Below are 72,089 nucleotides of genomic sequence, written 5' to 3' on the forward strand. Positions count from 1 at the left end.
AGATTTAAATGTGCAGTTGTTTCATCGCTGCGAGGTTTGGTGTTCGACGACCGCGCGGTGTGTTTGACGAGCTCTGCCCCTTCGTTCGTGGGTGAGCACAAATGACATCTCCTTCTCCCCCATTAATTATTTGCACAAATGACATGAAATTTGGTAGCTAGCTATATATGTGTCTTGAATCATCAGTATGCGTAACCAATATGTGTCTCCCGTTCGAAAGCGTCATAGTTATAAATATGCATGCATTTGCATATTTATAACCTTGATTCTTTCGAATTGTCCAACGCTATCCACGGGCAGCCCGAGTATGTGTAGATTGGGTTCGTTTTCCCATATGCTTTGCTCCGGATCCGACGCATAAATTTCGTCAGTGCCTCCCCTGTTGTTCTCCGGGTACACATCCTCTCTGTTTATTGCAGAGACGTGTATCAGGAGAACAGCGGGGAGGTGCTGCCAAAATTTTGCGTCGGATCCGGAGCATAGCAAATGGGAAAATGAACCCAATCTACACATACTCGGGTGGGATTAGGACCTATCATTACCTATTAGAGTGTAGGTTGCATGGACGTAATAAAATTGACAAAGTAGATCAACTGATGAATATATACATGGTGAATTATATATATAATTGTTGTGTGTCCAGTAGCTCTGAAAGTCAAGATGAGTGATCGTGCGTGGATGTATACCGGTCACACTGGTCAGAACAAATGGAGCGCTGAATGGTTCACAAAAACCAAGGGGTTTGTGCAAGCCGCATTTGCAAATGGCCAGAGGAAAACTTGGTGCCCCTGTTTCCGATGCGGCAATTGGGAAAAGAGGACAGAGGCGGAAATGGGTAAACACCTGCAGAAGAATGGTTTTACGCCCGATTATACGGTGTGGACATTTCATGGTGAGTCTGCCCAACGTGACCGAGCTGAGGTGGATCATCGTCGCACAGACGAGCATGGTACCGGGATGGAAAACATGGTGCAAGACTATGATGATGCTCGGGGTTCGGACGAGGAGATGGAGGAATCTGCAAAGGCCTTCAATGAAATGTTGGAGTCTTCAAAACGTCTGCTCCACGAGCACACTGAGCTTTGTCAGTTGGATGCCATCTCACAAGTAATGGCTTTGAAGGCTCAGTTCAACTTGGGCAGAGAATGCTATGACGCAATTATGACAGTATTTGGACGCTTTCTACCCAAAGGCCATGTAATGCCTGCAAACCTGTACCAGTCGAACAAAATCCTCCGTGCACTGAAGATGCCCTATGAGAAGATACATGCCTGTGAGAAAGGATGTGCCTTATTTAGGCTTGACTATGCGGACTTGAACTATTGTCCCATTTGCAAGTGTTCCAGGTATATTGTGGTAGACAACGGTATGGGTGAGAAGACACAGACCAAAATCCATGTTAGTGTTCTTCGGTATATGCCAATCGTACCAAGACTTCAACGTCTTTTCATGGTCGAAGAGACGGCCAGACAGATGACATGGCACAAAACAGGCAAAAGAACCGAACTAGATGCACATGGGAAACTGATGATGGTACACACATCGGATGGTGTTGCGTGGAAAAGGTTTGATGAATTACATGCTGACAAAGCGGCAGATCCGAGGCATCCTCGAGTCGGCATCAGCACCGATGGGTTCAGTGTGTTTGGTATGACGGCAGCCCAATACAGTTGTTGGCCCGTATTTGTCTTTCCACTCAATCTCCCCCCCGGACAGATTATGCAAAGAAAGAACATTTTCCTGACGTTGATAATTCCAGGGCCCAACTATCCAGGGAAAAATATGAATGTGTACATGCAGCCGCTTAAGGACGAATTGCAAGAAGCCTGGGATAATGGGTTCAAGACATACGACGCCTATAGCAAACAAAACTTCATAATGCGTGTCTGGTACATGTACTCGACACATGACTTCCGGCGTATGCGCTATTCGTTGGCTGGTGTGTGCATGGAAGGTTCCCGTGCCCCACATGCAAGGGAGCTCTTGAGTTCCGTTGGCTTCAGGCCGGTCGCAAGTTTTCTTGCTTCGACATGCATAGACAGTTCCTGGATCCTCGCCATAAGTTCAGGAAAGACAAGAAGAACTTCATCAGGGGTAGAGTTGTCAAAAACTCTGCACCACCTGCATTGACAGGCCAACAGACCCTGGATCAGTTAAACGCTCTCGAGCCAGATCCACAACGTCCAGGGTACTTCAAGGGGTATAATACTAAGCACGCGTGGACTCACAAAACATGCTTATGGGATCTGCCTTACTTCAAAGACCTCCTTTGCCCACACAACATCGACGTGATGCACACTGAGAAGAATATCACCGAGGCACTTTTTGGTACATTGTTCGGCATAGATGGGAAGTCAAAGGATAATACTAAGGCTAGAGTCGATCTGGAGGCGCTATGTGATAGGCCGTTACAAAACATGAAAGAGCCGAAAGGAAAGCAGAACTGGACGAAGCCAAAGGCATGGTTCAATCTTGGAAGGCCAGCTACGAGGGAAATTCTCTTGTGGGTGCAACAGCAGTTGATGTTCCCCGATGGGTATGCAGCGAATCTAAAGAGGGGAGCGAATCTTGATAAACTGAAGATATTTGGTCTCAAGAGTCATGATTGGCACATATGGATTGAGCGGGTAATGCCGGTGATGTTGCGTGGCTTCATCCCTGAGGATGAATGGCTAGTACTGGCAGAACTCAGCTATTTCTTCCGTGTTCTTTGTGCGAAAGAACTATCACCTCGCGTGCTAGAAGAAATGGAAGAGTTGGCACCGGAGTTGATCTGCAAGTTAGAGAAGATCTTTCCACCGGGCTTCTTTAATCCAATGCAGCATTTGATTTTGCATATCCCGACCGAGGCAAGATTGGGGGGGCCCGTGCAAAATCGTTGGTGCTACCCAACTGAGAGGATGCAGAAGACGCTTCGAGAAAAATGTAAAAATAAACGTAGAATTGAAGCATCGATGGCTGAGGCATTCATCACAGAGGAGGCGGCAAACTTCGTAACAGCGCACTACGAAGCCAAAAATCGTCATTTGCATAATCCGAAGCCTCGGTACAATGCTGACGAGCCTAAAAAGGGTGGATCCAACCTCAGCCTATTCAAAGGGAATCTCGCACCAGCTAGTGTTTCACATCCAGTATCTTTGGATAACAAAGAATGGCGGACCATTTCGTTGTATATCTTCAACAACCTGATAGAAGTGCGGCCGTACATCGAGTAAGTTCTCGGTACATTGTTTCGCAACTTCTATTTCCTTTGAACTACTCTTATTCCTGGATATGTCATACAGTCGATACGTCGCCATATTCTCGTATGGAGCGGAGATCCAAAAGGATTCCGTCGAAGAGTATGAGCTTCTCGCAAAGCAAGGAGGTGGCTATCCCGGTTTCATCTCTTGGTTCAAACAAACGGTAATTTCTATTAGACAATTTCATTTCATTCGCTAATTTGTGCATAATGCAACAATCCTTTCATATTAAACTTGTAGGCTAATTCAGAGTCTATGGATGCCGAATTGAGACAAGTCGCTAATGGTTTTGACTATAAGGTCCGTTCATTTGACAAGTACGACATCAACGGGTATCGCTTTCGTACCTATGGCAAAGAGCTATCTATGGCCGACCGAAAGTCTACAAATTGTTGTGTATCTGCTATCGGCGAAGGAGGTACCGAGTATTATGGGAGAGTTGAAGCAATTTATGAACTTCTGTTCTATGGTGAAAACCCACCGAATGTCGTAGTCTTCAAATGTTATTGGTTTCAGCCGAAGGAGACTAGAAGGACTCATGAACATATAGGGCTAGTTGAAATCAACCAAAGCACTCATTTAGATGTTCCTGATGTCTATATTATGGCTCAATAGGCGACCCAAGTATTCTATCTACCGTGGGCCTGCCAAACTAATCCAAATCTGAAAGGTTGGGATGTCGTTTATGAAGTGCCGCCACGTGCTAGACTTTCTCCCCCAAAGGAAGAGGATTATGAACCTCACATTAACCCAGACACATATGAAGGAGAATTCTTCCAAGAGACACGTCTTTCCAAAAAGCGTTTCAAGAACCGCTATACTTCACCCCAAAACATTGAAGTAGACAGCGACAATGAATCCGACATCACCCCAGAGGAGGAACAAGAAGAGCCGGAACAAGAAGAGGTTACTGCTGCGGATGACCTGTCAATGCTTGATCGATTACGTCAAGGTGGCCTTGCACATGTTGATGCCAATGAACCCTATGAGCCCATCATTGATTATAGTGATGATGATGATTATGCATTTATTGATGATACTGATTGAGATTATTAGTAGTGTCAGGTATTCAATTTTTTATGTTGTACTTGATGATGATACACTTAAGTGATATACATATTATTATTCATGTCGGTACTTTTTTTATGTTGTACTAATTTCGTTTATTCTTTGTCATGGCAGGTGTTGAAAGATGGTGGGCGCTGGTCGGGAGCGCGCTGAGGCCCCTTCTTCGTCGGCGCGTGGTGCGAGGTCTTCCATTCCACACGCACCTCTCCGTTGAGCGTTGCTGGACAGTATGGCGACACCGCCGGGCCCTTCTTCGTCGACCGCGGTGCCCAGCAGGGGACGAGGTAAGAAGAAGAGAGGAGGTGGAGCACGTGGTCGCGGGAGAGGAGGTAGGGTGACTCTTACGGCGCCTTCCTCGCCACCGCCCCCAGCTGTTTCACCCGAGCACGTGACTGCTAGGGTGGACTCGTCTGAGGAGGAGGCTGCACGGACTCCGGTCCACGAGCCTCCGGTCCACGAGTCTTCGGCCCATGAGCCTCGGGTCGACGGGCCTTCGGCCCACGAGACCCTGGAGGAGCACACGTCTGGATGGGGTACCTGGTCGGGTTAGCCTGAGCATGGCGGGGAGCCGAGTGGCCATGCTGATGATGGCGGGGAGCCGACTGATGAGGAGGGGGAGGAGGGGGGCAATGTCTACCAGCGTGGTGCTACACGGCTCCCGTCCGTGCCGGTGACCCGCGAGCAGAGGTGGTTGATTTTCCCTGATGGGGAGAGGTACGTAAGTGCATTTAATATTTTTGTACCTTCTGCATTCACGTTTCTTCAAATAACTAATGCGTTGGCCTTGTCATGCTGCAGGGGTTGGGACCACCATCATAGTGTCCGCCGGCCCAACTCCGTCCTTGGAGTTCTTTGCCGACAAAACTTCCCGGGGTTTGTCACGTTGCCTGGTGAGGGTCGGCTTCCAGAGCTTGGATTGAGCTGGGAGCACTACGTGGCTGCCCCGGCCCCGCCGGATGAGATTATCGACGGTGTCGTGTGCGACACGAGGGCAGACATGGTGATCAGAAAGTTCTGGGTAATTTCTCCTTTACACATTTAAAAATCTTCAACTAGCTAGTTATTAATTGTACTAATCAATATTGTCTCATTTGGTTGCAGACATTCTACAGGTGTGAGGAGGCATACGAGGAGGACGCGGCACATGTTATCGAGAACGTCTGCAAGCGCCTACTCCAGAACTTACGGCACGAGGCTCGGGTGCAGGCTGTTCGAGACTACTACGCCTTGCGTGGTATCAAGAAGACCAAGCCGGCGTGCCGCGATAAGTTCCTGAGTAAGGAGCAGTACATGAAGGTAATTCTTAAGGCCTTCTCTACTTAAGTTCCTTCATTTAGTAATTCTTAGCCGTAGCGCTCAAGTTTCTATTTGCTAACTTAGGCGCCTCCGAGATGGTGTGCGGATCGGATGGATTGTTGGGAGGTGTTGGTCGATGAGTGGTGCTCAAAACAATGGCTAGCCCTCCACAACAAGGCCAAGGACAAACGTGCCCAAATGGAAGGTGTGCCACACCATCAAGGCAGCTCCAACTTATATCAGTTCGGGCGCAACTGGGTATGTGGTTTGCTTCATGATTCATGCAATTCATTCATCATGCTAGCTTGAGCCCTTTAATTACTAATTTTCATTGTTTCTCTCTTTCAGGCACGCTACAATAAGGCGGATAAGGTGCCAGAGGTGTACGACCTGTATGCCATGGCCCACACTGCCTCTTTCAAGAAAGTCAAGGCTTTCTCTCAGTCTGACCTCGATGATGCAAACAACTTCACCAACATCTCCTCCCACAACAAGCTCGTGAGATATAGAGATGAGGGGAAGGCGAGGAAAGGGGAGGACTTTAACCCGAGCCAGGGTCCCATTGATCCAGAGCTGGTGATGATATCTAGTGGCGGGAGGTCCCATGGCTCCATAGCCATTGGAGATGGACTTATCTGTTGTCCTAGCACTCTCCCGGAGATCAAGGCGCGCCAGTCGAGCTCCGCTCCTAAGATAAGGCCTCGTGAACGGCCAGTGCAACTCGCCATCAAGGTTAGTGATACGTACTCAGTTATCTTTCTCCATTACATTGTGTGCGCTTCCATCAATGATTACAAATGGTCATGTGAGTGGTGTTGCAGGCTGCTATACAGAGTGAGAGAGATAGAACGGAGAAACTTCTGGCGGAGGCGGCGGAGAGGCAGCAGGAGTTGGAGGAGAGGACGACAAAGATAATGGAGGAGGAGAGGGCACGGAATGACATGCAGGCAAGGGCCATGTACGAGCTCCTTGTGGTAAGTTTCTTCTGCAGATTAGCCAAAACATTCATGTAGTGTTTGTCTCATTACTAACTAGTATGACTGAGTCATCAAAACCAAATGTGCAGTCTGTGTGCGAGAAGACAGGTCAGACCGCTCCGCCGATGCCAGTGATTGCTCCTGGGACCACGGTGAGTTTTATTTGAATGGACATTACTTGCTAGTCTTAACATTTGAGTGTCATCATGCTAACAAGACATTGGAAATGATCTTTGGTGCAGCGTAACACCAGACAAGCATCGCACGATCCTTCTCCAGCTACCGACACGAGCCACCCCGCTCCTACACCTCCTGGATCTTGGTAAGTTTATCTAGTGTTTTGCTTAACACATGCATAAAGACCTACAATTAGCTTTATTTCCTCCAATGCTTACCATAATGACCTAGACTTAGCTTCTTCTCCTCCAAAATGACTTAATAAGCTTAGTGACCTCCAAAACCATCCATTTTACCTAAGTTAGCTCTAAAACGATCTGTACTTAGCTTACTTATGTCAAAAATTGCATAATTAGCTTAGTTAGCTCATAGACGATCCATTTTACCTAAGTTAGCTCTAAAATGACCCATTTTACCTAGGTTAGCTTATAAATGATCCAGTTCATCCAAGTTAGCTCAAAAATGACCCATTTTACCTAGATTAGCTCCTAAATGATCCATTTTACCTACGTTAGCTTTAAAATGACCCATTTCACCTAGGTTAACTCCAAAATGACCCATCTTACCTAGGTTATCTCATAAATGATCCATTTCAACTAATTTAGCTCATAAACGATCCATTTCACCAAGTTAGCTAAAAACGATCCATTTCACCTAAATTAGCTCTTAAATGATCCATTTCACCTAAGTTTGCTCAAAAAGATCCATTTCAACTAAATTAGCTCATAAATGATCCATTTCACCTAAGTTAGCTCAAAAACAATCCATTTCAACTAAGTTAGCTCATAAATGATCCATTTCACCTAAGTTAGCTAAAAAACTATCCATTTCACCTTAGTTACCTCAAAAACGATCCATTTGGCCTTAGTTAGCTCATAAACGACCCATTTCAACTAAGTTAGCTCATAAATGATCCATTTCACCTTAGCTAGCTCATAAACGACCCATTTCAACTTAGTTAGCTCATATATGATCCATTTCACGTAAGTTAGCTCATAAATGACATACTCTTCTTGTTCTAGTCTTCTTCTTGTTCTACTCTTCTTGTTCTAGTCTTCTTCTTGTTCTACTCTTCTTCTTGTTCTACTCTTCTTGTTCTAACTTTCTTATTTTTCATTTTGCAGATTTCATTCACTTGACGAAAGCTTGCATAGATGGAGTGCTCCTTATCCATTTCTCTGTTTCTTTTGTATCGTTGAACTATGCATGTATCGTTGGATGAAACTATTGTAATATATATGGTTGGATGCCTCTATGTTGAACTTGTTATGTATGATGGAACTATGCATGTAATATATATGGTTGGATATGATGAAGTTATGTGTTGGATATCTTATATGTTTGCTCTGTAATGGCCTTTTGAAATATATCTATATATGTCATATATATTTGTGATGAAAATTGTTGGATTTAATAAAAAACAGATAAAAGAGCCAATATGCAGGCTCTTTGCCGTCTGCCACCGACGGCAACGGGCTCTTTGCCGTCTGCCGCGGACGGCAAAGAAGACACGTGGCATCCAGCTGTGCTTCCTAGGAGCTGACCCATTTGGTCAGTTTGCCTACAGTGGCAGACGGCAAAGACTTTGCCATCAGTGGCAGACGGCAAAGAACCTGCACTTTGCCATCAGTGGCAGACGGCAAAGAACCTGCCATGTAGTGACGTGTAGATGACATCATACGGCGGATGGCAAAGACACTAGAAATTTTGCCGTCAGCGGCGGATGGCAAAGGCCTGCCGTTAGCCACTTAACAGACTGACAGCGCAATTATTGCCGTCCGCTCTCTTTGCCGCCCGCCGCAGACGGCAAAGGGCCTTTGCCGTCAGCCGCCAGGAAGCAGACGGCAAAGTAGCTGTTTACCGTAGCCTACTTTGCCGGAGCCTTTTGCCGTCCGCGGCTGACGGCAAAGGCCTTTGCCGTCCGCCGTTCATGCCTTTGCCGTCCGCCGTGGCAGACGGCAAAATAGCTGATTCCTGTAGTGTCCATGCTATATTATCTACTGTTTTGGACATTATGGGCTTTATTATCCACTTTTATATTATTTTTGGGACTAACCTATTAACTCGAGGGCCAGCCCAGAATTGTTGTTTTTTGCCTGTTTTAGGGTTTCGAAGAAAAGGAATATCAAACGGAGTCCAAACGGAATGAAACCTTCGGGAATGTGATTTTCTCATTGAATACAACTCAGGAGACTTGGACCCTATGTCAAGGCACGTAACAGGAGGCCACGAGGTAGGGGGCGCACCCTACCCTACCAGGCACGCCCCCCACCCTCGTGGGCCCCCTGTTGCTCCACCGACGTACTTCTTCCTCCTATATATATCCACGTACCCCCAAACGATCAGATGCGGAGCCAAAACCCTAATTCCACCGCCGTAACTTTCTGTATCCACGAGATCCCATCTTGGGGCCTGTTCCGGAGCTCCGCCGGAGGTGGCATCGATCATGGAGGGCTTCTACATCAACACCATAGCCTCTCCGATGAAGTGTGAGTAGTTTACTTCAGACCTACGGGTCCATAGTTAGTAGCTAGATGGCTTCTTCTCTCTTTTTGGATCTCAATACAATGTTCTCTCCCTCTCTTGTGGAGATCTATTCGATGTGATCTTCTTTTTGCAGTGTGTTTGTTGAGACCGATGAATTGTGGGTTTATGTTCAAGTCTATCTATGAATAATATTTGAATCTTCTCTGAATTCTTTTATGTATGATTGGTTATCTTTGCAAGTCTCTTCGAATTATCAGTTTGGTTTGGCCTACTAGATTGATCTTTCTTGCAATGGGAGAAGTGCTTAGCTTTGGGTTCAATCTTGCGGTGTCCTTTCCCGGTGACAGTAAGGGCAGCAAGGCATGCATTGTATTGTTGCCATCGAGGATAACAAGATGGGGTTTTCTTCATATTGCATGAGTCTATCTCTCTAAATCATGTCATCTTGCTTAAGGCGTTACTCTATTTTTAACTTAATACTCTAGATGCATGCTGGATAGCGGTCGATGAGTGGAGTAATAGTAGTAGATGCAGGCAGGAGTCGGTCTACTTGATGCCTATATACATGATCATACTTAGATATTCTCATAACTATGCTCAATTCTGTCAATTGCTCAACAGTAATTTGTTCACCCACCGTAGAATACTTATGCTCTCGAGAGAAGCCACTAGTGAAACCAATGGCTCCCGGGTCTATCTTTATCATATCAATCTCCTACTACTTAGTTATTTACTTTGCCTTTATTTTACTTTGCATCTTTATCATAAAAATACCAAAAATATTATCTTATCATATCTATCAGATCTCACTCTCGTAAGTGGCCCTATAGGGATTGACAACCCCAATTTGCGTTGGTTGCGAGGATTTATTTGTTTTGTGCAGGTGCGAGGGACTCGCGCGTAGCCTCCTACTGGATTGATACCTTGGTTCTCAAAACTGAGGGAAATACTTACGCTACTTTGTTGCATCATCCCTTCCTCTTCGGGGAAAACCAACGCAGTGCTAAAAGAGGTAGCACATGCCATTCCCTTTCTCTGTGCACTCATTTACTAGATAGTCAAGAACCTTCTTTTGACTTGACCAGCTTACTTTACTAGTATAGTAGTAGGCCTTTGCTTCTGAACGACCATACAAAATGGATAGGTGATCATCTTTTCAGTGCGATGTCATGTGTGTCACGTTCATATAGCTAACCCAGGGAGCTTGGGTGGGATGCTTCTCCCAAGAACATCATGGACAGGCTGAAACTTGTCAGCCCACTGCTCCAGCGATTTAACCCGGGTTGCATCAGGAAGAGGTTCCAAGTGGCAACTCCCTCCACTCTTCCAGTCGCCACCTTTGAGGAAAACTTGGATTACTCTAGTTAAGGATCAGTCAATTTATCCATGTATTGTTAATTTGATTTGTAAAATAATAATGACAGAAATTAATGCAGTGTTTTATAGCATAGAAGTCAGGAGGCCACCATTTATTTGCTTTTCAAGAACCTATACAAGATAAAAGAAGCAACACTTTCCAACGAAAGCCCAACCCGTATTGTCATACATTCGGTAACATTCACCTCTTGAATTTTTTGGGTGTTAATCACACCTTAGTACTCTTTAATACTCTTTGGGTGTTAATCACATAACGATGTGAACTAGATTATTGACTCTAGTAAACCCTTTGGGTGTTGGTCACATGTCAATGTGAACTACGGGTGTTAATCACATGGTGATGTGAACTATTGGTATTAAATCGCATGGCGATGTGAACTAGATTATTGACTCTAGTGCAAGTGGGAGACTGAAGGAAATATGCCCTAGAGGCAATAATAAAGTTATTATTTATTTCCTTATATCATGATAAATGTTTATTATTCATGCTAGAATTGTATTAACCGGAAACATAATACATGTGTGAATACATAGACAAACAGAGTGTCACTAGTATGCCTCTACTTGACTAGCTCGTTGATCAAAGATAATTATGTTTCCTAACCATAGACATGAGTTGTCATTTGATTAACGGGATCACATCATTAGGAGAATGATGTGATTGACTTGACCCATTCCGTTAGCTTAGCACTTGATCGTTTAGTTTGTTGCTATTGCTTTCTTCATGACTTATACATGTTCCTATGACTATGAGATTATGCAACTCCTGTTTACCAGAGGAACACTTTGTGTACCACCAAACGTCACTATGTAACTGGGTGATTATAAAGGTGCTCTACAGGTGTCTCCAAAGGTACTTGTTGGTTGACGTATTTCGAGATTAGGATTTGTCACTCCGATTGTCGGAGAGGTATCTCTGGGCCCACTCGGTAATGCACATCACTATAAGCCTTGCAAGCATTGCAACTAATGAGTTAGTTGCGGGATGATGTATTACGGAACGAGTAAAGAGACTTTCCGGTAACGAGATTGAACTAGGTATTGAGATACCGACGATCGAATCTCGGGCAAGTAACATACCGATGACAAAGGGAACAACGTACGTTGTTATGCGGTTTGACCGATAAAGATCTTCGTACAATATGTAGGAGCCAATTTGAGCATCTAGGTTCCGCTATTGGTTATTGACCGGAGACGTTTCTCGGTCATGTCTAGATAGTTCTCGAACCCGTAGGGTCCGCACGCTTAAAGTTCGATGACGGTTATATTATGAGTTTATGTGTTTTGATGTACCGAAGGTATCGGGGACATGACGAGGAGTCTCGAAATGGTCGAGGTGTAAAGATCGATATATTGAACGACTATATTCGGACATCGGAAAGGTTCCGAGTGATTCGGGTATTTTTCGGAGTACCGGAGAGTTACGGGAATTCGCCGGGGAGTATATGGGCCTTATTGGGCTTTAGGGGAAAGAGAGAGGAGAGGTTGGGTGCCCCCCAAGGCCTAGTCCGAATTGGACTAGGGGGAGGGGCTGCGCCCCCTCCTTCCTTCTCTTCTCTCTTCCCTTGCCTTGACTCCTACTCCTACTACTTGGAAGGGGGGAATCCTACTCCCGGTGGGAGTAGGACTCCTCCAGGGCGCGCCATAGGGGCCGGCCCTCTCCCTCCTCCTCCACTCCTTTATATACGTGGCCAGGGGGCACCCCATAGACACAACAATTGATCTCTTGATCTCTTAGCCGTGTGCGGTGCCCCCCCTCCACCATAATCCACCTCGATCATATCGTAGCGGTGCTTAGGCGAAGCCCTGCGTCGGTAGAACATCATCATCGTCACCACGCCGTCGTACTGACAAAACTCTCCGTCAACACTCGGCTGGATCGGAGTTCGAGGGACGTCATCGAGTTGAACGTGTGCAGAACTCGGAGGTGCCGTGCGTTCGGTACTTGATCGGTCGGATCGTGAAGACGTACGACTACATCAACCGCGTTGTGCTAACGCTTTCGCTTTTGGTCTACGAGGGTACGTAGACAACACTCTCCCCTCTCGTTGCTATGCATCACCATGATCTTGCGTGTGCGTAGGAATTTTTTTTGAAATTACTACGTTCCCCAACAGGTATTGGTACGAGTGATGGGGAAGCCAAGGGGGCGATTAGGGTATGGCATGGCTCCGCCTGTTCACAAACGCGGCGGGTGCCTTCCCTAATCGGGATAGTATAGTTAGTTGGTAGTTTGTACATAATTAAATGTTAGTATGTAGGATTAAATGTTAGTACTAGATGGTCCCTAGTTTGTATGTCAGGCGGTATTGTCGTGTGTATCAATGTATGTGATTTTAAATCAATATTTGAGATTAAGGGCAACGTGTGGTAGCTCCCAGGTTGCCCTACACCCTCACAAAAAGTAAATTCAAAAAATAGAAAACAAAATGAAAAAATCTGAAATTTTGTGACATCAAATATGCTCAAACATTTTCAGTGGTTGCAAATTTTCGTCGAGAAATATTATATAGATAAAGGTGTACACATGACAAACAAAAACCATTGCTCAAAAGTGCTCAAAACTTTGAGCAATGAAATCTTTTCCTTGTGTAGAGCTCCTCCAATGTTTTTTGTATGAAATCTTCAAGCAGCTACAAAGTTTGAGCATATTTGATGTTCAGTAATTTCAGATTTTGTTTTGTTTCCTATTATCGTGAAACATTTTTTGCGACAAATGTGACGGTACTCAGTTCCGAACCTTGGCCATCATACGGGCCCATTTATCCGTTATGACTCGCACTTCTTCTCAGCCTGCAAGTGTAATAGTAAACGAAGTATAGAATTAGTGAATTCCCATTATAGGTACAAAATTAGTGAATTCCCATTATAAGCAAGCACTAAGTACATTGACGAGATAATCGTGAAATGGACATCCATCTTCCAAAGGTTACCAAAATAGTTTCAGTAGATCATCTCGAGTCTATATATATAAAAAGCACCGATACAAAGTATACATAATAACCATAAAAACAAAGTACAAAATTACTGAATCCCCCTTCTAAGCAAACATTTACTACCTTACGAAGATAATCTTTACATATATATCCATCTCATCTTATTATAGGAGAAGTAATATATCTTATGGATAATCATCCCACTAATCATGTCCTAATTTGTCATCAGAATAGTTTCAGACGAGACCCTATATATTTTCCCAATGCAGGTTATGACGAGGCACATACACATCTCGTCACAGTAGCAAGCTAGCCATGGCTATGCACAAGAGCGTCACACCGGTGCTCCTCGTCCTCTTGTCGTTGTTGTTGCTCTCCTCCGCCGTGTGCGCACGCAAGACTCCTACAAGCCCGAACCCCATACATAATGAATTCCCGCCGCCCGATGCGCCATTGCCGCCACTGAAGCCACATCCGCCGCCTGGCCATGGCCGGCCACCAACGGGAACGAGCGCACATGTCTCTGTGGTGCCGAGGCCGATTCCTCCTACAGGCCCGAACCCGATAGATGATGACCACCCGCTGCAGCGGCCTTCTTCGTAGGCATGATGGATCCCATTCCCTGTCATTGTGTGGATACGATGATCATGTAAACGTTTGGGCTACTAGCCCTGTACTGCAAGTGCATACATGTGTATCGGCCGAGTTCGAGGCTCTTCATTGATTTCATCGTGCCTGCCCGAGTAATAAAGCAATAACATTAACATGGATGGTTTGTGTTCAATAAATTTTTTGATGCACCTTTTTTTACTACCCAACACATACATTTCTATATAGTGATGCTCGGTGTTGGTGTCTAATGTTTAGAGTAGCGTTCTCGAGATGGAGGGGGGTGTTTCGAGGTTCGATAATGGCGATATGCATGGAGTAGCGAGGGTGCAGTCACTACTCACTAAAGAGGTCGACCGATTGTGGCGCAACAACTTGGAGCTTTTCTTTAGGGATAAAGAGCTGCTTTATTAAGTATCAAACGACATAGGAATACAAATAAAGCCTGGGGTTTCCGTGAGCCAAAGATGGTGTCCACACTCCGTGGGCTAAATAAGTAACAACTTGTAGCTCGGAGAGGCGTGATGTTGTGCAGCTCGTTTTGTGGATGGCCTCCTATGACAAAAACCAACCTAGCTAGCTGAGCAGGTAGATGGCCCTCGGGGTGGAGAGAAAATGGGGATTAAGTTCAGGGGGAAGAGGGAAATCGGTGGGATGAAGGATCATACGATGGAGATCGGACGTGGGACGAGGCATCTGACGCTTAAAATCAGATGGTTCACCCCTTACTTTTCTCATTTAAAAAAATGTTCATACAATGCAAAAAATTATTATGTACTATAAAAAATGTTACCCACTATAAAACAAATGTACAAGACATTTCTAAAAAAAATACGCATTTTCAAAATATTTATGACAGTTTTGAAAAATGTTAATGCCTTGTAAAAAATTGTTCGCGTCATATAAATATGTTTCATAACATTAAACAAATGGTCAACGTGTATCTGAAAATGTTAAACATTTATTAAATGTAAATGTTCCAAATTAGTATTTGCAAAAATGCCAATTATGTATTTGAAATATTGAACATGTATCAAAAATATCATGTGTGTATACGAAAAATGTATAAAATATATTGCAAAATGTGATATGTATTTAAAAAAATAAAAGAAAACAAAAAAGGTAAAAGAATCACAGAAAAAGAATAACAAAAGCCAAAGAAAACAATTAAAATGCAAAATGCAAAAAAGGTAAAACACAAAAGAAAATATCAAAAACCACAACAAAAACCAATGAAAACCAGCACAAAAAACACAGAGAAAAAACCATGAGAAAACCGGTCTCGATGCTTCACTAAAAACTGCTCCCCAAAGACCCGTACAGGGATGGTCCATCTGGCTCTTGCCTATTGTGAGACGGTACTGCGATACGGAATACTGCCTCGCAATAGGCGAGATGTAGCTCACATGCAAATAATAAAGGATCATGTGCCGGATTTCCTATTCACCACTCTCTGCGGTAGGTTGCGATAAAACACACAAGGTTGGTGGGTTTTGGTCCGACCCATGGTAGCTGCTACAGGATCTTTTTCCCATAATTTTAGGAACTTTCTAGAAGGTTCAAGCTTGGCTTTTTTGTTTCTTTATTTCTTTCCTTTTTATTTTTATTAATAAAATTTAATATTTCTTGGTATTTGAAAATTTCAAAAATATTCATGTTTTTTATATTTGTTAAAATAATCAAAACCGTTCACGTTTTAAAGCATTCTTTGCAAAACTTTAAAAATGTTTGCTCCATTCTAAAAAGTACAAATTTCATACTTTTATCGTTTTAAAAGAAATGCAAATTTTAAAACATCTAATTTTTAAGTAAATATTCAAAAAATTAGAAAAAATGTTCACATTCTTAGAAAGATTTAAATAATTGAAAAGGTATTCGCATTATCTAAAAATGTGTACTTTTTTGTCAACTTGTTTTCATGTTTTCAAAAGATGTTTGCATTTTCACAAACTGTTTAGAACTTTAGAAAATGGTTTTTCTAAAGTTGAACAAAAACCAAGTCCTGCAGTGTTTCAGGTTTGCTACAATGTATTCCCCAGTTCAAGACAGTGTTTTGCGATTCGTTGTGATGTTTCCACTGAAGTATCCTAGTCGTGCCTGCAATGGATCGGCAACCCAATTGTGTTGCCCCTATTTGTCGCGCCACTGTTGGAACGTCCAATAGGAACTCCCATCATTTGGGTTTATGCAGCCGTCAGTGGGTTCCAGACGGTTAACTGGGATAGCCCATCTAAAATTTGCTTTGTGCATGGATGCCCACTAAACACTTTTAAGTGGAATGGGTAGCGGAGTCCCATTCTCACCTTCCGTTGCAGGACCGGTGGAGCCTCTTCAACCAGGGACGTTGCCCCGGAGCCCAATGCCCCCTGCTGTTGAGATGGAGAAGTAGAGGCCCAACCACCACTGTCCTTTGCAGTGCCCCAGGCTTGCCCGAGGGCCACCTTAGGCTGTGGAGGGGGAGGGACCAAATGGGGCGGAAGGTGGCGGGGTTAGGGTTTGGGCCCCTGAGTCTCCTAAGCGAGGCGACACGAGGGCAGGTGATTCTTGCAGTTGTTCGTGATTTCCCATAAAGATGGATCATGGTTGTATGCTTCAAAAAAAGATGGATCATGGTTGTTCCATATTCCGAGCATCAAAATAACTTTCTACGAGTGACATGGTGTTGGGTGTTCCATATTTTCATTGGCTCTCTTCAAGAAGATTATCGGTTTCAAGTTGAGCCTCGTCAACTAATTTAGTTTGTGCCACATCTGATTCTGACTTGTGTTTTTGCTGAGGTCTCAGCGAAACCGAGTCTCTAGCACCCAAAGGTCCCCCTTTCCTAGGGTGGGGCCTAAAGTGGAGTCCATCAGCTTTCGAGTTATCTCCACTCGCTCTAGTGCGTTTGCTGCAGATATATGTGATTTTGTCACACCTTTATAATTAGTGAAGGCATCTAGCAAATTATTAGCTAGCCGGAGATTTATTATCCTCCGAACTTCAACTTCTGCATCACTAGTGTGTGTGGATATAAGGATTGAATCCCAGGGCCTAGGGCACAAGTTGAACAGAGTGCTCTACTCTTATGCCTAGGGACAGAAAATAATCAAAATGCTTTCGAGGTGAATTCTCCAATATTATCCATTCCAATGGACTTAACCCGATTATCAGGGAAAGTTGCCCTTAAATGTATTATCTAGGAAATAAGCTTTGCAAAAGCACGGTTCCTTGTCGACAAGAGGCATACATGGCTCCTCCGAGTAGTGGCGTTAATAAGTACCATAAAAAACTGAAGGGGCTGACAGGGGTTGCATCGGTCCACAAATATCGCCCTTGATTCTTTCCAGGAATGAAGGTGACTAAGCTCTTACTTTGCAGAAAGATGGCATAGGAATTAACTACCCCTTGGCATATGAATTGTAAAATCTTTAGGATTTGAGAAGCCCTTACTTTAATGATGTGGCCAACAGAATTAGTGATGATTTTTCTCATCATATTCAACCCAGGATATGTCTTAATCTTTAGAATTACTTCAGATTTTTCTCATCACAATGATATGGAGTGTTACTTAGAAGTTTCTCTCCATATAATTGTCATGTATAATCTAGCTCACTTGGAGCATTTTAGTACTAAAACCACATGACTTTTTGATACGTTGCGAAGGTTTCATGTCATGTTACTAATGGCATTGATTACTTTTTGTCTAACTTCTAAAAATCAATTGAGTAACATGCATAGGTTGATCTTTCATAACAGTTATGTCCTAATTTGTCATTAGAATAGTTTCAGACGCGACCATCCATCTCTATATATTTGTCAAACCCAGGTTGTGACGAGCCACACACCACAGGAGCGGCAGCTACAACAAAACAACAGGCTATGCCATGGCCGTGCACAAGAGCGTTGCGGCGGCGCTCCTCGTCCTCCTGCCATTGATGCTGCTCTCCTCTGCCGCATGTGCACGCCACGTTCCTACAGGCCCGAAACCCATACATAATGAATTTCCGCCGCCAGACACGCCGTTGCCACCACTGCGGCCAGTGCCACCACCTGGCTACCTGCCGCCGGCGGGAACGAGCACACATGTCTCTGTGGTGACGAGGTCGATCCCTCCTACAGGCAGGAACCCGGTAGATAATTATTACTTGTTGCCGCCATCACCAGCGCCTTCGCAGGTTTGATGGTTCCGCGACAATATGAGCGCCCTGGATACAATGATCATGTCAACGTTTGTGCTAGTTATCCTACACTGCAAGCAAGCTGGTTATGCAGTGTGTAATTATATGTTTTTGTTTTTGCCAAAAGTGTGTAACTATATGTAACGGTGCATGCATGTGTATCCGTCGAGCAATAAGATGGACCTTTTGTTCTTGATTAATCTTAAGATGCACTTTTTTACTACCAACACATGCACGGCCGGCCCTGATTCTCTGGAGGCCTTGGGCAGACTAAAAAAAAAGGTCTACAAATTTTTTTGCGAGGAAAAACTTTTGATCTATTCATTAATTATCATGGCATACCAAAAACACTCGAAGTAAAAAAACATTCAGGTTCGTAGACCACCTAGCGATGACTACAAGCACGGGAGTGAGCCGAAGGTGCTCCGTCGTCTTCTCCTCTCCTTCAGCAGTGCCGGGCAAAACTTGTTGTAGTAGACAGTCGCAAAGTCGTTGTGCTAAGGCCCCATAGGACCAGCGCACCAGAACAGAAACCACCGCCGATGAAGAGAAGCGTAGATCAGAAGGTTCCAACCTGTAGACACACGAATATAGACGAATAAAGACATGATCCATGATAAGGCTTGTAATGAACGAGGTTCCCATTGTGTTTATAAGGTACGGATATCAAAAGGTATGAGTCCATTACTCCCAAGAGGGGACACTTGTTGATGACTATGCATGGTAAACAATAGCCCATACTTACTGTGGTGATGATCATGCAGACATCCACATCTTATCATTTAATTTTACTAAGGACAAGTAACAACGTCATATCCTAGCTCATTGTTGTTTCAACTGGGCAAGTAGTTTCCTTTTTTCCTTTATTTTTCTCGTAGAAAGCTTTTAATGAAAAGGGGAGCGTTGGACGAAGTCAGAACAGAACCATCTTCATACCTCTCCGCAAACCCTAGCCGCCACCATTTCCATCTCCATACCCACCATCACCACCATAGTTCATCTTCCTCTAGTTCATACTTGTAATCGTGCATCGCACATTAAGACATATATTAAATCAATCAATCTTTAAGATGTGTCCTTCAATGTGTTCTTCAATGTTTTCTTCTTGCGAACTAATCTTCATGTGTGAGTAGTTTGGTAAGGTATGTGTTGAGGCATAGGCCTTGTAAGCCTTTGTTGTGGGAATCAATGAAAGGACTTTGAATTAACATCCCGTATACGTGAAATTAAATTATTCCGTAGATGTCTCTTGTCCTGTTCGCGATCTTCATCCCTGCTAGGTGCAAGAAGAACGTGAAGTGTTATTCAGAACACTAGTGACAATAAGGCTAAGTATGATAACACGGACCCAATCCTTGGGGATTCATGAGGTGTAGTCATTAAATACCCAAAGCTCTTGTCTGATTTCCTTATCTTAATTATCGAGGCAACCATATGCGACAGATAGGGCCTGCGCTAGGATAACTGATTCTTGATGCAGGACTCGCGTCGGTCAAGATGTTATTTGGACACATCCCCACTTCGGTGCGTAACAAGTACATCTCGATGGGTGACTACCGGCGCACAATTAAGATCATATTTGGTCCAATACAAATACATGGTTGTAAGCATTACTACCGCATACATGTACCTCTTTTTATAATTATAAGTGTTTGAATCAGTATTTGCTTTGATTGATCCGGTTAAAAGCTGGAATTGATCCTTTAATATAAGCTTGAGATCATCGATTCAAGGAAATCTTCCTCTCATGGGTTCGATAACCCAAGGTCACCTATGGAGAAATAGGTTAGGGATACTCTTTTCTGTTCCATTACCTTATCACTAAAAGGAGGTATCAGCAAGCGCATTCTAGAAGGGTCAAAACCTTCGTATATATGTGTTGTTGCAGTCGAGAGGGAGGGGTCGAAATCGTACTAAACTTGTCTCCGTAGTTAAGCAGGAGTGGTGCAAATAATATAAAATTATATCTGTAGTTATCTAGGAGAGGCAAGCATAAATGAATTATGCGATCATGCGTCAGCACTAAAGTACCGGATACTCTCAGAACTTTAAAGTTATGCATGATTGGACGAGAGTAGTATGAGAATGGGTGTTTGCTAAAAGAACTTGTTATTCTCCGACAACATAAATTGCCATGAAAGACATACATTTTACCATGCCATCCCAAAGAACGTCTGCACAATCACATTTCTCATTAAATATTTACAATTGACGCAGATGGGATAGAAATGTCGAAATGTGCAAATCAACCACCGGAGCCACTGACAATATACGGTTGAGGTTAAAATTCCCGAATTACATATAAAAAGCACCGATACAAAGTATACATAATAACCATAAAAACAAAGTACAAAATTACTGAATTCCCCTTCTAAGCAAACATTTGCTACCTTACGAAGATAATCTTTACATATATATCCATCTCATCTTATTATAGGAGAAGTAATATATCTTATGGATAATCATCCCACTAATCATGTCCTAATTTGTCATCAGAATAGTTTCAGACGAGATCCTATATATTTTCCCAATGCAGGTTATGACGAGGCACATACACATCACGTCACAGTAGCAAGCTAGCCATGGCTATGCACAAGAGCGTCACACCGGTGCTCCTTGTCCTCCTGGCGTTGTTGTTGCTCTCCTCCGCCGTGTGCGCACGCAAGACTCCTACAGGCCCGAACCCCATACATAATGAATTCCCGCCGCCCGATGCGCCATTGCCTCCACTGAAGCCACATCCGCCGCCTGGCCACGGCCGGCCACCAACGGGAACGAGCGCACATTTCTCTGCGGTGTCGAGGCCGATTCCTCCTACAGGCCCGAACCCGATAGATGATGACCACCCGCTGCAGCGGCCTTCTTCGTAGGCCTGATGGTTCCCATTCCTTGTCATTGTGTGGATACGATGATCATGTAAACGTTTGGGCTACTAGCCCTGTACTGCAAGTGCATACATGTGTATCGGCCGAGTTCGAGGCTTTTCATTGATTTCATCGTGCCTGCCCGAGTAATAAAGCAATAACAGTAACATGGATGGTTTGTGTTCGATAATTTTTTGATGCACCTTTTTTACTACCCAACACATACATTTCTATATAATGATGCTCGGTGTTGGTGTCTAATGTTTAGAGTAGTGTTCTCGAGATGAAGGAGGATGTTTCGAGGTTCGATAATGGCGATATGCATGGAGCAGCGAGGGTGCAGTCACTACTCACTAAAGAGGTCGGCCGATTGTGGCGCAACAACTTTGAGCTTTTCTTTAGGGATAAAAGGCTGCTTTATTAGGTATCAAACAACATAGGAATACAAATAAAGCCCGGGGTTTCCGTGAGCCAAAGATGGCGTCCGCACTCCATGGGCTAAATAAGTAACAACTTGTAGCTGGGAGAGGCATGGTGCCGTGCAACTCGGTTTGTGGATGGCCTCCTATGACACTGGTTGCGACCGATGCCGATGTCGTGTGTCGCCCTACCCAAGCCACCTTCTCTGATGGTCCACCATTGCCCCCGAACAGACCTCTAACCCCCCCCCCCTTCTACAGCACCGATGAGCACCCACACCGCATGATTGGCAAGGCTACATTTTGGTTACCAAATTTGACATAAATACAAAATGACTACACTTTCAGTCATTTGTAAACCTAAGAGTTCAAATATGGGTGGCGTCAAGTTTGTCCAAACTCATGCCTTGTTGGGCAAACTCATTCAGGGTTTAAATCCCATGGCATGCAAAAAAGAGCTTCTATATGTTCTGAATTTTACTATTCATTCAGTGCACTTGCACCTACGAGCAGAAGCTCCAAGCCCCAAATAGAAGTCTTTCCTATTATTTACACAAAAACCAGCCTAGCTAGCTGAGCTGGTAGATGGGCCTCGGGATGGAGAGAAAATCATGATTGAAAAAATGGGGATTACATTCAGGAGGGAGAGAGGGAAATCGGTGGGATGAAGCATCATACGATGGAGATCGGGCATGGGACGAGGCATCTGTCGCTTAAAATCAGATGGTTCACCCCTTACTTTTCTCATTTAAAAAATACAATGCAAAAAAATATTACCCACTATGACAAATGTACATGACATTTCTCAAAAATTTATGCATTTAAAAATATTTATGACAGTTTTGAAAAATGCTAATGCATTGTTAAAAAATGGTGGCGTCACATAAATATGTCTCATAACATTAAAAAATGTTCAATGTGTATTTGAAAATGTTAAACATTTATTCAAAGGAAATGTTCCGAGCAAGTATTTGAAAAAGTGCCAATTATGTATTTGACGTATTGAACATGTATAAAAAATATTATGTGTGTATACAAAAAATGTATTGAAAAATGTCAATATGCATTTAAAAAATAAAAGAAAACAAAAAAAGGTAAAAAATCACAGAAAAAGAATAACAAAAGCCAAAGAAAAAAATGCAAAATGCAAAAAAAGGTAACACACAAAAAAAATTCAAAACCGCAACAAAAACCGATAAAAACCAGCACAAAACACATAGAAAAAACCATGAGAAAACCGGTCATGGATGCTTCAATAAAAACCGCTCCCCAAGGACCCCTTAAGGGATGGTCCATCTGGCTCTTGCCTACTGTGAGACGGTACTGCGATACGGAGTACTGCCTCGTAATAGGCGAGATATAACTCACATGCAAATTCATCTGCCGGATTTCTTATTCACCACTCTTTGCGATAGGTTGAGACAAAACGCACAAGGTTGATGCGTTTTGGTCCGACCCATGGTAACTGCTATAGGCTCAATTTTTTCCTAGTTTTAGAAACCTTCTAGAAGGTTCAAGCTCAGTTTTTTGTTTATTTTTTCTTTACCTTTTACTTTTATATTAATATAAAAAATCAATATTGCTTGATATATGAAAATTTCAAGAATATTTTTTTTGAAATTTGTTAAAAAATTAAAAAAATGTTCGTGTTTTAAAGAATTCTTTGAAGAACTCAATAAAATGTTTTCTCTATTAAAAAAGTAGAAATTTCACTTTTTAGAATTTTAGAAGAAATGCAAATTTAAAAAATCTATTTTTTAAAATAAATTTCCAAAATTTAGAAAAAATGATCGCGTTCTTATAAAGATTTAAATAATTGAAAAGGCATTCATATTTTCTAAAAAAAATCACTTTTTTCAAGTTGTTTTCATGTTTTGAAAAGATGTTCGCATTTTCACAAACTGTTTAGAACTTTAGAAAATGGTTTTTTTTTCTAAAACTGAACAAAAACCATGTGCTATAGTGTTTCAGGTTCGCTACAATGTATTCCCCAATTCACACAAGTGTTTTGCGATTCGCTGTCGTGTTTCCGCTATAGTATCCTAGCCGTGCCTGCAATGAGTAGGCAGCCCAATTGTGTTGCTCCTGTTTGTCACGCCACTGTTGGAGCGTCCAATAGGAACTCCCATCATGTGGGCTTATGCAGCTCTCAGTGTGTTTAATTAGCGGTTCCAGTCAGTTAACTGTGATAGCCCATCTAAAATTTGCTTTGCGCATGGGGGCCACTAAACACTTCTAAGTGGAATGGGTAGAAGAGTCTCACTACATCCCAGTCTCACCATACGTTGCAGGACCGGTGGAGCCTCTACAACCGAGGACATTGATAGCCTGCAAGTGCACATGGTTTAGTTGTAGCATTTTTTAAGTAAGAGTATCGATCCCACAGGAAGCACAGGAATCAGGCTTGTGCCCTTTGTTAAAAATTATGTGACTTTATGCCTGCAGATAATTGTAGACTTGAAGCAGAGTGAGGGCGGATTTAAATAAAAATTGAGTAAAATGATGACTTGTAACTAAATAACATAAAAATAAATTAAAAGCAAGGATAGTAAATAACAGTGAAACAGCAGAATTAAAAAGGTGTTCTCATGGAGTCTGGAATCCCCATTGGTATGTTTCTAGTACTACTATGCATACACATAGCATGGAGCAGATACTTGAGCCACTCTTGACGATTATGTTGGGCGGAGCTGGTACAGAACACGTTCTACTCATGGTAGACTTCATGCCACACACTCCACCATCATAGTCTTCTCCCAAGGGTTACAACTCATGATAATTAAGGGTTTCCCCGTGGACGCAGCCTCACTGAGGGTTCTGCGTGATCCCCGGTCACTTGTAAAGGTTACGAGTAGTAGGCTTTTACTATCACCTCGAATTACCTCTGCATCCTAAACCTATGCAAAGATGGTGATATATTGTGTGGCCAATAAAGGCACAAATGCTGAGTGGGCCCCTTCACAATATTCACGAAGTTATTTAACTAAGCACTCAATAGGTGATCTCATATCTATAATAAAAGTTTCAGATCCTACACATACCAAGGTTCATCCATATCCCCGAGAACTATGGGTTTACTCAGACATAACAACAACAATCATCATTGTGGTAGTAATGAAATACATGGGTGGATGATTCAACTGATACAATGAAGGATCCACTAGGGTTCTTGTGAAGGAAATATGCCCTAGAGGCAATAATAAAGTTATTATTAATTTCCTTATTTCATGATAAATGTTTATTATTCATGCTAGGATTGTATGACTGGAAACATAATACATGTGTGAATACATAGACAAACATAGTGTCACTAGTATGCCTCTACTTGACTAGCTCATTGATCAAAGATGGTTAAGTTTCCTAACCATAAACATGAGTTGTTATTTGATCAATGGGATCACATCATTAGGAGAATGATGTGATTGACTTGACCCATTCCGTTATCTTAGCACTTGATCGTTTGTTTACTATTGTTGCTTTCTTCATGACTTATACATTTTCTTATGACTATGAGATTATGCAACTCCCGAATACCGGAGGAACACTTTGTGTGCTACCAAACGTCACAACGTAACTGGGTGATTATAAAGGTGCTCTACAGGTGTCTCCGATGGTACTTTTTGAGTTGGCATAGATCAAGATTAGGATTTGTCACTCCGATTGTCAGAGAGGTATGTCTGGGCCCTCTCGGTAATACACATCACTATAAGCCTTGCAAGCATGATAACTAATGAGTTAGTTACGGGGTGATGTATTACGGAACGAGTAAAGAGACTTGCCGGTAACGAGATTGAACTGGGTATTGGATACCGACGATCGAATCTCGGGCAAGTAACATACCGATGACAAAGAGAACAACGTATAGTGTTGTGCGGTTTGACCGATAAAGATCTTTGTAGAATATGTAGGAACCAATATGAGCATCCAGGTTCCGCTATTGGTTATTGACCGGAGTCATGTCTCCGTCATGTCTACATAGTTCTCGAACCCGTAGGGTCCGCATGCTTAAAGTTCGATGATGATTATATTATGAGTTTATGTGTTTTGATGTACCGAAGGAAGTTCGGAGTCCCGGATGTGATCACGGACATGACGAGGAGTCTCAAAATGGTCGAGACATAAAGATTGATATATTGGAAGCCTATATTTGGATATCGGAAGTGTTCCGGGTGAAATCGGGATTTTACCGGAGTATCGGGGGTTACCGGAACCCCACCCGGGGGTTTAATGGGCCAAGATGGGCCTTAGTGGAGAAGAGGAGGGGGGCAAGGGCAGGCCACGCGCCCCCTCTCCCTCTAGTCCGAATTGGACAAGGAGGAGGGCGGCGCCCCCCTTTCCTTCCTCTCTCCCTCCTCCTTCCCCCTTCTCCTACTCTGATAACCCACAAGTATAGGGGATCACAACAGTTTTCGAGGGTAAAGTATTCAACCCAAATTTATTGATTCGACACAAGGGGAGCCAAAGAATACTCTCAAGTATTAGCAGCTGAGTTGTCAATTCAACCACACCTAGAAACTTAATATCTGCAGCAAAGTATTTAGTAGCAAAGTAATATGATAGTAGTGGTAACGTTAGCAAAAGGTAATAGTAGTAAAAGTAATGTTTTAGGTATTTTGTAGTGATGATAGCAATAGCAACGGGAAAGTAAATAAGCGAAGAACAATATATGGAAAGCTCGTAGGCAATGGATCAGTGATAGAGAATTATGCTGGATGCGGTTCATCATGTAACAGTCATAACCTAGGGTGACATAGAACTAGCTCTAGTTCATTGATATAATGTAGGCATGTATTCCGCATATAGTCATACATGCTTATGGAAAAGAACTTGCATGACATCTTTTGTCCTACCCTCCCGTGGCAGCGGGGTCCTTAGGGAAACTAAGGGATATTAAGGCCTCCTTTTAATAGAGTACTGGAACAAAGCATTAACACATAGTGAATACATGAACTCCTCAAACTACGGTCATCACCGGTAAGTATCCCGATTATTGTCACTTCGGGGTTAACGGATCATAACACATAATAGGTGACTATAGACTTGCAAGATAGGATCAAGAACTCTCATATATTGATGAAAACATAATAGGTTCAGATCTGAAACCATGGCACTCGGGCCCTAGTGACAAGCATTAAGCATAGCAAAGTCATGGCAACATCAATCTCAGAACATAGTGGATACTAGGGATCAAACCCTAACAAAACTAACTCGATTACATGATAGATCCCATCCAACCCATCACCGTCCAGCAAGCCTACGATGGAATTACTCACGCACGGCGGTGAGCATCATGAAATTGGTGATGGAGGATGGTTGATGATGACAATGGCGACGGATTCCCCTCGCCGGAGCCCCGGACGGACTCCAGATCAGCCCTCCTGAGAGGTTTTAGGGCATGGCGGCGGCTCCGTATCGTAAAACGCGATGAATTCTTCTCTCTGATTTTTCTCTCCCCGAAACACAATATATAGAGTTGGAGTTGGAGTCGGAGAGGCAACAGGGGGCCCACGAGGTAGGGAGCGCGCCCTAGGGGGGCAGGCGCGCCCCCACCCTCGTGGAGAGGTGGTGGGCCCCCTGGCCTTCATCTTTTGCAGGTATTTTTCATATTTTTTGAAAAGTTACTCCGTGAAGTTCCAGGTCATTCTGAGAACTTTTGTTTCTGCACATAAATAACACCATGGTAATTCTGCTAAAAACAGCGTCAGTCCGGGTTAGTTCCATTCAAATCATGCAAGTTAGAGTCCAAAACAAGGGCAAAAGTGTTTGGAAAAGTAGATACGTTGGAGACGTATCAACTCCCCCAAGCTTAAACCTTTGCTTGTCCTCAAGCAATTCAGTTGAAAAACTGAAAGTGATAAAGAAAAACTTTTACAAACTCTGTGTGCTCTTGTTGTTGTAAATATGGAAAGCCAGCATTCAAGTTTTTAGCAAAGATTATAACTAACCACATTCGCAATAACGCTTAGGTCTCAAGTTTACTCATATCAATAGCATAATCAACTAGTGAGCAATAATAATAAATCTCAGATGACAACACTTTCTCAAAACAATCATAATATGATATAACAAGATGGTATCTCGCTAGCCCTTTCTGAGACCGCAAAATATAAATGCAGAGCACCTTTAAAGACCAAAGATTGACTAGATATTGTAATTCATGGTAAAAGAGATCCAGTCAAGTCATACTCAATGTAAACTAACAGTAATGTTTGCAAATGACAGTGGTGCTCTCCAACTGGTGCTTTTTAATAAGAAGATGATGACTCAGCATAAAAGTAAATAGATAGGCCCTTCGTAGAGGGAAGCAGGGATTTGTAGAGGTGCCAGAGCTCGGTTTTGAAACAGAGGTGAATAATATTTTGAGCGGTATACTTTCATTGTCAACATAACAACCAAAAGATGGCGATATCTTCCATGCTACACACATTATAGGCGGTTCCCAAACAGAATGGGAAAGTTTATACTCCCCCTTCCACCAACAAGCATCAATCCATGGCTTGCTCGAAAAAACGAGTGCCTCCAGCTAACAACAATCCTGGGGGAGTTTTGTTTGCAATTATTTTGATTTAGTTTGCATAAACCATGGGACTGGGCATCCCGGTGACTAGCCATTTATCTCGTGAGTGAGGAGCGGAGTCCACTCCTCTTGAGAATAACCCGCCTAACATGGAAGATACAAACAGCCCTAGTTGATACATGAGCTATTCGAACATACAAAACAGGATATTTATTTGAAGGTTTAGAGTTTAGCACGTACAAATTTACTTGGAACGGCAGGTAGATACCGTATATAGGTAGGTATAGTGGACTCATGTGGAATAACTTTGGGGTTTAAGGGATTGGATGCACAAGCAGTATTCCCGCTTAGTGCAAGTGAAGGCTAGCAAAAGACTGGGAAGCGACCATCTAGAGAGCGACAACAGTCATGAACATGCATTAAAATTAATCAACACCGAATGCAAGTATGAGTAGGATATAATCCACCATTAACATAAATATCATGAAGGCTATGTTGATTTTGTTTCAACTACATGCGTGAACATGCGCCAAGTCAAGTCACTTAAATCATTCAGAGGAGGATACCACATCATAACCATTTCAATAGCATGTTGGCACGCAAGGTAAACCATTATAACTCATAGCTAATCAAGCATGGCACAAGAAACTATGATCTCCAGTTGTCATTGCAAACATGTTTATTCATAATAGGCTGAATCAGGAACGATGAACTGATCATATTTACAAAAACAAAAGAGGTCGAGTTCATGCCAGCTTTTCGCATCTCAGTCAGTCCATCATATATCATCATAATTGCCTTTCACTTGCACGACTGAATAGTGTGAATAATAATAATAGTGCACGTGTGTTCGACTAAGCTGGAATCTGCAAGCATTCAATAAACAGGAGAAGACAAGGCAATATGGGCTCTTTTGTCAGATCAACAATAATGCATATAAGAGCCACTTCAACAATTTAATCATGGTCTTCTCCTATCGACCCCCAAAGAAAAGAAAAGAAATAAAACTATTTACACGGGAAAGCTCCCAACAAGCAAAAGAAGAACAGGAAATATTTTTGGGTTTTCTTTTTAATTACTACTACAAGCATGGAAAGTAAACTAACTAAAAGCTACAACTATTTTTTTTTTCTTAAGGTTTTTTAAACACACAAGAAGAAAGCATAAAAAGGAAAATAAACTAGCATGGATGATACAATGAAAAAGTATGAGCACCGACATTTAGCAATGAGTGTGTGAACATAAATGTAATGTCGGTGGGAAATTCATACTCCCCCAAGCTTAGGCTTTTGGCCTAAGTTTGTCTATGGCCATGGCTGGCCTGGCAGATATCCATAATAATAGTTGGGGTCGTACTGAGATGAAGAAGAGGAAGACTCCGATTGCCGCTGGCTCACAATCATCTCCGGATCCCACTAATAATTAGACTGTCGTGGAGGATCAACTTGTGGTTTCGGCTCTGGCTCCATGGCTGGTGCAGGGTTCCGATAGGCGTGAATAGCCTTTAACGGAACAAGGTACTGGCCTACAGATAAATCAAACAAAGAAGGAGCAGGCAGGGTAATAGTCTCAGGATGATGTTTATTAAAGAACAATTGGTATTTAAGCTCTCCTTCCCTATTCTTAACAATAAAATCATGTACCACCATACTTTTATAATCTAGATGAACACGAGGTAGCACCTTTTCTTCCTTCCCATAATGCCTAATAGGTATGTTAAAATGTGCAGCTAGGCGTGAAGCATAGATGCCTCCAAAGATGGGGCCCTTGGTACGGTTCAAACTTAACCGTTTGGCAATAATACCGCCCATACTAACAGAGTTATCACCGTATAAATCATGGAGCAAAATAATAATATCAGGGATACTAAGGTTTCCACAGTTTCCGCGACCAATTAAACAACGACTAGCAAATAATGTAAAGTAACGTAAAACAGGAAAATGTATGCTAGTGATTCGTGCATCGGAAACCTTCCTTGTTTCCCCTATAGTGATAGTATCAATAAACCCCTCCACATCATCACGATGTGGTTCTTCTGTCTTGCCCTTAAAAGGGACTAAACAAACCCGACAAAAATCATAAAGTGACATCCCCTTATGCTCATCATATAAATGAAACTCCACCGTAGGTGGCGAGCTCCTAGAATGGAAATGAAAGTTTTGCACAAAGGTATTTGTGAGTAAGAGATACTGATCGCATTGGTCGTGGAGCAAACTGGTGAGGCCTGCATTCTTAGCCAATTCATGAAAATCTTCATAAATACCGGTTGCTCTCAAGAAATCATCGAAAGGCCATTCACACGCCCGAACCTCCGCGGTGCGAGGAAGATTATACTTAGGCTTTGGTGCCTTTTCCTTCGAGCTTTGGCTCGATGAGCCCCTCAAAAGTCTCCTCATCATTTTCTGAAAAATTCTGAAATTTTTAGTAACTTCAAAATAAAAGTAAACCAAACTCAATAATATTGAAAGCAACTACTCCTACAAGTGCCTAGTGCCTATATCATCCATCAAAACTACTTTTGACCATATAAATTTGACATGCAAGCTCAAGACAGGGTCACCTAAGCAGCAAAATTTTGCAATGAATAAAGCACTAGAACAAAAACGAATTGGACCAATGGAGGAGTCACATACCAAGGAACAATCTCCCCAAGCAGTTTTGTGAGAGGTGCTTTGAGCAAGGAGATCGAAAATGGCAGCAAAGTGAGCTTGAACTCGTGCTTGAGCTAGATATTCGTGTTTGGGGAGGAAGAAGGAGTGTGTGGGTGAAAGGATAAGTGGAGGAGGGCCACCGTGGGCCCACGAGGCAGGGGGACGTGCCCAGGGGGTAGGGCGCTCCCTCCACCCTCGTGGGTAGGTGGTTGACCCCCCTGTTGTGTTCTCAGTGCCAAATATTCTCAAATATTCTAGAAAAAATCATATTTAAATTTCAGGGCATTTGGAGAACTTTTATTTTCGAGGTATTTTTATATTGCACGGATAATCAGATAACAGACAGAAAAATATTTATTTATTTTTATTTAATATAAATAACAGAAAGTGAAGGTGGCGTACAGAAGGTTGTGCCTCTGATTTCATCCATCTCATGATCATCAAAAGGAATCCACTAACAAGGTTGATCAAGTCTTGTTAACGAACTCATTCTGAATAACATGAAACCGAAGAAATTTCGAATAACACTATGTTACCTCAACGGGGATATGCACATCCCCAATAATAAGAATATCATATTTCTTCTTGACAGTAGGAATAGGAAATTCAAAACCTCCAAATATAATCGATGGAATCTTTCCAATAGAATTGATACTGTGAACTTGAGGTTGTTTCCTCGGAAAGTGTACCGTATGCTCATTACCATTAACATGAAAAGTGACATTGCCTTTAGTGCAATCAATGACAACCCCTGCAGTATTCAAAAAGGGTCTTCCAAGAATAATAGACATACTATCGTCCTCGGGAATATCAAGGATAACAAAATCCGTTAAAATAGTAACGTTTGCAACTACAACGGGCACATCCTCACAAATACCAACAGGTATAGCAGTTGATTTATCAGCCATTTGTGAAGATATTTCAGTAGGTGTCAACTTATTCAAATCAAGTCTACGATATAAAGAGAGAGGCATAACACTAACACCGGCTCCAAGATCACATAAAGCAGTTTTAACATAGTTTCTTTTAATGGAGCATGGTATAGTTGGTTGTTGGGGAACGTAGTAATTTCAAAAAAATTCCTACACACACGCAAGATCATGGTGATGCATAGCAACGAGAGGGGAGAGTGTGATCTACATACCTAGTAGATCGACAACGGAAGCGTTTGGTTGATGTAGTCGTACGTCTTCACGGCCCGACCGATCAAGCACCGAAACTACGGCACCTCCGAGTTTTAGCACACGTTCAGCTCGATGACGATCCCCGGACTCCGATCCAGCAAAGTGTCGGGGAAGAGTTCCGTCAGCACGATGGCGTGGTGATGATCTTGATGTACTATTGATGCAGGGCTTCACCTAAGCACCGCTACAATATTACCGAGGACTATGGTGGCTGGGGGCGCCGCACACGGCTAAGAATAAGATCACGTGGATCAACTTGTGTGTTTCTGGGGTGCCCCTGCCTCCGTATATAAAGGACTAAGGGAGGGGGGTGCGGCCGGCCATGGAGAGGCGCGCCAGGAGAGTCCTACTCCCTCTAGGAGTAGGATTCCCCCCAATCCTAGTTGGAATAGGATTCGCGGAGGGGGGAAAGGAGAGAGAGGGGCCGGCCCCCTCTCCTTGTCCTATTCGGACCAAGGGAGGGGAGGGGCGCGCGGCCCATGTTGGGCTGCCTCTTCTCTTTTCCACTAAGGCCCACTATGGCCCATATATCTCCCGGGGGGTTCCGGTAACCTCCCGGTACTCCGGTAAAATCCCGATTTCACCCGGAACACTTCCGATATCCAAACATAGGCTTCCAATATATCAATCTTTATGTCTCGACCATTTCGAGACTCCTCGTCATGTCCGTGATCACATCCGGGACTCCGAAAAAACTTCGGTACATCAAAATGTATAAACTCATAATAAAACTGTCATCATAACCTTAAGCGTGCGGACCCTACGGGTTCGAGAACAATGTAGACATGACCGAGACACGTCTCCGGTCAATAACCAATAGCGGAACCTGGATGCTCATATTGGCTCCTACATATTCTACGAAGATCTTTATCGGTTAGACCGCATAACAACATACGTTGTTCCCTTTATCATCGGTATGTTACTTGCCCGAGATTCGATCGTCGGTATTCCAATACCTAGTTCAATCTCGTTACCGGCAAGTCTCTTTACTCGTTCTGTAATACATCATCCCGCAACTAACTCATTAGTTGCAATGCTTGCAAGGCTTAAGTGATGCGCATTACTGAGAGGGTCCAGAGATACCTCTCCGACAATCGGAGTGACAAATCCTAATCTCGAAATACGCCAACCCAACATTTACCTTTGGAGACACCTGTAGAGCTCCTTTATAATCACCCAGTTACGTTGTGACGTTTGGTAGCACACAAAGTGTTCCTCCGGCAAACGGGAGTTGCATAATCTCATAGTCATAGGAACATGTATAAGTCATGAAGAAAGCAATAGCAACATACTAAACGATCGGGTGCTAAGCTAATGGAATGGGTCATGTCAATCAGATCATTCACTTAATGATGTGATCCCGTTAATCAAATAACAACTCATTTGTTCATGGTTAGGAAACATAACCATCTTTGATTAACGAGCTAGTCAAGTAGAGGCATACTAGTGACACTTTGTTTGTCTATGTATTCACACATGTATTATGTTTCCGGTTAATACAATTCTAGCATGAATAATAAACATTTATCATGATATAAGGAAATAAATAATAACTTTATTATTGCCTCTAGGGCATATTTCCTTCAGTCTCCCACTTGCACTAGAGTCAATAATCTAGATTACACAGTAATGATTCTAACACCCATGGAGCCTTGGTGCTGATCATGTTTTGCTCGTGGAAGAGGCTTAGTCAACGGGTCTGCAACATTCAGATCCGTATGTATCTTGCAAATCTCTATGTCTCCCACCTGGACTAGATCCCGGATGGAATTGAAGCGTCTCTTGATGTGCTTGGTTCTCTTGTGAAATCTGGATTCCTTTGCCAAGGCAATTGCACCGGTATTGTCACAAAAGATTTTCATTGGACGCGATGCACTAGGTATGACACCTAGATCAGATATGAACTCCTTCATCCAGACTCCTTCATTTGCTACTTCCGAAGTAGCTATGTACTCCGCTTCACATGTAGATCCCGCTACAACGCTTTGTTTAGAACTGCACCAACTGACGGCTCCACCGTTTAATGTAAACACGTATCCGGTTTGCGATTTAGAATCGTCCGGATCAGTGTCAAAGCTTGCATCAACCTAACCTTTTATGATGAGCTCTTTGTCACCTCCATATATGAGAAACATATCCTTAGTCCTTTTCAGGTATTTCAGGATGTTCTTGACCATTGTCCAGTGATCCACTCCTGGATTACTTTGGTACCTCCCTGCTAGACTTATAGTAAGGCACACATCAGGTCTGGTACACAGCATTGCATACATGATAGAGCCTATGGCTGAAGCATAGGGAACATCTTTCATATTCTCTCTATCTTCTGCAGTGGTCGGGCATTGAGTCTTACTCAACTTCACACCTTGTAACACAGGCAAGAACCCTTTCTTTGCTTGATCCATTTTGAGCTTCTTCAAAACTTTGTCAAGGTATGTGCTTTGTGAAAGTCCAATTAAGGGTCTTGATCTATCTCTATAGATCTTAATGCCTAATATGTAAGCAACTTCACCGAGGTCTTTCATTGAAAAACTCTTATTCAAGTATCCCTTTATGCTATCCAGAAATTCTATATCATTTCCAATTAGTAATATGTCATCTACATATAATATCAGAAATGCTATAGAGCTCCCACTCACTTTCTTGTAAATACAGGCTTCTCCAAAAGTCTGTATAAAACCAAATGCTTTGATCACACTATCAAAGCGTTTATTCCAACTCCGAGAGGCTTGCACCAGTCCATAAATGGATCGCTGGAGCTTGCACACTTTGTTAGCTCCCTTTAGATCGACAAAACCTTCCAGTTGCATCATATACAACTCTTCTTCCAGAAATCCATTTAGGAATGCAGTTTTGACATCCATCTGCCAAATTTCATAATCATAAAAGGCGGCAATTGCTAACATGATTCGGACAGACTTAAGCATCGCTATGGGTGAGAAGATCTCATCGTAGTCAATCCCTTGAACTTGCCTAAAACCTTTTGCGACAAGTCGAGCTTTGTAGACAGTAATATTACCGTCAGCGTGAGTCTTCTTCTTGAAGATCCATTTATTCTCAATTGCTTGCTGATCATCGGGCAAGTCAACCAAAGTCCATACTTTGTTCTCATACATGGATCCCATCTCAGATTTCATGGCTTCAAGCCATTTTGCGGAATCTGGGCTCACCATCGCTTCTTCATAGTTCGTAGGTTCATCATGATCTAGTAGCATGACTTCCAGAATAGGATTACCGTACCACTCTGGCGCGGATCTCACTCTGGTTGATCTACGAGGTTCAGTAGTATCTTGTTCTGAAGTTTCATGATCATTATCATTAGCTTCCTCACTAACTGGTGTAGGTGTCACTAAAACAGTTTTCTGTGATGCACTACTTTCCAATAAGGGAGCAGGTACAGTTACCTCGTCAAGTTCTACTTTCCTCCCACTCACTTCTTTCGAGAGAAACTCCTTCTCCAGAAAGTTTCCGAATTTAGCAACAAAAGTCTTGCCTTCGGATCTGTGATAGAAGGTGTATCCAATAGTCTCCTTTGGATATCCTATGAAGACACATTTCTCCGATTTGGGTTTGAGCTTATCAGGTTGAAGCTTTTTCACATAAGCATCGCAGCCCCAAACTTTCAGAAACGACAACTTTGGTTTCTTGCCAAACCACAGTTCATAAGGCGTCGTCTCAACGGATTTTGATGGTGCCCTATTTAACGTGAATGCGGCTGTCTCTAGAGCGTATCCCCAAAACGATAGCGGTAAATCAGTAAGAGACATCATAGATCGCACCATATCTAGTAAAGTACGATATTCCACAATTTTTCAAATGTACACCAAACTCGTAACTCAAATATTCTCCTCCACGATCAGATCGTAGAAACTTTATTTTCTTGTTACGATGATTTTCAACTTCACTCTGAAATTCTTTGAACTTTTCAAACGTTTCAGACTTATGTTTCATTAAGTAGATATACCCATATCTGCTTAAGTCATCTGTGAAGGTGAGAAAATAACGATATCCGCCACGAGCCTCAATATTCATCGGGCCACATACATTTGTATGTATGATTTCCAACAAATCTGTTGCTCTCTCCATAGTACCGGAGAACGGTGTTTTGGTCATCTTGCCCATGAGGCACGGTTCGCAAGTACCAAGTGATTCATAATCAAGTGGTTCCAAAAGTCCATCAGTATGGAGTTTCTTCATGCGCTTTACACCGATATGACCTAAACGGCAGTGCCACAAATATGTTGCACTATCATTATCAACTCTGCATCTTTTGGCTTCAACATTATGAATATGTGTGTTACTACTATCGAGATTCAACAAGAATAGACCACTCTTCAAGGGTGCATGACCATAAAAGATATTACTCATATAAATAGAACAACCATTATTCTCTGATTTAAATGAATAACCGTCTCGCATCAAACAAGATCCAGATATAATGTTCATGCTTAACGCTGGCACGAAATAACAATTATTTAGGTCTAATATTAATCCCGAAGGTAGATGTAGAGGTAGCGTGCCGACTGCGATCACATCGACTTTGGAACCGTTTCCCACGCGCATCGTCACCTCGTCCTTAGCCAATCTTCGCTTAATCCATAGTCCCTGTTTCGAGTTGCAAATATTAGCAACAGAACCAGTATCAAATACCCAGGTGCTACTGCGAGCATTAGTAAGGTACACATCAATAACATATATATCACATATACCTTTGTTCACCTTGCCATCCTTCTTATCCGCCAAATACTTAGGGCAGTTCCGCTTCCAGTGACCAGTCTGCTTGCAGTAGAAGCACTCAGTTTCAGGCTTAGGTCCAGTTTTGGATTTCTTCTCTTGAGTAGCAACTTGCTTGCCGTTCTTTTTGAAGTTCCCCTTCTTCTTCCCTTTGCCCTTTTTTCTTGAAACTAGTGGTCTTGTTGACCATCAACACTTGATGCTCCTTCTTGATTTCTACCTCCGCAGCTTTTAGCATTGCGAAGAGCTCGGGAATTGTCTTGTTCATCCCTTGCATATTATAGTTCATCACGAAGCTCTTGTAGCTTGGTGGCAGTGATTGGAGAATTATGTCAATCACGCAATCATCTAGAAGATTAACTCCCAATTGAATCAAGTGATTATTATACCCAGACATTTTGAGTATATGCTCACTGACAGAACTGTTCTCCTCCATCTTGCAGCTATAGAACTTATTGGAGACTTCATATCTCTCAATCCGGGCATTTGCTTGAAATATTAACTTCAACTCCTGGAACATCTCATATGCTCCATGACGTTCAAAACGTCGTTGAAGTCCCGATTCTAAGCCGTAAAGCATGGCACACTGAACTATTGAGTAGTCATCAGCTTTGCTCTGCCAGACGTTCATAATATCCGGCGTTGCTAGCAGCAAGCCTGGCACCCAGCGGTGATTCCAGGACGTAATTCTTCTGTGCAGCAATGAGGATAATCCTCAAGTTACGGACCCAGTCCGTGTAATTGCTACCATCATCTTTCAACTTTGCTTTCTCAAGGAACGCATTAAAATTCAACGGAACAACAACACGAGCCATCTATCTACAATCAAGCATAAACAAGCAAGATACTTATCAGGTACTAAGTTTCATGATAAATTTAAGTTCAGTTAATTTACTTAAAGAACTCCCACTTAGATAGACATCCCTCTAATCCTCTAAGTGATTACGTGATCCAAATCAACTAAACCATGTCCGATCATCATGTGAGATGGAGTAGTTTCATTGGTGAACATCATTATGTTGATCATATCTACTATATGATTCACGCTCGACCTTTCGGTCTCCGTGTTCCGAGGCCATATCTGTATATGCTTGGCTCGTCAAGTATAACCTGAGTATTCCGCGTGTGCAACTGTTTTGCACCCGTTGTATTTGAACGTAGAGCCTATCACACCCGATCATCACGTGGTGTCTCAGCACGAAGAACTTTCGCAACGGTGCATACTCAGGGAGAACACTTCTTGATAATTTAGTGAGAGATCATCTTATAATGCTACCGTCAATCAAAGCAAGATAAGATGCATAAAAGATAAACATCACATGCAATCAATATAAGTGATATGATATGGCCATCATCATCTTGTGCTTGTGATCTCCATCTCCGAAGCACCGTCGTGATCACTATCGTCACCGGCATGACACCATGATCTCCATCGTAGCATCGTTGTCGTCTCACCAAGCTTGTGCTTCCACGACTATTGCTACCGCTTAGTGATAAAGTAAAGCATCACATTGTGATTGCATTGCATACAATAAAGCGACAACCATATGGCTCCTGCCAGTTGCCGATAACTCGGTTACAAAACATGATCATCTCATACAACAAAATCAGCGTCATGTCTTGACTATATCACATCACAACATGCCCTGCAAAAACAAGTTAGACGTCCTCTACTTTGTTGTTGCAAGTTTTACGTGGCTGCTACGGGCTTAAGCAAGAACTAATCTTACCTACGCATCAAAACCACAATGATAGTTTGTCAAGTTGGTGTTGTTTTAACCTTCGCAAGGACCGGGCGTAGCCACACTCGATTCAACTAAAGTTGGAGAAACTGTCACCCGCAAGCCACCTATGTGCAAAGCACGTCGGGAGAACCGGTCTCGCGTAAGCGTACGCGTAATGTCGGTCCGGGCCGCTTCGTCCAACAATACCGCTGAACCAAAGTATGACATGCTGGTAAGCAGTATGACTTATATCGTCCACAACTCACTTGTGTTCTACTCGTGCATATAACATCAACATAAAAACCTAGGCTCTGATACCACTGTTGGGGAACGTAGTAATTTCAAAAAAATTCATACGCACACGCAAGATCATGGTGATGCATAGCAACGAGAGGGGAGAGTGTGATCTACATACCTAGTAGATCGACAACGGAAGCGTTTGGTTGATGTAGTCGTACATCTTCACGGCCCGACCGATCAAGCACCGAAACTACGGCACCTCCGAGTTTTAGCACACGTTCAGCTCGATGACGATCCCCGGACTCCGATCCAGCAAAGTGTCGGGGAAGAGTTCCGTCAGCACGACGGCGTGGTGACGATCTTGATGTACTATTGCTGCAGGGCTTCGCCTAAGCACCGCTACAATATTACCGAGGACTATGGTGGCTGGGGGCGCCGCACACGGCTAAGAATAAGATCACGTGGATCAACTTGTGTGTTTCTGGGGTGCCCCTGCCTCCGTATATAAAGGACTAAGGGAAGGGGGTGCGGCCGGCCATGGAGAGGCGCGCCAGGAGAGTCCTACTCCCTCTGGGAGTAGGATTCCCCCCCAATCCTAGTTGGAATAGGATTCGCGGAGGGGGGAAAGAAGAGAGAGGGGCCGACCCCCTCTCCTTGTCCTATTCGGACCAAGGGAGGGGAGGGGCGCGCGGCCCATGTTGGGCTGCCTCTTCTCTTTTCCACTAAGGCCCACTATGGCCCATATATCTCCCGGGGGGTTCCGGTAACCTCCCGGTACTCCGGTAAAATCCCGATTTCACCCGGAACACTTCCGATATCCAAACATAGGCTTCCAATATATCAATCTTTATGTCTCGACCATTTCGAGACTCCTCGTCATGTCCGTGATCACATCCGGTACTCCGAACAAACTTTGGTACATAAAAATGTATAAACTCATAATAAAACTGTCATCGTAACCTTAAGCGTGCGGACCCTACGGGTTCGAGAACAATGTAGACATGACCGAGACACGTCTCCGATCAATAACCAATAGTGGAACCTGGATGCTCATATTGGCTCCTACATATTCTACGAAGATCTTTATCGGTCAGACCGCATAACAACATACGTCGTTCCCTTTGTCATCGGTATGTTACTTGCCCGAGATTCGATTGTCGGTATTCCAATACCTAGTTCAATCTCGTTACCGGCAAGTCTCTTTACTCGTTCTGTAATACATCATCCTGCAACTAACTCATTAGTTGCAATGCTTGCAAGGCTTAAGTGATGTGCATTACCGAGAGGGCCCAGAGATACCTCTCCGACAATCGGAGTGACAAATCCTAATCTCGAAATACGCCAACCCAACATTTACCTTTGGAGACACCTGTAGAGCTCCTTTATAATCACCCAGTTACGTTGTGACGTTTGGTAGCACACAAAGTGTTCCTCCGACAAACGGGAGTTGCATAATCTCATAGTCATAGGAACATGTATAAGTCATGAAGAAAGCAATAGCAACATACTAAACGATTGGGTGCTAAGCTAATGGAATGGGTCATGTCAATCAGATCATTCACTTAATGATGTGATCTCATTAATCAAATAACAACTCATTTGTTCATGGTTTGGAAACATAACCATCTTTGATTAACGAGCTAGTCAAGTAGAGGCATACTAGTGACATTTTGTTTGTCTATGTATTCACACATGTATTCTGTTTCCGGTTAATACAATTCTAGCATGAATAATAAACATTTATCATGATATAAGGAAATAAATAATAACTTTATTATTGCCTCTAGGGCATATTTCCTTCATTGGTACACCGGGATCTCCAAGTTTCTTGGGTATTCCACCATTAAAAGTATAATTAGCAAGCATGGTGGAAATTTCAGCTTCCGGTATCTTTCTTTTATTTGTAACAATTTCTTTCATGTACTTAGCATAAGGATTCATTTTAAGCATATCAGTTAATCGCATACGCAAAAAGATAGGTCTAATCATTTCAGCAAAGCGCTCAAAGTCCTCATCATCCTTTTTCTTGGATGGCTTGGGAGGAAAAGGCATGGGTTTCTGAACCCAAGGCTCTCTTTCTTTACCATGTTCCCTAGCAACAAAGTCTTTCTTATCATAACGTTGATTCTTTGATTGTGGGTTATCAAGATCAACGGCAGGTTCAATTTCTACATCATTATCGTTACTAGGTTGATCATCATCATGAACATTATCAGTAACATTATTACTAGTTTCAGGTTCATTACCAGATTGTGTTTCAGCATCAGAGATAGAAATATCATTTGGGTTCTCAGGTGTTTGAGTAATAGGTTCACTAGAAGCATGCAAAGTCCTATCATTTTTCTTTTTCTTCCTTTTAGAAGGACTAGGTGCATCTATATTATTTCTCTGAGAATCTTGCTCAATTCTCTTAGGGTGGCCTTCGGGATACAAAGGTTCCTGGGTCATTCTACCAGTTCTAGTAGCCACTCTAACAGCATAATCATTATTCTTACTATTCAATTCATTGAGAAAATCATTTTGAGCTTTAAGTACTTGTTCTACTTGAGTGGTAACCATAGAAGCATGTTTACTAATAAGTTTAAGTTCACCTTTAACATTAGCCATATAATCACCCAAGTGTTCAAGCATATTTTAATTGTATTTCAATTGTCTACCAAAATAAGCATTAAAGTCTTCTTGCTTAGCCATAAATTTATCAAACTCATCTAAGCATTGGCTAGCAATTTTAGTAAATGGGATTTCAACTTTATCATATCTATAGAGAGAATTTACCTTTACTACCTGTGTCGGGTTATCAAGACCATGAGTTTCTTCAATAGTTAAGGGATCAAGATCATATGTTTCTTCAACAGGCGGTAAATTAAGACCATATATTTCTTCAATAGGAGGTAAATTCTTAACATCTTCAGCTTTAATACCATTTTCTTTCATAGATTTCTTTGCCTCTTGCATATCTTCAGGACTGAGAAATAGAATACCCCTCTTCTTTGGAGTTGGTTTAGGAATAGGCTCAGGAATTGGCTCTGGAGGTGTCCAATTATTTTCATTTGTCAACATATTATTCAATAGAATTTCAGCGTCATCCGGTGTTCTTTCCCTAAAAACAGAACCAGCACAACTATCCAGGTAATCTCTGGAAGCATCGGTTAGTCCATTATAAAAGATATCAAGTATTTCATTTTTCTTAAGAGGATGATCAGGCAAAGCATTAAGTAATTGGAGAAGCCTCCCCCAAGCTTGTGGGATACTCTCTTCTTCAATATGCGCAAAATTATATATATCCCTTAAAGCAGCTTGTTTCTTATGAGCAGGGAAATATTTAGCAGAGAAGTAATAAATCATATCCTGGGGACTACGCACACAACCAGGATCAAGAGAATTAAACCATATCTTAGCATCACCCTTTAATGAGAACAAGAATATTTTAAGGATATAAATGTAACGAGTTCTCTCATATTTAGTAAACATGGTAGCTATATCATTTAATTTAGTAAGATGTGCCACAACAGTTTTAGATTCATAGCCATGAAAAGGATCAGACTCAACCAAAGTACTTATATCAGGATCAACACATAATTCATAATCCTTATCAGTAACACAGATAGGTGAAGTAGCAAAAGCAGGGTCAGGTTTCATTCTAGCATTTAGAGATTGCTTATTCCATTTAGCTAATAACCTCTTAAGTTCGTTTCTATCTTTGCAAGCTAAAATAGCTAAAGAAGCTTCTTGATCAAAAACATAACCCTCAGGAATAACAAGTGATTCTTCATCATCACTTTCATCAGTATTATCAGATTCAATATTTTCAATCTCTCTAGCCCTAGCAAGTTGTTCATCAAGAAAATCACCAAGTGGCACAGTAGTATCAAGCATAGAAGTAGTTTCATCATAAGTATCATGCATAGCAGAAGTGGCATCATCAATAACATGCAACATATCAGAACGAATAGCAGAAGCAGGTATACGTGTCGCAAGCTTACTCAAAATAGAAGGTGAATCAAGTGCAGAGCTAGATGGCAGTTCCTTACCTCCCCTCGTAGTCGAGGGATAAATCTTGGTTCTTGGATCTTTCAAGTTCTTCATAATGATAAGCAGATATAAATCCCAAGTGACTCAAAGAATAGAGCTATGCTCCCCAGCAACGGCGCCAGAAAATAGTCTTGATAACCCACAAGTATAGGGGATCGCAATAGTTTTCGAGGGTAAAGTATTCAACCCAAATTTATTGATTCGACACAAGGGGAGCCAAAGAATACTCTCAAGTATTAGCAGCTGAGTTGTCAATTCAACCACACTTGGAAACTTAATATCTGCAGCAAAGTATTTAGTAGCAAAGTAATATGATAGTAGTGGTAACGGTAGAAAAAGGTAACCGTAGTAAAAGTAATGTTTTTGGTATTTTGAGGTGATGATAGCAATAGCAACAAGAAAGTAAATAAGCAAAGAATAGTATATGGAAAGCTCGTAGGCAATGGATCGGTGATAGATAATTATGCCGGATGCGGTTCATCATGTAACAGTCATAACCTAGGGTGACACAGAACTAGCTCTAGTTCATTGATATAATGTAGGCATGTATTCCGAATATAGTCATATGTGCTTATGGAAAAGAACTTGCATGACATCTTTTGTCCCACCCTCCCGTGGCAGCGGGGTCCTTAGGGAAACTAAGGGATATTAAGGCCTCCTTTTAATAGAGTACCGGAACAAAGCATTAACACATAGTGAATACATGAACTCCTCAAACTACGGTCATCACCGATAAGTATCCCGATTATTGTCACTTCGGGGTTAACGGATCATAACACATAATAGGTGACTATAGACTTGTAAGATAGGATCAAGAACTCTCATATATTGATGAAAACATAATAGGTTCAGATCTGAAATCATGGCACTCGGGCCCTAGTGACAAGCATTAAGCATAGCAAAGTCATAGCAACATCAATCTCAGAACATAGTGGATACTAGGGATCAAACCCTAACAAAACTAACTCGATTACATGATAGATCCCATCCAACCCATCACCGTCCAGCAAGCCTACAATGGAATTACTCACGCACGGCGGTGAGCATCATGAAATTGGTGATGGAGGATGGTTGATGATGACGATGGAAACGGATTCCCCTCTCCAGAGCCCCGAACGGACTCCAGATCAGCCCTCCCGAGAGGTTTTAGGGCTTGGCAGCGGCTCCGTATTGTAAAATGCGATGAATTCTTCTCTCTAATTTTTTCTCCCCGAAACACAATATATAGAGTTGGAGTTGGAGTCGGAGAGGCAACAAGGGGCCCACGAGGTAGGGGCCCTAGGGGGGCAGGCGCGCCCCCACCCTCGTGGAGAGGTGGTGGGCCCCCTGGCCTTCATCTTTTGCAGGTATTTTTCATATTTTCTGAAAAGTTGCTTCGTGAAGCTTCAGGTCATTCTGAGAACGTTTGTTTCTGCACATAAATAACACCATGGTAATTCTGCTGAAAACAACGTCAGTTCGGGTTATTTCCATTCAAATCATGCAAGTTAGAGTCCAAAATAAGGGCAAAAGTGTTTGGAAAAGTAGATACGTTGGAGACGTATCATACTCCAACTAGGAAAGGAGGGAGTCCTACTCTCGGTGGGAGTAGGACTCCTCCCTGGCACGCCTCCTCCTGGCCGGCCGCCTCTCCCACCTTGCTCCTTTATATACGGGGGCTGGGGGCACCTCTAGACACACAAGTTGATCACAAAGATCTCTCCCAGCCGTGTGCGGTGCCCCCTCCACCATAATCCACCCCAGTAATACTGTAGCGGTGTTTAGGCGAAGCCCTGCTGCAGTAGCTTCATCAACATCATCACCACGCCGTCGTGCTGACGAAACTCTTCCCCGAGCTCTACTGGATCGTGAGTTCACGGGACGTCACTGAGCTGAACGTGTGCTGAACGCGGAGGTGCCGTACGTTCGGTACTGAGGATTGGTCGATCGTGAAGACGTACGACTACATCAACCGCGTTGTCATAACGCTTCCGCTTAACGGTCTACGAGGGTACGTGGACGACACTCTCCCCTCTCGTTGCTATGCATCACCATGACCCTGCGTGTGCGTAGGAAAATTTTGAAATTACTACGTTCCCCAACATCTTGATGTTGGAGATGCTAAGGATGTGGATGATGATGATGAAGGTGGTGATGATGTGGGTGATGATGATGTCGTTGCTCATGTGGTGAGAGGAATCCCCTTCTTCTCCGGGTCGATCCTCCCTCTAGATGGGCTCCGGAGGCTAGGGTTCTACCTTCTGGATGAGTTTCTGGAGTTTCTGTTTGTCCTCTCCCCCGATCCATTTCGATGGGGTGAAAATAGCTGACCCCCCCCCCCCCCCCCGCGCGAGGCAGTGGTGCGCCAAACGACCGCTCATGTGAGCACGCGCGGTCGGATGGAACGTCGTCGTTTGCTTTGGAAGCCCAACGATGGTTGTTTCTTCTTGCTTGGTTTTTTCTATGGAATGTGCTTATCACCTTTAATACGCAATTCCACTGCCATTGTTGAGTGTTTTCTCCACTAAATGAATATTGCTCCAAAAGACGTCACCTGAAGGATCATCAACAAAAATAAGTGCGTGAACGCGGTAAAATTCCACAAAGCCCACCTTGTAGGAACAAAATATAAAGGAAATACATCACATAAATTGGGCTCATCAACTCCCCCAAGCTTAACTTTTGCTCGTCCTTGAGCAAGTACCGTGGCTTGTAAAGAACAAGGTTCCCATCGTGTTCATAAGGTATGGATATCAAAAGGTATGAGTCCATGATACGTCTCCAACATATCTATAATTTTTTATTGCTCCATGCTATATTATCTTCTGTTTTGGATGTTTATGTGCTTTATTATACACTTTTATATTATTTTTGGGACTAACCTATTAACCCAGAGCCCAGTGCCAGTTTTTTTTTTGCCTATTTTAGGGTTTCGAAGAAAAGGAAAATCAAACGGAGTCCAATTGACCTGAAACTTCACGGAACTCATTTTTGGAAGGAAAGCAACCCGGGAGACTTGGAGTCTACGTCAAGGAATCTTCGAGGAGGCCACGAGGTAGGGGCGCGCAATAGATCGGGAGCACAATAGATCGGGAGTTCCGCCGCCAGAAGCCACCGAAAGCCAATCTAGACCCGTTCCGGCACCCTGCCGGAGGGGGAATCCCTCTCCAGTGGCCATCTTCATCATCCCGGTGCTCTCCATGACGAGGAGGGAGTAGTTCTCCCTCGGGGCTGAGGGTATGTACCAGTAACTATGTGTTTGATCTCTCTCTCTCTCTCTCTCGTGTTCTTGAGGTGATACGATCTTGATGTATCGCGAGCTTTGATATTATAGTTGGATCTTATGTTTTCTTCCCCCTCTACTCTCTTGTAATGGATTGAGTTTCCCCTTTGAAGTTATCTTATTGGATTGAGTCTTTAAAGATTTGAGAACACTTGATGTATGTCTTGCCGTGCGTATCTGTGGTGACAATGGGATACCACGTGATTCACTTGATGTATGTTTTGGTGATCAACTTGCGGGTTACACCCATGAACCTATGCATAGGGGTTGGCACACGTTTTCGTCGTGATTCTCCGGTAGAAACTTCGGGGCACTCTTTGAGGTTCTATGTGTTGGTTGAATAGATGAATCTGAGATTGTTTGATGCATATCGTATAATCATACCCACAGATACTTGAGGTGACATTGGAGTATCTGGGTGACATTTGGGTTTTGGTTGATTTGTGTCTTAAGGTGTTATTCTAGTACAAACTCTAGGGCTGTTTGTGACACTTATAGGAATAGCCCAATGGATTGATTGGAAAGAATAACTTTGAGGTGGTTTCGTACCCTACCATAATCTCTTCGTTCGTTCTCCGATATTAGTGACTTTGGAGTGACTCTTTGTTGCGTGTTGAGGGATAGTTATGTGATCCAATTATGATATTATTGTTGAGGGAACTTACACTAGCGAAAGTATGAACCCTAGGCCTTGTTTCCTATCATTGCAATACCGTTTATGCTCACTTTTACCATTAGTTACCTTGCTGTTTTTATAATTTCAGATTACAAAAACCTTTATCTACTATCCATATTGCACTTGTATCACCATCTCTTCGCCGAACTAGTGCACCTATACAATTTATCATTGTATTGGGTGTGTTGGGGACACAAGAGACTCTTTGTTATTTGGTTGCAGGGTTGCTTGAGAGAGACCATCTTCATCCTATGCCTCCTACGTATTGATAAACCTTAGGTCATCCACTTGAGGGAAATTTTCTACTGTCCTACAAACCTTTGCACTTGGAGGCCCAAAAACGTCTACAAGAAGAAGGTTGTGTAGTAGACATCAAGCTCTTTTCTGGCGCTGTTGCCGGGGATGTGAGTGCTTGAAGGTATATCTTGAGATCTTGCAATCGAGTCTTTTAGTTTCTTATTTTATCACTAGTTTAGTTTATAAAAGAAAATTACAAAAAAATGGAATTACGTTTACCTCATACGCTTCATCTTTTTAATATCTTTCGTGAGTATGATGGGAAGGAAAATTGTGCTCAGGTGCTAGAAGAAGAATGCATTAGAATGTTTGGCACTAAATCTTTGAATGATGAGCATGATTGCAATGTTGTTAGTATGAATTCCTTGAATATCCATGATGCTAATGATATGCAAAGCCACAAGCTTGGGGAAGCTATGTTTGATGAAGATGATATATTTTGTCCCCCAAGTTTTGATGAGCAAATTTATTATGATGAAAGCATGCCTCCTCTCTATGATGATTATTGTGATGACACATATGCTTTAAAGAATAATGATAACAATGAAACTTTTCATCTTGATTTCAATTTTCAATCCCATGATAGTTATTTCGTTGAGTTTGCTCCCACTACTATTGATGAGAAGAAATTTGCTTATGTGGAGAGTAGTAAATTTTATATGCTTGTAGATCATGAAAAGAATCCTTTAGGTGCTGGTTATATTGTTGAATTCATTCATGATGCTACTGAAAATTATTATGAGGGAGGAATATATTCTTGTAGGAGTTGCAATAATATCAAGTTTCCTCTCTATGTGCTTAAAATCTTGAAGTTATGCTTGTTGTGCTTTCCTATGCAAGTTGATTATTGTTCCCATATGTTGTTTTCTCACAAAATCCCTATGCATAGGAAGTGGGTTAGACTTAAATGTGCTAGTCATATTCTTCATGATGCTCTCTTTATGTTACAATTCCTATCTTTTATGTGAGCATCATTGAAATCATCATGCCTTGCTAGGGGCATTAAACGATAGCGCTTGTTGGGAGGCAACCCAACTTTATTTTTGTTCCTTGCTTTTTGATCATGTTTAGTAATAAATAATTCATCTAGCCTCTGTTTAGATGTGGTTTAATTAGTGTTTGTGCCAAGTAGAACCTTTGGGAAGACTTGGGTGAAGCCTTTATGATCATGCTGTTAAAAATAGAAACTGCGCTCACGAGAATTGCTGCCATTTTTATTTGGAGAGTGCTATTTAGTTAATTATTTTTGCAGATGATTAATAGATAAATTCATCAGGTCCAGAAATTTATTTTAGAATTTTTGGGATTCCAGAAGTTTGCGTTAGCTACAGATTACTACAGACTGTTCTGTTTTTGACAGATTCTGTTTTTCGTGTGTTGTTTGCTTATTTTGATGAATCTATGGCTAGTAAAATAGTTTATAAACCATAGAGAAGTTGGAATACAGTAGGTATAACACCAATATAAATAAATAATGAGTTCATTACAGTACCTTGAAGTGGTCTTTTGTTTTCTTTCGCTAACGGAGCTCACGAGATTTTCTACTTCAAGTTTTGTGTTGTGAAGTTTTCAAATTTTGGGTAAAGATTTGATGGATTATGGAACAAGGAGTGGCAAGAGCCTAAGCTTTTGGATTCCCATGGCACCCCCAAGATAATCTAAGGGCACCTAAAATCCAAAGCTTGGGGATGCCCCGGAAGGCATCCCCTCTTTCGTTTACTTCTATCGATAACTTTACTTGGAGCTATATTTTTATTCGCCACATGATATGTGTTTTGCTTGGAGCGTCAATTTATTTTGTTATAATTTGCTTGCTGTTATTTATAACAATGTTTTGCATCTTTTATTTCAATAAAAGTGGCATTGATAGCCTTTACTATGCCTATTTTACAAGTCTTCATGTTGCTATTTGAAAACAGAAAGTTTACCGCTGTTGCAATAATTCCCTAGAAAAGTCAGAATGTAATAAAATGTTGAAACCTTTTGCATATTAAGCTCTGATAAATTTACTACAGTGGAAATTTTCTTTCATAATTTTTGGAGTTAGGGAAGTATGGATCTAGCTGCATTCTTTACAGACTATCCTGTTTAGGCAGATTGCTGTTATGCTTGCATTGTTTGCATATGTTTGTTTCTTTAATGATTCTATTTGAGGATAGGACTATTAAATATGCAGAGTAATTTAGTATGCAATGTTGAATAATAATTTTTGTGATTTTCTACAGTAGAGGATGATAAGGTTTTTGCATTGATTTATACTAACTTATCTCATGAGTCCTTGTTGAGTTATGTGTGGATGAAGCTTTTGAGATTTAGAGAGACCGTGATATGAGAGGAATTAAGGAGACACAAAAGCTCAAGCTTGGGGATTCCCAAGGCATCCCAAGATAATATTTCTAGAAGTCTCAAGCGTCTAAGCTTGGGGATGCCCCGGTTGACATCCTACCTTTCTTCTTCAACAACTACCAGTTAGTTTCGGTTGATCCTAAGTTTTTGCTTCTTCACATGATGTCTGCCATTCTTAGAATGTCATTTTATTTTGCTTTGCTTGCTGCTTGAATAAAATACCAAGATCTGAAATTATTAAATGTTAGAGAGTCTTCACATAGTTGCATAATTATTCGACTACTCATTGATCTTCACTTATATCTTTCGGAGTAGTTTGTTGTTGCTCTAGTGCTTCACTTATATCTTTTTAGAGCACGGTGGTGGTTTTATTTTATAGAAATATATGAACTCTCATGCTTCACTTATATTATTTTGAGAGTCCTAACCAGCATGGTAATTTGCTTTGGTTATGAATTTAGTCCTAATATGATGGGCATCCAAGAGGGATATAATAAAAACTTTCATATAAAGTGCATTGAATACTATGAGAAGTTTGATACATGATAATGTTTTGAGATATGAAGATGGTGATATTAAAGTTGTGCTAGTTGAGTAGTTCTGAATTTGAGAAATACTTGTGTTAAAGTTTGTGATTCCCGTAGCATGCACGTATGGTGAACCGTTATGTGATGAAGTTGGAGCATGATTTATTTATTGATTGTTTTCCTTATGAGTGGCGGTCGGGGACGAGCAGTGGTCTTTTCCTACCAATCTACACCCTAGGAGCATGCGCGTAGTGCCGAGGTTTTTGATGACTTGTAGATTTCTACAATAAGTATGTGAGTTCTTTATGACTAATGTTGAGTCCATGGATTATACGCACTCTCACCCTTCCATCCTTGCTAGCCTCTTCGGTACCGTGCATTGCACTTTCTCACATTGAGAGTTGGTGCAAACTTCGCCGGTGCATCCAAACCCCGTGATATGATACGCTCTTTCACACATAAACCTCCTTATATCTTCCTCAAAACAGCCACCATACCTACCTATTATGGCATTTCCATAGCCATTCCGAGATATATTGCCATGCAACTTTCCACCATTCCGTTTATCATGACACATTCATCATTGTCATATTGCTTTGCATGATCATGTAGTTGACATCATATTTGTGGCAAAGCCACCGTTCATAATTCTTTCATACATGTCACTCATGAGTCATTGCACATCCCGGTACACCGCCACAGGCCTTCATATAGAGTCATACTTTGTTCTAGTATCGAGTTGTAATCATTGAGTTGTAAATAAATAGAAGTGTGTTGTTCATCATTTTCTAGAGCATTGTCCCAAGTGAGGAATAAAAAAAGAAAAAAAGAAGAGAAAGGCCATAAAAAAGAGAAGGCCCAAAAAAAGAGAAAGGCCATAAAAGAGAGAAGGCCCAAAAAATTAAAAAAATGAGAGAAAAAGAGAGAAGGGACAATGCTACTATCCTTTGCCACACTTGTGCTTCAAAGTAGCACAATAATCTTCATGATAGAGAGTCTTTTGTTTTGTCACTTTCATATACTAGTGGGAATTTTCATTATAGAACTTGGCTTGTATATTCCAACAATGGGCCTCCTCAAGTGCCCTAGGTCTTCATGAGCAAGCAAGTTGGAGGCACACCCACTTAGTTTCTTTTGTTCAACTTTCATACATTTATAGCTCTAGTGCATCCGTTGCATGGCAATCCCTACTCCTTGCATTAACATCAATCGATGGGCATCTCCATAGCCCATTGATTAGCCTCATTGATGTGAGACTTTCTCCTTTTTGTCTTCTCCACATAACCCCCTCATCATATTCTATTCCACCCATAGTGCTATGTCCATGGCTCGCGCTCATATATTGTGTGAAAGTTTATAGGTTTGAGATTACTAAAGTATGAAACAATTGCTTGGCTTGTCATCGGGGTTGTGCATGATGAGAGCATTCTTGTGTGACGAAAATGGAGCATGACTAAACTATATGATTTTGTAGGGATGAACTTTCTTTGGCCATGTTATTTTGAGAAGACATAGTTGCTTAGTTAGTATGCTTGAAGTATTATTATTTTCTATGTCAATATTAAACTTTTGTCTTGAATCTTTGGATCTGAATATTCATGCCACAATTAAGAAGAATTACATTGAAATTATGCCAAGTAGCACTCCGCATCAAAAATTCTGTTTTTATCATTTACCTACTCGAGGACGAGCAGGAATTAAGCTTGGGGATGCTGATACGTCTCCAACGTATCTATAATTTTTGATTGCTCCATGCTATATTATCTTCTGTTTTGGATGTTTATGGGCTTTATTATACACTTTTATATTATTTTTGGGACTAACCTATTAACCCAGAGCCCAGTGCCAGTTTCTGTTTTTTTGCCTATTTTAGGGTTTCGAAGAAAAGGAAAATCAAACGGAGTCCAATTGACCTGAAACTTCACGAAACTCATTTTTGGAAGGAAAGCAACCCGGGAGACTTGGAGTCTACGTCAAGGAAGCTTCGAGGAGGCCACGAGGTAGGGGGCGCGCCCACCCCCCTAGGGCGCGCCCTCCACCCTCGTGGCCTCCTCGAAGCCCCCCTGACGTACTTCTTCCGCCTATATATCTCCATATACCCTAAAACTACCGGGGAGCACAATAGGTCGGGAGTTCCGCCGCCAGAAGCCTCTGTAGCCACCGAAAGCCAATCTAGACCCGTTCCGGCACCCTGCCGGAGGGGGGATCCTTCTCCGGTGGCCATCTTCATCATCCCGGTGCTCTCCATGACGAGGAGGAAGTAGTTCTCCCTCGGGGCTGAGGGTATGTACTAGTAGCTATGTGTTTGATCTCTCTCTCTCTCTCTCTCTCGTGTTCTTGAGGTGATACGATCTTGATGTATCGCGAGCTTTGCTATTATAGTTGGATCTTATGATGTTTTCTTCCCCCTCTACTCTCTTGTAATGGATTGAGTTTCCCCTTTGAAGTTATCTTATCGGATTGAGTCTTTAAAGATTTGAGAACACTTGATGTATGTCTTGCCGTGCGTATCTGTGGTGACCATGGGATACCACGTGATTCACTTGATGTTTGTTTCGGTGATCAACTTGCGGGTTCCGCCCATGAACCTATGCATAGGGGTTGGCACACGTTTTCGTCGTGATTCTCCGGTAGAAACTTTGGGGCACTCTTTGAGGTCCTATGTGTTGGTTGAATAGATGAATCTGAGATTGTGTGATGCATATCGGATAATCATACCCACGGATACGTGAGGTGACATTGGAGTATCTAGGTGACATTAGGGTTTTGGTTGATTTGTATCTTAAGGTGTTATTCCAGTACGAACTCTAGGGCTATTTGTGACACTTATAGGAATAGCCCAACGGATTGATTGGAAAGAATAACTTTGAGGTGGTTTCGTACCCTACCATAATCTCTTCGTTCGTTCTCCGCTATTAGTGACTTTGGAGTGACTCTTTGTTGCATGTTGAGGGATAGTTATGTGATCCAATTATGTTGTTATTGTTGAGAGGACTTGCACTAGTGAAAGTATGAACCCTAGGCCTTGTTTCCTATCATTTTAATACCGTTTATGCTCACTTTTACCATTAGTTACCTTGCTGTTTTTATATTTTCAGATTACAAAACCTTTATCTACTATCCATATACCACTTGTATAACCATATCTTCGCCGAACTAGTGCACCTATACAATTTATCATTGTATTGGGTGTGTTGGGGACACAAGAGACTCTTTGTTATTTGGTTGCAGGGTTGCTTGAGAGAGACCATCTTCATCCTACGCCTCCTATGGATTGATAAACCTTAGGTCATCCACTTGAGGGAAATTTGCTACTGTCCTACAAACCTCTGCACTTGGAGGCCCAACAACGTCTACAAGAAGAAGGTTGTGTAGTAGACATCAGTCCATTACTCCCAAGAGGGACGCTTGTTGATGAGTATGCATAGTAAACAATAGCCCATACTTACTTTGGTGATGATCAAGCAGAATTCCACATCTTATCATTTAATTTTAATACGGACAATTAACAACTTCATATCCTAGCTCATTGTTGTTTCAACTAGGCAAGTGGTTTCCTTTTTCCCTTTATTTTTCTCGTAGAAAGCTTTTATTGAAAAAGGGGGCATCAAACAGAGCCAGCACAGAACCATCTTCATCCCTATCCGCAAACCCTAGCCGCCACCATTTCCATCTCCATAGCCACCATCACAATCATAGTCCATCTTCCTCTAGTTCATACTTGTAGTCTTGCATCGCATAAGGAAAACCATTGTAAGACACATTTGCAATCAATCAATCTTCAAGATGTGTTCTTCAATGTTTTCTTCTTGCGATTAGATCTTCATGTGTGAGTAGTTTGGTAAGGTATGGGTTGAGGCATAGGCCTTGCAAGCCTCTGCATTTGTTGAGGGAATCAATGGAAGGGCTTTGAATTAACATGTCGTATATGTGACATAAAATTGTTCCGAGATGTCTCTTGTCCTATCCGCGATCTTCATCCCTGCATGTACCCAGGATCATGGAGATCGAGCCACAATAAGGCTAGGAGCAAGGAGAACGTGAAGTGGTATTCAGCACACCAATGACAATAAGGCTTGACACGATAACATGGACCCAATCCTTGGGGATTCACGAGGTGTAGTCATTAAATACTACTACCTCTTGAGCACTGCATTGGTTTTCCCTTGAAGAGGAAAGGGTGATGCAGCAAAGTAGCGTAAGTATTTCCCTCAGTTTTTGAGAACCAAGGTATCAATCGAGTAGGAGGCCAAGCACGAGTCCCTCGCACCTACACAAACAAATAAAATCCTCGCAACCAATGCAATAAAGGGGTTGTCAATCCCTTCACGGTCACTTACGAAAGTGAGATATGATAAGATAATATTTTTTGGTATTTTTATGATAAAGATGCAAAGTAAATAAAGCGAAATAAAAATGGCACTAGAAATAGCTTGTTAACGGGAGATTAATATGATGGAAAATAGACCCGGGGGCCATAGGTTTCACTAGTGGCTTCTCTCGAGAGCATAAGTATCACGGTGGGTAAACAAATTACTATTGAGCAATTGACAGAATTGAGCATAGTTATGAGAATATCTAGGTATGATCATGTATATAGGCATCACGTCCAAGACAAGTAGACCGACTCCTGCCTGCATCTACTACTATTACTCCACACATCGACCGCTATCCAGCATGCATCTAGAGTATTAAGTTCAAAGGAATAGAGTAATGCTTTAAGTAAGATGACATGATGTAGAGGGATAAACTCATGCAATATGATATAAACCCCATCTTGTTATCCTCGATGGCAACAATACAATACGTGCCTTGCTGCCCCTACTGTCACTAGGAAAGGACACCGCAAGATTGAACCCAAAGCTAAGCACTTCTCCCATTTCAAGAAAGATCAATCTAGTAGGCTAAAGCAAACTGATAATTCGAAGATACTTGCAAAGATAACCAATCATACATAAAAGAATTCAGAGAAGATTCAAATATTGTTCATAGATAAACTTGATCATAAACCCACAATTCATCGGTCTCAACAAACACACCACAAAAGAAGATTACATCGAATAGATCTCCACGAGAATCGTGGAGAACTTTGTATTGAGATCCAAAGAGAGAGAAGAAGCCATCTAGCTAATAACTATGGACCCAAAGGTCTGAGGTAAACTACTCACACATCATCGGAGAGGCTATGGTGTTGATGTAGAAGCCCTCCATGATCGATGCCCCCTCCGGCGGAGCTCCGAAAAAGGCCCCAAGATGGGATCTCACGGGTATAGAAGGTTGCGGCAGTGGAATTAGGTTTTTTGGCTCCGTATCTGGTAGTTTGGGGGTACATAGGTATATATAGGAGGAAGAAGTACGTCGGTGGAGCAACATGGGCCCCACAAGGGTGGAGGGCGTGCCGGGGGGTAGGCACGCCCCCCTACCTCATGCCTTCCTGGTAGCTTTCTTGACGTAGGGTCCAAGTCCTCTGGATCACGTTCGTTCCAAAAATCACATTCCCGAAGGTTCCATTCCGTTTGGACTCCATTTGATATTCTTTTTTGGCGAAACTCTTAAATAGGCAAAAATAGCAATTCTGGGTTGGGCCTTCGGTTAATAGGTTAGTCCCAAAAATAATATAAAAGTGTATAATAAAGCCCAATAATGTCCAAAACAGAATATAATATAGCATGGAACAATAAAAAATTATAGATACGTTGGAGACGTATCAAGCATCCCCAAGCTTAATTCATGCTCGTCCTCGAGTAGGTAAATGATAAGAACATAATTTTTAATGTGGAATGCTACTTGGCATAATTTCAATGTAATTCTCTTAATTGTGGTATGAATATTCATATCCAAAAGATTCAAGACAAAAGTTTAATATTGACATAAAAATAATAATACTTCAAGCATACTAACTAAGCAATTATGTCTTCTCAAAATAACATGGCCAAAGAAAGTTATCCCTACAAAATCATATAGTATGGCTATGCTCTATCTTCACCACACAAAGTATTTAAATCATGCACAACCCCGATGACAAGCCAAGCAATTGTTTCATACTTTTGGTGTTCTCAAACTTTTTCAATCTTCACGCGATACATGAGCGTGAGCCATGGACATAGCACTATATGTGGAATAGAATGCTGGTTGTGGAGAAGACAAAAAAAGGAGAAGATAGTATCACATCAACTAGGCGTATCAACGGGCTATGGAGATGCCCATTAATAGATATCAATGTGAGTGAGTAGGGATTGCGATGTATACTACACAACCTTCTTCTTGTAGACGTTGTTGGGCCTCCAAGTGCAGAGGTTTGTAGGACAGTAGCAAATCTCCCTCAAGTGGATGACCTAAGGTTTATCAATCCGTGGGAGGCGTAGGATGAATATGGTCTCTCTCAAGCAACCCTGCAACCAAATAACAAAGAGTCTCTTGTGTCCCCAACACACCCAATACAATGGTAAATTGTATAGGTGCACTATTCGTCGAAGAGATGGTGATACAAGTGGTATATGGATAGTAGATAGGTTTTTGTAATCTGAAAATATAAAAACAGCAAGGTAACTAATGATAAAAGTGAGCATAAATGGTATTGCAATGATAGGAAACAAGGCCTAGGGTTCATACTTTCACTAGTGCAAGTCTCTCAACAATAATAACATAATTGGATCATATAACTATCCCTCAACATGCAACAAAGAGTCACTCCAAAGTCACTAATAGCGGAGAACAAACGAAGAGATTATGGTAGGGTACGAAACCACCTCAAAGTTATTCTTTCCAATCAATCCGTTGGGCTATTCCTATAAGTGTCACAAACCGCCCTAGAGTTCGTACTAGAATAACACCTTAAGACACAAATCAACCAAAACCCTAATGTCACCTAGATACTCCAATGTCACCTCAAGTATCCGTGGGTATGATTATACAATATGCATCACACAATCTCAGATTCATCTATTCAACCAACACATAGAACCTCAAAGAGTGCCCCAAAGTTTCTATCGGAGAATCACGACGAAAATGTGTGCCAAACCCTATGCATAGGTTCATGGACGGAACCCGCAAGTTGATCACCAAAACATACATCAAGTGAATCACATGATATCCCATTGTCACCACAGATACGCACGGGAAGACATACATCAAGTGTTCTCAAATCTTTAAAGACTCAATCCGATAAGATAACTTCAAAGGGGAAACTCAATCCATTACAAGAGGGTAGAGGGGGGAGAAAACATCATAGGATCCAAATATAATAGCAAAGCTCGCGATACATCAAGATCGTATCACCTCAAGAACACGAGAGAGAGAGAGAGAGATCAAACACATAGCTACTGGTACATACCCTCAGACCCGAGGGAGAACTACTCCCTCCTCGTCATGGAGAGCACCGGGATGATGAAGATGGCCACCGAAGAGGGATTCCCCCTCCGGCAGGGTGCCAGAACGGGTCTAGATTGGCTTTCGGTGGCTACGGAGGCTTCTGGCGGTGGAACTCCCGATCTATTGTGCTCTTCGATCGTTTTAGGGTATATGGAGATATATAGGCAGAAGAAGTACGTCAGGGGGGCATGAGGGGCCCACGAGGGTGGAGGGCGCGCCCAGGGGGGGTGGGCGCGCTCCCTACCTCGTGGCCTCCTCGAAGCTTCCTTGACATAGACTCCAAGTCTCCGGGCTTCTTCTGATCCAAAAATAAGTTCCGTGAAGTTTCAGGTCAATTGGACTCCGGTTGGTTTTCCTTTTCTGCGATATTCTAAAACAAGGTAAAAACAGAAACTGGCGCTGGGCTCTGGGTTAATAGGTTAGTCCCAAAAAATGATATAAAAGTGTATAATAAAGCCCATAAACATAAAAAATAGTAGATAATATAGCATGGAGCAGTCAAAAATTATAGATACGTTGGAGACGTATCAGCATCCCCAAGCTTAATTCCTGCTCGTCCTCGAGTAGGTAAATGATAAAAACAGAATTTTTGATGCGGAGTGCTACTTGGCATAATTTCAATGTAATTTTTCTTAATTGTGGCATGAATATTCAGATCCAAAATATTCAAGACAAAAGTTCATATTGACATAAAAATAATAATACTTCAAGCATACTAACTAAGCAATTATGTCTTCTCAAAATAACATGGCCAAAGAAAGTTCATCCCTACAAAATCATATAGTTTAGTCATGCTCCATTTTCGTCACACAAGAATGCTCTCATCATGCACAACCCCGATGACAAGCCAATCAATTGTTTCATACTTTAGCAATCTCAAACCTATAAACTTTCACGCAATATATGAGCGCGAGCCATGGACATAGCACTATGGGTGGAATAGAATATGATGATGGGGGTTATGTGGAGAAGACAAAAAAGGAGAAAGTCTCACATCAACGAGGCTAATCAATGGGCTATGGAGATGCCCACCGATTGATGTTAATGCAAGGAGTAGGGATTGCCATGCAACGGATGCACTAGAGCTATAAATGTATGAAAGCTCAACAAAAGAAACTAAGTGGGTGTGCATCCAACTTGCTTGCTCACGAAGACCTAGGGCACTTGAGGAGGCCCATTGTTGGAATTTACAAGCCAAGTTCTATAATGAAAATTCCCACTAGTATATGAAAGTGACAAAACAAAAGACTCTATCATGAAGATCATGGTGCTACTTTGAAGCACAAGTGTGGCAAAGGATAGTAGCATTATCCCTTCTCTCTTTTTCTCTCATTTTTATTTTTTTTATTTTTGGGGCCTTCTCTTTTTTATGGCCTTTCTCTTTTTTTGGGACTTCTCTTTTTTTATGGCCTTTCTCTTCTTTTTTTCTTTGTTTTATTCCTCACTTAGGACAATGCTCTAGAAAATGATGATCATCACACTTCTATTTATTTACAACTCAATGATTACAACTCGATACTAGAACAAAGTATGACTCTATATGAAGGCCTCCGGCGGTGTACCGGGATATGCAATGAATGAAGAGTGACATGTATGAAAGAATTATGAACGGTGGCTTTGCCACAAATATGATGTCAACTACATGATCATGCTAAGCAATATGACAATGATGAATGTGTCATGATAAACGGAACGGTGGAAAGTTGCATGGCAATATATCTCGGAATGGCTATGGAAATGCCATAATAGGTAGGTATGGTGGCTGTTTTGAGGAAGATATAAGGAGGTTTATGTGTGAAAGAGTGTATCATATCACGGGGTTTGGATGCACCGGCGAAGTTTGCACCAACTCTCAATGTGAGAAAGGGCAATGCACGATACCGAAGAGGCTAGCAATGATGGAAGGGTGAGAGTGCGTATAATCCATGGACTCAACATTAGTCATAAAGAACTCACATACTTATTGCAAAAATCTACAAGTCATCAAAAACCTCGGTACTACGCGCATGCTCCTAGGGGATAGATTGGTAGGAAAAGACCATCGCTCGTCCCCGACCGCCACCCATAAGGAAGACAATCAAATAACACTTCATGTTTCAAATTTGTCACATAACGTTTACCATATGAGCATGCTACGGGACTTGCAAACTTCAACACAAGCATTTCTCAAATTCACAACTACTCAACTAGCACGACTTTGATATTATTACCTCCATATCTCAAAACAATCATCAAGCATCAAACCTCTCTTAGTATTCAAAACACTCATAAGAAAAAATTTACTAATCTTGAATACCTAGCATATTAGGATTATTGAAGCAAATTACCATGCTATTTAAGTCTCTCAAAATAATATAAGTGAAGCATGAGAGTTCATCTATTTCTATAAAATAAAACCACCACCGTGCTCTAAAAGGATATAAGTGAAGCACTAGAGCAAATGACAAACTACTCCGAAAGATATAAGTGAAGATCAATGAGTAGTCGAATAATTATGCAACTATGTGAAGACTATCTAACATTTAATAATTTCAGATCTTGGTATTTTATTCAAACAGCAAGCAAAACAAAATAAAATGAAATGACGCTCCAAGCAAAACACATATCATGTGGCGAATAAAAATATAGCTCCAAGTAAAGTTACCGATGAACGAAGACGAAAGAGGGGATGCCTTCCGGGGCATCCCCAAGCTTAGGCTCTTGGTAATCCTTGAATATTACCTTGGGGTGCCTTGGGAATCCCCAAGCTTAGGCTCTTGCCACTCCTTATTACATAGTCCATCGAATCTTTACCCAAAACTTGAAAACTTCACAACACAAAACTTAACAGAAAACTCGTAAGCTCCGTTATCGAAAGAAAACAAAACACCACTTCAAGGTACTGTTGTGAACTCATTATAAATTAATATTAGTGTAATATCTACTGTATTCCAACTTATCTATGGTTCATACCCTCCGATACTACTCATAGATTCATCAAAATAAGCAAACAACACATCGAAAACAGAATCTGTCAAAAACAGAATAGTCTGTAGTAATCTGGATCAAACGTATACTTATGGAACTCATAAAATTCTCAAATAAATTGCTGGACCTGAGGAATTTATATATTAATCATCTTCAAAAATAATTAACTAAATAGCACTTTCCAAATAGAAATGGCAGCAATTCTCGTGAGCGCTAAAGTTTCTATTTTTTACAGCAAGATCAACAAGACTTTCCCCAAGTCTTCCCAACAGTTATACTTGGCACAAATACTAATTAAACACATAAAACCACATCTAAACAGAGTCTAGATGAATTATTTATTACTAAACAGGAGCAAAGATCAAGGAACAAAAATAAAGTTGGGTTGCCTCCCAACAAGCGCTATCGTTTAACGCCCCTAGCTAGGCATGATGATTTTAATGATGCTCACATAAAAGATAAGAATTGTAACATAAAGAGAGCATCATGAAGAATATGACTAGCACATTTAAGTCTAACCCACTTCCTATGCATAGGGATTTTGTGAGGAAACAATTTATGGGAACAAGAATCAACTTGCATAGGAAGGTAAAGCAAATATAACTTCAAAATTTTAAGCACATAGAGAGGAAACTAGATATTATTGCAATTCCTACAAGCATATATTCCTCCCTCATAATAATTTTCAGTAGCATCATGAATGAATTCAACAATATAACCAGCACCTAAAGCATTCTTTTCATGATCTACAAGCATAGAAAATTTACTACGCTCCACACAAGCAAAATCCTTCTCATGAATAATAGTGGGAGCAAACTCAACAAAATAACTATCATGTGAGGCATAATCCAATTGAAAACTAAAATCATGATGACAAGTTTCATGGATATCATTATTCTTTATAGCATACAAGTCATCACAATAATCATCATATAGATAGCAACTTTGTTCTCATAATCAATTGGAACCTCTTCCGGAAGAGTGGATTCATCACAAAATAAAGTCATGACCTCTCCAAATCCACTTTCATCAATATAATCATCATAAATAGGAGGCATGATTTAATCATAATAAATTTGCTCATCAAAACTTGGGGACAAAAAATATCATCTTCATCAAACATAGCTTCCCCAAGCTTGTGGCTTTGCATATCATTAGCATCATGGATATTTAAGGAATTCATACTAACAACATTGCAATCATGCTCATCATTCAAATATTTAGTGCCAAACATTTTATAGATTTCTTCTTCTAGCACTTGAGCACAATTATCCTTTCCATCATACTCACGAAAGATATTAAAAAGGTGGAGCGTATGAGACAAACTCAATTCTATTTTTAATAGTTTTCCTTTATAAACTAAACTCGTGATAAAACAAGAAACTAAAAGACTCGATTGCAAGATCTAAAGATATACCTTCAAGCACTCACTTCCCCGGCAACGGCGCCAAAAAAGAGCTTGATGTCTACTACACAACCTTCTTCTTGTAGATGTTGTTGGGCCTCCAAGTGCAGAGGTTTGTAGGACAGTAGCAAATTTCCCTTAAGTGGATGACCTAAGGTTTATCAATCCGTGGGAGGTGTAGGATGAAGATGGTCTCTCTCAAGCAACCCTGCAACCAAATAACAAAGAGTCTCTTGTGTCCCCAACACACCCAATACAATGGTAAATTGTATAGGTGCACTAGTTCGGCGAAGAGATGGTGATACAAGTGGTATATGGATAGTAGATAGGTTTTTGTAATCTGAAAATATAAAAACAGCAAGGTAACTAATGATAAAAGTGAGCATAAACGGTATTGCAATGATAGGAAACAAGGCCTAGGGTTCATACTTTCACTAGTGCAAGTTGAATCAACAATAATAACATAATTGGATCATATAACTAACCCTCAACATGCAACAAAGAGTCACTCCAAAGTCACTAATAGCGGAGAACAAATGAAGAGATTATGGTAGGGTACGAAACCACCTCATAGTTATTCTTTCCAATCAATCCGTTGGGATATTCCTATAAGTGTCACAAACAGCCCTAGAGTTCGTACTAGAATAACACCTTAAGACACAAATCAACCAAAACCCTAATGTCACCTAGATACTCCAATGTCACCTCAAGTATCCGTGGGTATGATTATACGATATGCATCACACAATCTCAGATTCATCTATTCAACCAACACATAGAACCTCAAAGAGTGCCCCAAAGTTTCTACCGGAGAATCACGATGAAAACGTGTGCCAACCCCTATGCATAGGTTCATGGGCGGAACCCGCAAGTTGATCGCCAAAACATACATCAAGTAAATCACGTGATATCCCATTGTCACCACAGATACGCACGGCAAGACATACATCAAGTGTTCTCAAATCTTTAAAGACTCAATCCGAGAAGATAACTTCAAAGGGGAAACTCAATCCATTACAAGAGAGTAGAGGGGGGAGAAAACATCATAGGATAAAAATATAATAGCAAAGTTCGCGATACATCAAGATCGTATCACCTCAAGAACACGAGAGAGAGAGAGAGAGAGAGAGAGAGAGAGAGATCAAACACATAGCTACTGGTACATACCCTCAGCCCTGAGGGAGAACTACTCCCTCCTCGTCATGGAGAGCACCGGGATGATGAAGATGGCCACCGGAGAGGGATTCCCCCTCCGACAGGGTGCCGGAATGGGTCTAGATTGGCTTTCGGTGGCTACGGAGGCTTCTGGCGCCGGAACTCCTGATCTATTGTGCTCTTCGATCGTTTTAGGGTATATGGAGATATATAGGTGGAAGAAGTACATCAGGGGGGCCACGAGGGGCCCATGAGGGTGGAGGGCGCGCCCAGGGGGTGGGTGCGCCCCCTACCTCGTGGCCTCCTCGAAGCTTCCTTGACGTAGACTCCAAGTCTCCCGGGCTTCTTCTGATCCAAAAATAAGTTCCATGAAGTTTCAGGTCAATTGGACTCCGGTTGGTTTTGCTTTTCTGCGATATTCTAAAACAAGGTAAAAATTAGAAATTGGCACTAGGCTCTGGGTTAATAGGTTAGTCCCAAAAAATGATATAAAAGTGTATAGTAAAGCTCATAAACATCAAAAACAGTAGATAATATAGCATGGAGCAATCAAAAATTATAGATACGTTGGAGACGTATCAGATTGCCATGCAACGGATGCACTAGAGCTATAAGTATATGAAAGCTCAACAAAAGGAACTAAGTGGGTGTGCATCCAACTCGCTTGCTCATGAAGACCTAGGGCATTTTGAGGAAGCCCATCATTGGAATATACAAGCCAAGTTCTATAATGAAAAATTCCCACTAGTATATGGACGTGATATAGGAGACTCTCTATCATGAAGATCATGGTGCTACTTTGAAGCACAAGTGTGGTAAAAGGATAGTAGCATTGTCCCTTCTCTCTTTTTCTCTCATTTTTTATTAGGCCTTTTCTCTTTTTTTTCATGGCCTCTCCTTTTTTTAGTCCAGAGTCTCATCCCGACTTGTGGGGGAATCATAGTCTCCATCTTCCTTTCCTCACTTGGGACAATGCTCTAAAAATGATTATCATCACACTTTTATTTACTTACAACTCAACAATTACAACTCAATACTTATAACAAAATATGACTCTATGTGAATGCCTCCAGCGGTATACCAGGATATGCAATGAATCAAGAGTGACATGTATGAAAGAATTATGAACGGTGGCTTTGCCACAAATGCAATGTCAACTACATGATCATGCAAAGCAATGACAATGATGGAGCGTGTCATAGTAAACGGAACGGTGGAAAGTTTCATGGCAATATATCTCAGAATGGCTATGGAAATGCCATAATAGGTAGGTATGGTGGCTGTTTTGAGGAAGGTATATGGTGGGTATATGATACCGGCGAAAAGTGCGCGGTATTAGAGAGGCTAGCAATGGTGGAAGGGTGAGAGTGCGTATAATCCATGGATTCAACATTAGTCATAAAGAACTCACATACTTATTGCAAAAATCTATTAGTTATCGAAACAAAGTATTACGTGCATGCTCCTAGGGGGATAGATTAGTAGTAAAAGACCATCGCTCGTTCCCGACCGCCACTCATAAGGAAGGCAATCAATAAATAAATCATGCTCCGACTTCATCACATAACGGTTCACCATACGTGCATGCTACAGGAATCACAAACTTCAACACAAGTATTCCTCAAATTCACAACTACTCAAGTATCATGACTCTAATATCACCATCTCCATATCTCAAAACAATTATCAAGTATCAAACTTCTCATAGTATTCAACACACTCATGAGATTTTTTTTAATCTTGAATGCCTATCATAATTAAAGCAAATTACCACGCTGTTTTGTAGGACTCTCAAAATAATCTAAGTGAAGCATGAGAGAACAATAGTTTCTATAAAACAAATCCACCACCGTGCTCTAAAAGATATAAGTGAAGCACTAGAGCAAAAACTATATAACTCAAAAGATATAAGTGAAGCACATAGAGTATTCTAACAATTTTCAAATCATGTGAGTCTCTCTCAAAAGGTGTGTACAGCAAGGATGATTGTGGTAAACTAAAAGGCAAAGACTCAAATAATACAAGACGCTCCAAGAAAAACACATATCATGTGGTGAATAAAAATATAGCTCCAAGTAAAGTTACCGATAGACGAAGACGAAAGAGGGGATGCCTTCCGGGGCATCCCCAAGCTTAGGCTTTTGGGTGTCCTTGAATTTTACCTTGTGGTGCCATGGGAATCCCCAAGCTTAGGCTCCTACCACTCCTTGTTCCATAATCCATCAAAACTTAACCCAAAACTTGAAAACTTCACAACACAAAACTCAAAATAGAAAATCTCGTGAGCTCCGTTAGCGAAAGAAAACAAAACACCACTTCAAGGTACTGTAATGAACTCATTCTTGATTTATATTGGTGTTAAACCTACTGTATTCCAACTTCTCTATGGTTTATAAACTATTTTACTAGCCATAGATTCATCAAAATAAGCAAACAACACACGAAAAACAGAATCTGTCAAAAACAGAACAGTCTGTAGTAATCTGTAGCTAACACAAACTTATGGAACCCCAAAAATTCTAAAATAAATTTCTGGACCTGAGGAATTTATATATTAATCATCTTCAAAAATAATTAACTAAATAGCACTTTCCAAATAGAAATGGCAGCAATTCTCGTGAGCGCTAAAGTTTCTGTTTTTTACAGCAAGATCAAAAAGACTTTCCCCAAGTCTTTTCAACGGTTTTACTTGGCACAAACACTAATTAAACACAAAAAACACAACCAAAATAGAGTCTAGATAAATTATTTATTACTAAACAGGAGCAAAAAGCAAGGAATAAAATTGGGTTGCCTCCCAACAAGCGCTATCGTTTAACGCCCCTAGCTAGGCATAAAAGCGAAGATAGATCTAGGTATTGCCATCTTTGGTAGGCAATTCTTTAATGAGACATCTATCACCATTAGGAGTTTCTTTATTTTTATTAATTATCAAACTTCTAGGCACAAAATCAAAAAATTCATTTGTAGCAAATGGTTCCTTAATGATAGCAAAAAGATTGGGATGAATACTTATAGATTTGAGATCCGTAGTTTCCTTGCTAGAGGATTCACCCTTATTTTTAGGAACATACATAAGCTTGGCAATTTTAGTTGGTGGACTTGGAGTATTCTTTACAAAAGAAAAAGTGGTTCCCAAGTTGGTAATGATACCCTCAAGTTTATCGATTCTAGTAGAATCCTGATTTATTCTTTCATTAACTATGGGTTCCTTCTCCTTAATATTTTTCAAAGTGACTCCTACTTTAGATCCATATTGGGTAATTTGGTTGTGGATATTTTTATCCAAATTTTCAATTAACTCTAAGGTAGCAACTTTATTTTCAATAATTTCAAGTCTTTGCATTACATGCTCCAAAGTTAACATAGTTCCATTAACCAAAAGAGGGGGTGAGCCAAACAAATCTATCATAGCATTATAAGAATCAAAAGTATGGCTACCCAAGAAATTCCCTCCAGTAATGGTATCAAGGATATATCTGTACCAAGGAGTAGCGCCTACATAAAAATTGCGGAGAAGAACGGAAGTAGATTGCTTCCTGGTATATCTATTTTGAGCATTGCAAATTCTATACCAAGCGTCTTTTAGATTTTATCCTTCCCTTTGCTTAAAATTAAGAACTTCATTTTCGGGAGAGAACGGAGAAGATAGGGGGCTAGCCACAATGACAAGCAAGCAATCCAACACATGAGCAAACAAGAAGCGAGCGAAAAAGATGCGAACGGAAAAGAGAGAGGGCGAATAAAATGGAAAGGGTGAAGTGGGGGAGAGGAAAACGAGAGGCAAATGGCAAATAATGTAATGCGGGATATAAGGGTTTATGATGGGTACTTGGTATGTTGACTTTTGCGTAGACTCCCCGGCAACGGCGACAGAAATCCTTCTTGCTACCTCTTGAGCACTGCGTTGGTTTTCCCTTGAAGAGGAAAGGGCGATGCAGCAAAGTAGCGTAAGTATTTCCCTCAGTTTTTGAGAACCAAGGTATCAATCCAGTAGGAGGCCACGCATGAGTCCCTCGCACCTACACAAACAAATAAAATCCTCTCAACCAGAGCAATAAAGGGGTTGTCAATCCCTTCACGGTCACTTACGAAAGTGAGATCTGATAGATATGATAAGATAATATTTTTGGTATTTTTATGATAAAGATGCAAAGTAAATAAAGCAAAATAAAAACGGCACTAAAAATAGCTTGTTAACGGGAGATTAATATGATGGATAAGTATTACGGTGGGTGAGGGAGTCCTGGATTAGGGGGTGTCCGGATGGCCGGACTATACCTTCAGCCGGACTCCTGGACTATGAAGGTACAAGATTGAAGACTTTGTCCCGTGTCCAGGAGGGACTTTCCTTGGCGTGGAAGGCAAGCTTGGCGATACGGATATGTGGATCTCCTACCATTGTAACCGACTTTGTGTAACCCTAACCCTCTCCGGTGTCTATATAAACCGGAGGGTTTTAGTCCATAGGACAACATACAGAACAACAATCATACCATAGGCTAGCTTCTAGGGTTTAGCCCCTCCGATCTCGTGGTAGATCTACTCTTGTACTACCCACATCATCAACATTAATCAAGCAGGACGTAGGGTTTTACCTCCATCAAGAGGGCCCGAACCTGGGTAAAACTTCGTGTCCCTTACCTTCTGTTACCATCCGGCCTAGACACACAGTTCGGGACCCCCTACCCGAGATCCGTCGGTTTTGACACCGACATTGGTGCTTTCATTAAGAGTTCCTCTGTGTAATCGCCGTTAGGCTTGATGGCTCCTAAGATCATCAATAGCGATGCAGTCCAGGGTGAGACCTTCCTCCCCGGACATATCTTCATCTTCGGCAGCTTCGCACTGCGGGCCAATTCACTTGGCCATCTGGAGCAGATCGAAAGCTATGCCCCTGGCCGTCAGGTCAAATTTGGAAGGTTAAACTACACGGCTGACATCCGCGGGGACTTGATCTTCGACGGATTCGAGTCACTGCCGAGCGTGCCACACTGTCACGACGAGCATGATCTAGCTCTGCGCCGAACAGTGCCCTGGAGGCCGCATGCGCATCGGCTTCGACCCTTAATTCGGAGCCAACTACGCCGATCGAGGATGGGTGGTTGGACGCCGCCTCCGGGGCTGCAATCCCAACGGTGATCGAGCCGAACACCAGCCCCGCACTCCGTGAGACTCGTGACTCCAAGGAGCCAGACTCCTCTCCGGACTCCGAACCCTCCGCGCCCCTGCCGATCGAATCCGATTGGGTGCCGATCATGGAGTTTACTGCCGCGGACATCTTTCAGAACTCGCCTTTCGGCGATATTCTGAAGACACTATAGTCTCTCTCTTTATCAGGAGAGCCCTAGCTGGACTACGGTCAGCAAGGTTCGGATACGGACGATGAAGAAATTCAAAGCCCACCCACCACCCACTTTGTAGCCACTGTCGACGATTTAACCGACATGCTCGACTTCGACTCCGAAGACATCGACGGTATGGACGCCGATGCAGGAGACGATGAAGAACCAGCACCTTTTGGGCCCTGGAAAGCCACTTCGTCATATGACATATACATGGTGGACACCCCAAAAGAAGGAGATGGCGATGGAACAGCGGAGGATGACCCCTCCAAGAAACAGCCTAAGCGCCAGCGTCAGCGGCGCCGCTCAAAATCCCACCAAAGCAAATACGGTGATTCTAGCACGGAAGATAATAATACTCCAGAGAGTGCCGAAGAAAACCCCCTCCAGCAAGATTCGGCACAGGAGGATGGAGAAGCCGGCCCTCATGAGAGAGCGGCAGACAGAGAGGTCGAGGACGATAATTATATGCCTCCCTCCAAAGACGAGGCAAGCCTCGACGATGATGAATTCATCATACCAGAGGATCCCGTCGATCAAGAGCGTTTTCAACGCAGGCTTATGGCCACGGCAAGAAGCCTCAAGAAAAAACAGCAACAGCTTAGAGCTGATCAAGATTTTCTTGTCGACAGATGGACTGAAGTCCTTGCGGCCGAAGAGCATAAACTCAAACGCCCCTCCAAGAGCTACCCAAAGCGCATGTTGCTACCCCGATTAGAGGAGGAAGCACTTAAACCTACATCACCAGCACTTGATACGGCCGACCGGCCACCTCGTGGCCACGACAGAGAGGCCTCTCGGCCCTCCACTCAAGCCTCACCCCATACCAAGGCACGGGAAAATGCGCCAGACCTGCGAGATATGTTGGAGGACAAGGCAAGGCAAACAAGATCGATCTACAGATCGCGTGGGCGCCCCACGACTCGAGACGATAACTGTCACGCCGGACACAAATCCGGTAGGGCCGAACACAGTAGACAAAACTCATTGGAGCTACGTCGTGATATAGCCCAGTACAGAGGCGCCGCACACCCACTATGCTTCACATACGAAGTAATGGATCATCAAATCCCCGAGGGTTTTAAACCCATAAACATCGAATCATACGATGGCACAACAGATCCTGCGATATGGATCGAGGATTATCTCCTTCATATCCACATGGCCCGCGTTGATGATCTCCACGCCATCAAATACCTCCCACTCAAGCTTAAAGGACCAGCTCGGCATTGGCTTAACAGCTTGCCAGCAGGATCAATCAGTTGTTGGGAGGACCTGGAAGCCGCATTCCTCGACAATTTCCAAGGCACTTATGTGCGACCACCAGACGCCGATGACCTAAGCCACGTAATTCAGCAGCCAGAGGAATCGGCCAGGCAATTCTGGACACGGTTCCTAACAAAGAAAAATCAAATAGTCGACTGTCCGGACGCAGAGGCCCTAGCAGCCTTCAAGCACAATATCCGGACAGGAAAAGCCGAAATCCATGGCAGCACTCACGACACTCATGACCCGCTTTTGCGCGGGAGAAGACAGATGGCTTGCTCGTAGCAACAATATGACCAAGAACTCTGGTAATTCGGATACCAGGGATAGTAGTGGCAGGGTGCGTCGCAACAAGCAGAAGCGCCGCATTAACGGAGACAATGCTGAGGATACGGCAGTTAATGCCGGATTCAGAGGCTATAAATCCGGTCAGTGAAAAAAGTCATTCAAAAGAAATCCTAGGGGGGCATCCAGTTTGGACCGAATACTTGACCGCTTGTGCCAGATACATGGCACCCCCGAAAAGCCGGCCAATCACACCAATAGGGATTGTTGGGTGTTCAAGCAGGCAGGCAAGTTAAATGCCAAAAATAAAGACAAGGGGCTGCATAGCGATGACGACGAAGAGCCCCGGCCGCCGAACAACATTGGACAGAAGGGTTTTCCCCCACAAGTGCGGACGGTGAACATGATATACACAACCCACATCCCCAAGAGGGAGCGGAAGCGTGCGTTAAGGGACGTATACGCGGTAGAGCCAGTCGCCCCCAAGTTCAACCCATGGTCCTCCTGCCCGATCACCTTTGATCGAAGGGACCATCCCACTAGCACCCGTCATGGCGGATTCGTCGCGTTGGTTCTAGACCCAATTATTGACGGATTTCATCTCACTAGAGTCCTTATGGACGGCGGCAGCAGCCTGAACCTGCTTTACCAGGATACAATGCGGAAAATGGGCATAGATCCCTCGAGGATTAAGCCCACCAAAACGACCTTTAAAGGCGTAATGTGTTGGAAATATGCCCTAGAGGCAATAATAAAAGTATTATTATATTTCATTGTTCATGATAATTGTCTTTTATTCATGCTATAACTGTATTATCCGGAAATCGTAATACACGTGTGAATACTTAGACCACAATATGTCCCTGGTAAGCCTCTAGTTGACCAGCTCGTTGTGATCAACAGATAGTCATGGTTTCCTGACTATGGACATTGGATGTCGTTGATAACGGGATCACATCATTAGGAGAATGATGTGATGGACAAGACCCAATCCTAAGCATAGCATAAAAGATCGTGTAGTTCGTTTTGCTAGAGCTTTGCCAATGTCGAATATCTCTTCCTTAGACCATGAGATCGTGTAACTCCCGGATACCGTAGGAGTGCCTTGGGTGTATCAAACGTCACAACGTAACTGGGTGATTATAAAGGTGCATTACAGGTATCTCCGAAAGTAGCTGTTGGGTTGACACGGATCGAGACTGGGATTTGTCACTCCGTATGACGGAGAGGTATCTCTGGGCCCACTCGGTAATGCATCATCATATTGAGCTCAATGTGACCAAGGTGTTGGACACGGGATCATGCATTACGGTACGAGTAAAGTGACTTGCCGGTAACGAGACTGAACAAGGTATTGGGATACCGACGATCGAGTCTCGGGCAAGTAACGTACCGATTGACAAAGGGAATTGCATACAGGGTTTGATCGAATCCTCGACATCGTGGTTCATCCGATGACAACATCGAGGAGCGTGTGGGAGCCATCATGGGTATCCAGATCCCCCTGATGGTTATTGACTGAGAGCGTCTTGGTCATGTCTGCATGTCTCCCGAACCCGTAGGGTCTACACACTTAAGGTTCGGTGACGCTAGGGTTATGAAGATATGTATATGCAGAAACCCGAATGTTGTTCGGAGTCCCGGATGAGATCCCGGACGTCACAAGGAGTTCCGGAATGGTCCAGAGGTAAAGAATTATATATAGGAAGTGCTATTTCGGGCATCGGGACAAGTTTCGGGGTTATCGGTATTGTACCGGGACCACCGGAAGGGTCCCGGGGGTCCACCGGGTGGGGCCACCTGTCCCGGGGGGCCACATGGGCTGTAGGGGGTGCGCCTTGGCCTTCATGGGCCAAGGGCACCAGCCCCTATAGGCCCATGCGCCTAGGGTTTCCCCCTAGGAGGAGTCCTAGTGGTGGAAGGCACCCCTAGGTGCCTTGGGGGGGAGGGAAACCTCCCCTAGGCCGCCGCCCCCCTAGTAGATCTCATCTACTAGGGCTGGCCCCCCCCCCTTGGCACCCCTATATATAGTGGGGGAGAGGAGGGACTTCATACACCTGCCCCTGGCGCCTCCATCTTTCCCCGTTACGTCTCTCCCTCGTAGTCTCGGCGAAGCCCTGCTGCTGTGACGCCCTGCATCCACCACCACGCCGTCGTGCTGCTGGATCTTCATCAACCTCTCCTTCCCCCTTGCTGGATCAAGAAGGAGGAGACGTCTCCCGTCCCGTACGTGTGTTGAACGCGGAGGTGCCGTCCGTTCGGCGCTGGTCATCGGTGATTTGGATCACGTCGAGTACGACTACATCATCACCTTGCAAGCTTCCGCACGCGATCTACAAGTGGTATGTAGATGCAAACTCTCTCCCTTGACTCGTTGCTTAGATGAACTCATAGATGGATCTTGGTGAAACCGTAGGAAAAATTTTAATTTTCTGCAACGTTCCCCAACATAATGCCAGGTGTAGAGGCCAGCTGTACAGGCTCAGTCACACTTGAAGT

The sequence above is a fragment of the Triticum aestivum genome, chromosome 1A (assembly GCF_018294505.1).
Source record: "Triticum aestivum cultivar Chinese Spring chromosome 1A, IWGSC CS RefSeq v2.1, whole genome shotgun sequence".
Classification (NCBI taxonomy): domain Eukaryota; kingdom Viridiplantae; phylum Streptophyta; class Magnoliopsida; order Poales; family Poaceae; genus Triticum; species Triticum aestivum.